Source organism: Lacerta agilis, chromosome 14 (assembly GCF_009819535.1).
Source record: "Lacerta agilis isolate rLacAgi1 chromosome 14, rLacAgi1.pri, whole genome shotgun sequence".
NCBI lineage: Eukaryota > Metazoa > Chordata > Lepidosauria > Squamata > Lacertidae > Lacerta > Lacerta agilis.
The window spans coordinates 24,301,226-24,371,931 of record NC_046325.1 but is presented as its reverse complement, the minus strand read 5'-3'; the positions used below and the strand labels follow the sequence as shown (position 1 = coordinate 24,371,931).

At 42.4% G+C, this 70,706-nt stretch overlaps 8 protein-coding genes across 10 annotated transcripts in view; 6 read left to right on the top strand and 2 right to left on the bottom strand.

The window, feature by feature from the left end:
- The window catches only part of LOC117058062 (serum albumin-like), a 16,821-nt gene extending 14,634 nt beyond the window's left edge, over nt 1–2,187 (bottom strand). For both annotated transcript variants that reach the window (XM_033168977.1, XM_033168978.1), the window contains exons 1-2: nt 2,032–2,187; nt 1,452–1,509 (exon numbers count right to left, since the gene is read on the bottom strand). In XM_033168977.1, the coding sequence (XP_033024868.1) occupies nt 1,452–1,509; nt 2,032–2,116 (143 nt within the window). In that variant the 5' untranslated portion in view covers nt 2,117–2,187. The remainder of the gene's footprint in view (nt 1–1,451; nt 1,510–2,031) is intronic.
- Nucleotides 2,188–6,820: 4,633 nt separating this feature from the next.
- LOC117057904 (olfactory receptor 11L1-like) lies at nt 6,821–7,804 on the top strand. The gene has a single exon (XM_033168745.1). It carries the CDS (start codon nt 6,821–6,823, stop codon nt 7,802–7,804), a length of 984 nt encoding a protein of 327 aa, XP_033024636.1.
- Nucleotides 7,805–14,117: 6,313 nt separating this feature from the next.
- Nucleotides 14,118–15,110, top strand: LOC117057903 (olfactory receptor 6B1-like). Its single transcript, XM_033168744.1, has one exon. The coding sequence runs from the start codon at nt 14,148–14,150 to the stop codon at nt 15,108–15,110; it is 963 nt and encodes a 320-aa protein (XP_033024635.1). The 5' UTR covers nt 14,118–14,147.
- A 5,504-nt stretch (nt 15,111–20,614) lies between these two features.
- LOC117058990 (olfactory receptor 6B1-like) lies at nt 20,615–21,645 on the top strand. Its single transcript, XM_033170424.1, has one exon. It carries the CDS (start codon nt 20,615–20,617, stop codon nt 21,602–21,604), a length of 990 nt encoding a protein of 329 aa, XP_033026315.1. The 3' UTR covers nt 21,605–21,645.
- A 6,334-nt stretch (nt 21,646–27,979) lies between these two features.
- On the top strand, nt 27,980–29,038 carry LOC117058702 (olfactory receptor 6B1-like). Its single transcript, XM_033170038.1, has one exon. It carries the CDS (start codon nt 27,980–27,982, stop codon nt 28,967–28,969), a length of 990 nt encoding a protein of 329 aa, XP_033025929.1. The 3' UTR covers nt 28,970–29,038.
- Nucleotides 29,039–33,699: 4,661 nt separating this feature from the next.
- On the top strand, nt 33,700–34,733 carry LOC117057902 (olfactory receptor 6B1-like). Its single transcript, XM_033168743.1, has one exon. It carries the CDS (start codon nt 33,771–33,773, stop codon nt 34,731–34,733), a length of 963 nt encoding a protein of 320 aa, XP_033024634.1. The 5' UTR covers nt 33,700–33,770.
- Nucleotides 34,734–41,140: 6,407 nt separating this feature from the next.
- LOC117059166 (cytosolic phospholipase A2 gamma-like) lies at nt 41,141–60,167 on the top strand. Of its 2 annotated transcripts, XM_033170717.1 has the most exons (16): nt 41,141–41,208; nt 42,799–42,842; nt 45,192–45,303; nt 46,018–46,160; nt 46,409–46,607; nt 49,761–49,878; nt 50,772–50,912; nt 51,146–51,199; nt 51,748–51,780; nt 52,603–52,731; nt 54,501–54,626; nt 54,894–54,935; nt 55,424–55,516; nt 55,968–56,122; nt 58,780–58,951; nt 59,874–60,167. In XM_033170717.1, exons 1-16 carry the CDS (start codon nt 41,206–41,208, stop codon nt 60,023–60,025), a joined length of 1,716 nt encoding a protein of 571 aa, XP_033026608.1. In that variant the 5' UTR covers nt 41,141–41,205; the 3' UTR covers nt 60,026–60,167. The 2 variants fall into 2 exon arrangements, with proteins under 2 accessions (XP_033026608.1, XP_033026609.1); XM_033170718.1 differs by lacking the exons at nt 41,141–41,208; nt 42,799–42,842 and adding an exon at nt 45,020–45,054 and having other exon boundaries at nt 59,874–60,166.
- A 2,452-nt stretch (nt 60,168–62,619) lies between these two features.
- On the bottom strand, nt 62,620–63,635 carry LOC117059167 (olfactory receptor 5B21-like). Its single transcript, XM_033170719.1, has one exon. The coding sequence runs from the start codon at nt 63,587–63,589 to the stop codon at nt 62,627–62,629; it is 963 nt and encodes a 320-aa protein (XP_033026610.1). The 5' UTR covers nt 63,590–63,635; the 3' UTR covers nt 62,620–62,626.
- Between the last annotated feature and the right edge of the window lie 7,071 nt (nt 63,636–70,706).

The window sequence follows — 70,706 nt, the reverse complement described above, 5'->3', positions numbered from 1 at the left end:
CAGCCGATCAATGCAGGTGTGCTTATGAAAGACACCAACAATTGTGGGCTCAACAGAGATGGTAAGATATTGGCAGTTTCCCAAAGGTGCCTACTGGTGACACCGAGCCTGTCCTTAGGGTCATCAGAGACAATGGGGAGTGAGCTTTCTAAGACAGTTCTTACCCTCTGCGGGGTTTTTTTTTTTTTAATAGTAAGGCCCTATTTGATAAATAATTAGAATTGTTGAAAAATTAATTGAAGGGCAACCCGATTTATTTATCAAGTGATTTTAAATCAATTAATCTTTTTCATCAAATAAATATTGGATTATAATGTTTGCCGATGTGCCTAGCTTCATTTGATAATCTATCTATCTATCTATATAAATGTTCCCATTGTGTGCGCGGCGGACACCAATGTTCTCCGTAACCGCTGGATCAAAGTGCATCAAATTTAGGACACAGCATAGCATGACCATCAAGGAAGGATCTGGCATAATAAAAAATGTTTAAAAACCACATCTATCATGCCTAAAATATAGAATAAAGGCAAAAAAATGGCACACACATTACATGTCACCAGCAACAGAACTGAGGACTTTGAACAACAACCAATAGAAAGGCTCATCGCAGGGCAGCGTCACAGACTGTGCGCCGACCAAGAAACCTCCTTAACCTCAGTCCTCCGTTTTCCTGTGTGCAACCACCGGAGGAACCGACAGCAGGGACAGCCCCCATTAAGCTCCCTAGCCCCAGCCTCTGCACTCTTACCGCACTCAGAAAAGATCACCAAAAAAACAGTTAAGAGGAAGGCCTAAACTCTTCTTAGTAGTTTCAGCTCCAGGCAGGAAAAGGTTTTTACCATTCCTTATGGCGGGAGGGATGTAGGATGAGAAAGCTCAGCAACTATGCTTTGCTCCCTATCCTGTCTCCACACACAATCCTTTCTGCACTGCTGTATCGCTTTACAAATGAAACTCCAGTTATCAGAAGAGGAAAAAGCACCGCACACAAATGTATAAGGACCCTACCAGTTCCCCATCACCCCTCCTTGCATCGTTATGGTCCCTTCTGACCCCAGGCTCAATGCCAGAGCGGACTGTACCATGTATCAGTTTCCGGAGGGGGCGGAGATGTTACATCTAGGGCAAGGGTTTAATTCTATTAAAGGGGCTGGCACGCATTTAAGAGAGAGACCAGGGTTCGAATTTGAGACTAGGGTGGGGGAGAATGCTCTTTAAGGTCCCCAGTGCCCTCACTTAAAATGGCCGCCATGCTGTTTTTACATGAGTAGAATGTGTCCATTTATTAAAAATGCATCTCTGGGTTATTTGTGGGGCATAGGAATTAGTTCATTCCCCCCCAAAAAAATTTTTTTGTTACTGACAGTCTAGAATATTAAGCTAGTAGTAGTTCATAGCCTCTGTATCTGCTCAGGTAATTTGGAAAGAAATTTCCTGAAAAGACTTACATCCCTCGAAACTCATCATCTGTCACTTCAGTAGCTTGCGCTATGGTGTCCTGATGTCCTGTAAAGAAGGCAATAATCAAAATTTTACTCAGTGCTTCTAGTAGTACAAGCCTTTGAACGTATATTCAGACCAAAACACTATTGAGTTGGGTAGACTTTACTCAGTGGTAATTGGGTATAGAATTCCAGCCATATTGAGTTAAAAAGAGAATGCATGCACCCATCATGGCTCTGGGATGCATGAGCCTTGCCCAGTATCAACACTTCAGTATCAGAAATGAAGTAGCAGTGGACCCCTCCTTGGAGGGAGGAGACATTGACTGCTGGATCTTCCTTTCTTTGCACCCTCAAGAGTGGGAAGTCCAGCTGATACTATGGACCTTGGACCACAGGACTGCACTCATTGTGACTTCAATATGTATTAGCAATCCTTGTGTTTATTGTGCACTTGACTTACTTTTCTATCACTATTAAAAATGAGGTTCAACCTGCACATTAAAACAATCACAAAGGCAACATTAATCTTACCAACCAAAGCAAACTGGTTTATAGCATTATATGACATAAAATGACATATTACCTGCATGCCGGTACCTTCTGGGTAGGTGTTTTGACGCGGCCAAGCTTGCCAAGAAAAGAAAAGAAATGAATGTTACCCACTTCATGGTTCCAAATTGTTTAGGGGCTTTGATGATGCGAAAGGTAGAAAGAGCAAAGGGGCAGAGGAGCTTTTATACTTTATCGCATGGATGTTGGGTTAATGAGAACCCACCTCGCGGTCGTATACTTGGTTTGGACACAATAAATATCCCTGCTAATAATTACATTAATAAAATATTTACACATTATATTTGTTAAGGGGGTATCTTGTCACACAAAGTCTGCCAAAGTTATTCCTCCACCCCAGAATCAGCACAAATAGACATTGGCCTTATCGCACTTCAAAGAATTTAAGCAAACTGCCCTCTGGGTTACCCTATAACTCATATACCAACCTTTCCCCTCTCAATATGTCGTCCAAAGGTGAATTGAAATGATACAAAGTGGGCCTGTGGCTCTTTGTCAAGTTAAAGAGTGCATGTTCAGAGCTGTGGTCTCTGACGTTAATTTCCAAGGCTGCTGAAAGGTAAACATTTGATCTTTTGTAACAGAGTCTGAAAACTCAGTCTGGAGTCTTTTCCACCTATCCAGGGATATATGGAAAACTTTTCCAAATTTGATAATATGTTGCATCCAATTAAATTTTACATAGAGCAGAACAAGTAAAATATATGAACCTACATTAAAAGGTAAAGGAACCCCTGACCATTAGGTCCAGTCATGGATGACTCTGGGGTTGCGGTGCTCATCTCGCTTTATTGGCCGAGGGAGCAGGCGTACAGCTTCCGGGTCATGTGGCCAGCATGAAAAAGCCGCTTCTGGTGAACCAGAGCAGCGCACGGAAATGCTGTTTACCTTCCCGCCAGAGCGGTACCTATTTATCTACTTGCACTTTGATGTGCTTTCAAACTGGTAGGTTGGCAGGAGCAGGGACCGAACAGCAGGAGCTCACCCAGTCGCGGGGATTCAAACCGCTGACCTTCTGATCGGAAAGCCCTAGGCTCTGTGATTTAACACAAAGCGCCACCCGCGTCCCTGAACCTACACTAGTCATGTGTATTAAAATGAAATTTAAAAATAGAGAGCAATCCTATACATGAGAAGCTGGCATAAAGTTATGTTAAGCCAGGGTAAAGCATTTCTGAATCAAACTCTATTCTGGAACAGGGCTTTGGCTGACTGAGCTGGCCTAAGCATGGCAGAGAAACAATCCTTCAAATATTGTTTGTGTTAGAACGCCCTATTTGTTGGATTAATTTATGTGGGCTTGTCAGGTCAGATGTATGGGTTTAGGGTCCAGTCCCTCCGATTCTGCTCTACCATTTCCCCAGGATTCTCCCCTTTTTAGGGTTTATGCCAGCTTAAGATCTGCCAGGCTCAAGTTAATGGTCTGGGTCCTGACTGAACCAGATGAGGGAGATATGGTAGCAAATCTCCAGCTGAACTGTGAACCATATGGAGAGGAGGGTGATGTTGGTTTGTCAGGGTGCTCAGATAGGGTCGCCATACATCTAGGAAATCCTGTACATGTCCTCTTTTGGGAGGCCAACATATTCATCCGGGAGGGGGGGGATTATTACATTTTAAAGGAAATGCTTGGTGTGTTGCTTATTTATTTGGGTTTTTTTTGTTTTTTGTTTTTTTGGTTCAGGAGGTATTGCCAGGAGATCACCCAGAACAGCAAGGGGGAGCACAGATCATTCCATCTGGGAAGCTGATATGCTTGCACATTTGCAGGGACAGTCCATCCCATTTCACCGCGTGCTCCCTGCTCCCTTGTACTCCAAATTCTTGTGGTCCATTCACACTTCCACTTGTGTTGCACTCCATCTACATTTAAAAGAACTGTAGCAATGTTGGTGTTTATCATGCAAGTATTGTGTAACCAAAGATTTTAGCAACATAACTGTATCCATGTTTTTCTCTATTTGTAATTAAACAAATCATTTCAAGAGGGCATGTATGCTGCCCCGATTTCCTCTGATAAAAGGCAAGTTTAAAAATGCATTGAGAGGGAAACCTCCGCTGGGAGTGTAGCACAAATCCCCATTAACTATTCTGTATGGCATCAAATTCTAACCTGGAATTCTATAAAGTGGTCTGTTCCAATAATACTATTGCCAATAATTTGAGCACATCACCTAGTGTTATAAGAACAGAGATATCACACTTTGACTTCTGGTGTAATTCTTTCTGCATTGCCATATTCTCATCAGGTGATTTTATGTGAGTTTACCATGCCGCATTTCAAATCTACAATTTTAAAAGGTACTCAAAAAACATGAACACTGCTTCTCTCTCACTTCAATAATGAGTTCTTTTAGTCAATCCCCCCCCCCCCCCAGATATTTTTTATTTTCTAAAATGAGTGTCCCTAAAGATGAACAGTATTCCTCTGCAGCAGAGGTCTCCAGAGACATAGCATTTTCTCAGAAAAGAAGAAGATGATAAAGAGCCGCAAGAGGTAGTCAGAGAGTGCAGGCTGGAACATCTCGCTTTGTTGCTCATCAAATAGACAGACATTTTGTGTAGGAAATGAAAATATACCATAAGATCCATATACTGGGTTACTGATATACTGAGAGAGGAGGAATCTTGTTTGAAGGTACTAAAGTCTCTCTCTCTCTCTCTCTCTCTCTCTCTCTCTCTCGTGTGTGTGTGTGAAAAAGAGAGAAGAGTAGAGAGATTTCTAGAGGTATTACAAAATTATCACGTTGGGATCTTTTGCAAGTATTCTGTTGATTTTACAGCAAAGAAAACAGTGCCAATGGGAACATTTATAGAACTGTTTACATAATACAGAATAGAATCACTCTTAAGGGAGTTATATCTCATTATGTGAGGTCCCATTGCATGTTGTTGAAGCACAGAAATGCTTAAGTTTAATCTAGCATTTTGCAAAGAAAAGGATCTCATGTGACAGAGCTATAAATGTCCACTGGTTGTTATATTTGAGAGTCAGAAGGGACTAGATAGGTCAGTGGTTGGAGGCTGCTTTAAAATATGTGTTGTAATCATTATTGGTTTGCAAATAGCTACCATAAAAGATGGGTGAATCTGACAATTTCAGTTCCCACAGTTTCTCATTTTTCTTCAGTCTTAAATTCTGTTCTCCACATTTCCACAACAATTTGCACTTTTTACCAGAAATCCTGTAAAAAGTTATCATAATATACAGATTTTAATATGCAATTTTGTCTCATGTTCATTTTCGGAAAGCAATTTCCCCATATGTAATGCATTTTGGTATGCTGTTTTCAATTATATATGCATTTTAACACATATTTTATCTAAGAGCATACATTTTTGTGCACATTACTTGGATGGTAAGCTGCACTGCAAAATTCACTACAAATTTTGAAGGATGGATGTGTTTCAGATTGTGTATTATTTTGGAAACTGTCGATCATGCAAATTTGCCTTTAAATGTGAACTGAATTCAATTCCCTCTCATTCCTCACTGCTGTATCTTATAATTGCTTTGCACAAGAACTAGGTTCTTATAAGATCTCAAGACAGTTGCTATGCCTTATTTCTTTGTGCCTTGCAGAGCATTGCTCCCTCCTCCAACTTAATATGGTAGTTAGCCAGCAATCCCAAGGCAGCATGCTATAATGGGGTTTCACTGACTTCTGGAAACAAAATATGGATGACATATCGTCAGAAAGTTCAATCCACATTTCCTCAAAGTGAAGGTAAAGTCTGCCACGTGGGGTGGGGAGACAATTATACTGCCAATAAGTTTGTTTTGTGAAGTGTTCATTTTGGTCATGATTACGTTTGAAAAGAACAGCACTGTATGAATAGCATTTTGAACATTCTAGAGCCATTCTATCGTGGATTATATTTGTATATTTCCAAATTCAGTCCTTCCATGGTTGCCAGAAAAGGGTGACAACCTCTTGTTCACATGAATGCAGTGACATGATGATATCTCACCAGATATGTTAATTTATAACTATCTTATTTCTGCTTGTGGACTTCCTAGAGGCATTTGTTTAGTCACAGAGGGAAATGGGATGCTGGCCTAGATGGACCACTGATCAGCTGAGATTTTCTTAAGTTCTTACATAAGTCTCACAAATTGCAATTTACTGCCTCTGTTCCTGGAATAAGACTAAACAATAGTGCTTTTCAGTAAAATGTCTAAAAGCTACATTGGTTCCAGAAGCGGAGATGCTGAGCTGGAATATCTTTACCATGATATGTATCCACTGAAATTTGGTATCTATATCATAAAAAATGAAATGCCCTTTCTTTCATGAAATATTTGTATGTTGATGATGCACATCATAGCTAAGCTTTAGAATTAATTGCAATGCATCTCTCCTGTGATGCTAATGGGACTGGGTCAATTGTATGACCACAGGAATCACATAGGAAGATTATCTGGGCCATTCTTCCAATTTTGCATTAGACAGCTCTAGAAAGACATGATCTCTAACAGCATGTGGCCAATGGCTGTTTAACTTTCCCATCTCTCCATCACATAACAAACATTTATAATACTGAGCAACAGAATTTTTCATTCTCCACATGCTAAGTATCCAGGGGTGTTAATAAAGGTTATAAGGAGCTTCCATGAGTGCACCAAAAACAACTAATACACAGCGCAACTTACCTGGCGATTGTGGGAATCAGTTTGGAGTGGAAACCAAATGTAAACACACGGGGGGGGGGAGAGTTGTGAAACTGTCTTTCATTCAATTTTTTTTTCAATTATTGGCTTTTTCCGTTTTGTTTTGTTTTTAATCTTTTTTAGTTATTGGATGAAGCAACTCATGGAAAAAAGAGAAAAGGATAATCAAACAACAGTGACAGAATTTATCCTCCTAGGGTTCAAGTCGCTTCCTGAACTGCAAACTCTGCTCTTTATTATATTTTTAGCAATCTACATGGTGACAATGGTTGGAAACCTCCTTATAGCTGCAGTAGTCCTAATCAATCATCATATTCACAAGCCCATGTACTTTTTCCTAGGGAACCTGTCTGTTTTAGACACCTGCTACACCTCAACAATCCTCCCTAGAATCTTGGCAAGTATTATAAATGACTACCATAGAATTTCCTTTAGTGGGTGTTTCCTCCAGTTCTATTTCTTTGCTTTCTTGGCTGGAGCAGAAAGCTATCTTTTATCTGCAATGTCTTATGACAGGTATTTAGCCATTTGCAAACCACTACATTATGTGACTCTCATGAACAACAGGTTGTGTGTTCAGTTGTCTCTTGCTTCTTGGATGACTGGCATTGTGGCTAGTGCATTTACAACATTTTTTGCTTCACGGCTGACATTTTGTGGCCCCAATGAAATTGACCATTTCTTTTGTGATTATGAACCATTGTTAATGCTCTCCTGTAGTGGAACTCGGCATACAGAAATTGTGATGTCAGTCTTGGGATCGGCATGCACCATGCCACCAATGATACTGACCTTTGCTTCATATGTTTGCATCATCAGCACCATTTTGAAAATCCCTTCAAACAGTGGCAGGAGTAAAGCATTTTCTACCTGCTCCTCTCATCTTATTGTGGTCACCATTTTCTATGGGACCCTAATCATAGTGTACATATTACCAAAGACCGACACACTGAGGGATCTGAACAAAGTCTTCTCTGTTTTCTACACAATCCTGACTCCCATGTTCAATCCCTTCATCTACAGCCTGAGGAACAGAGAGTTCAAGGAAGCCCTTAGGACAACCATCAAACGTTTTGTGACATTGAGTAGAACTCAGGGAATCCAGCCTCAGTAAAAAAAATGAAAATAAAAACAGCAGTAGAACTCTTCATAGTGATCTGCAGCTTGCAGACCTTTCTTTCTATTAAAAAGACCAATGAAATCAGCCAAAATATATGCATGCAGCCTAATGAATGGGAATAAACTGGGTGACACTGCACCACTCTAGACTGTTGGCAGGATACCACATTTTAATGTTCCACTGCATGCATCTCTCCCCCCCGTCTACAGGTAGAAACAGAAAACAGCAGCAGGGTCTTGAAGGTGGTGGAACCATATTCACCTTTCTTTTAACTTGCAGGGTTGTTGTTTGTTTGTTGAGGAACATTCAGTAACACATCACACCTCCAATCTGCAGGCTGATATGGTAAAGTCTACTGTACCATCTTAGTCTTCTATATTTATTATTATTATTTTATTTGCAGATTCATAAGCCCCTTTTAATTTTTTTTATGCAGAATAATTAAAAGAGCATTACACACACACACACACAGAGAGAGAGAGAGAGAGAGAGAGAGAGAGAGAGAGAGAGAGAGAGAGAGAGAGAGAGAGACTAGGGGCTGCTGCCCACGGTCACTCTGCCAGCCAATCCCTTTGCCAATCATCCTCTCTGCTAACCATTTACACCTGGTGAAACCCCCTTCCCTTTACACCTCACCAAACTCTATCCCCATCCCCTCTCCAAGCCCTTTCCCAACACCTCACAGCTCATTACAACCACCACCCACTTTTAAAGAAGGGAGGAGGAACTTCAGACAGCAGTTTTCTGAAGAGTCTCTCCCCTCCATTAAATCTCACTGCAACTATGATTAATAAAAAGGGAAAGCCTTCACAGAGCAGTTTTCTAAAACTCTCTTTGAAGCACCTACCCCTGCTAAACCTTGATGCAGCCATGTTTGAGGGGAGGGAAGTGAACAGTTCACTCTTTAGCAGCTGCATGAACTGCAACGTGACAGTAGCCTTACCTTTTTATGAATATAGGGAGATATACATACTGTACTGTATATTCAGTAGGCCTTGTTCCTGTGACCAGTGGCAGAGACAAGCATTTCCTTCCCCTCACTTCGACAAAGGACACTTGACTTCTTGGTATTCTTTTAGGAAGAGAGGAGGAAAGCAAATTCCTTACAGCTGCTCATTCACTGGCCCATAATTGGGGCCATGCTGGCCTTTGCAAATTGTGTTCCTCCAAGGACTGGGGAATAAGTCTGCTTCCAAATTCTACTGTATGCTTAGATTAGGCCTCATGGATACTCTTAAACTGCAAGCTACAAGCATCGTTTGCTCCAGAGAAGATACACTGGGATTAACAGAACCACCTTGGAGTACCACCGTAACAGACAATATTTATCTACTCATTGCTCTCTTTCTCATCTACATAATTGAAATAAACAATATATTGTTATTTTGAGAGCTTGTCCTTTGCAGTTTCCTGGACAAGATGACATCAGAATTTATTTGTCCAAATTATTGGATTATATCACCCCACCCTTCTAGATCTCCTACTTCATTTTTCATTTTGTTTTGTTTCTGATCATGAATCTGATGGAGTGAATGCTGTTATTTGGCACAACCTTTGATTTGTAGCAATCCCCTTCCAGCAAATGTAGTCTGGAACAAATGGCAATTGGTTCAGATGTGCATCTATGACCTCAGGGAAATTTCAGGATTCAACCCATGGAATTGTATGAGAGAACTCATGCAGCAGATAGATTCCCCCACTGACCTCCATTCCTCATCACCATGCAGAGCAACTTCTCAATGGATTAAACCACCTTCTCAATGAAGGGAATCCAGAGCTAGAGCATCACCAACAAATTGCTGTAAAGACTATTAGAAGATCCCTAATGCTTGAGAGTCCTCCCTTTCCCTAGGCAGCTCTTTTTATTGTTGAACTGTCCTCTTCTCTGGTAGGCAGCAGAGACCAAATATTTTCAATTTACTATGGGGGGGGGAGAATTTTCATTTGGTAATGAAAGAAGAGATAATAAAACAAGTCTGGGCTGGTTCAGAAACATACACAGAATCACATATCATACATACATATCACACATTGTGTACCCTTCTGGTGGAGCAGCTTCTTAGCAGTCTGTAACTGTGTTGTTTTAAGGGGAAAAATTGGGTGGCATTAGATGTTGTGTTGAATTCACTGCCTATCTTTCACTGCCTCCCGCAGTTTTGCCAAACTCATGCCAGTCGCTTCTAGAACACTGTCCAACCATCTCATCCTCTGTCGTCCCCTTCTCCTTGTGCCCTCCATCTTTCCCAACATCAGGGTCTTTTCTAGGGAGTCTTCTCTTCTCATGAGGTGCCCAAAGTACTGGAGCCTCAGCTTCAGGATCTGTCCTTCCAGATCCTGGATTCATTGGAGAGGTATAAATGCATTCATGCATGCATTCATTCATTCAGTCTAGCCAAAGTCTTTACAAAAGATAAAATACATTAAATAGAATAAAAACAAAATAAAATACATTATGCAGTTGAAATAATTATTAAAACGAGACATTCTGACAGATAGAGTGTGCTCCCCTGAAGAATTGCCATATCTCCCTTTAAAAACATCCAAGCCAGTGTCCATCACTACTGCCTCTAGAATCTAATTCTACACTGTGTGAAATGTTGTTGTTTTTCTTGTTGCTCTTGTTCTTGTTATTTAGTAGCAGTAGCAGTAATTAGATTTCTTAACCAGCCCCCCCCACCCACCCTAATTTCCCAAGACTAGTTACAGCAATATAAATTAGTTTAAACAATTATACGTGTGTGCTGAGTCTGTTGCCATCATTTCTACTTTGTGACCTCATGAACTAGGTTGGGGTTTATTTTAGCTCTCATTTAGACTTCCAACTTTTATTCTTTTTACCCACTGACATGTTTTCATTGGAGAATTTCACGTGTCTTCTCTATAATACTTCATTCCAATCTATAGAGGGGAAGAGGCAAGGAAGATTTGCTGCCAATTTTAGAAGAAAGATGTCCATTCCATCACAAGGTCGCCTTTGTCCTTATACTGCATGCATGCCCAGCTGCATAGTCCCCCCACCCGGCACACCTAACTCCTAGGGGGGTAAATGAACGGACACAACAAATGTCTGGGATTTAAAATGGCCACAACTTTATTGATTTCAGATGTGAGAAGCCTTGGCATAGGCACTGGGGTGTATATTTCCTCTCAGCCACCTGTTGGAGAACTGAGGAATGACAGGGTCTATTCGAGGGTGGGTCAATCACAAAATGCAGGTTTACGTAGGTGGGCCCCCAAATGCTGAGGAAAGCTCTATGGCCCACAAGCCCTAAGCAACTGGCTCTTTGGACAGAGACTTCCCTCCAAGCCCCTCTAACCGTTTACCCTGTTAACGCCCACACAGAGACCGGGGGGGGGGGTTGAGTCACCACTTCACCACACCCCGATTGGATGAAAGCCATAGGATTCTGCCCAAGGCCTAAAACACCAAGTTGTGACTAGTGCTGAAGGGAAGGCGAAACCTGCAGCGCAGGGAAAATTTCTTACTGGCCCCGAATACAGTGACAGTCATAAGACCAAAGCAAAGCCCTCCTAGCTGTAAGGGGGAAAGGTTAAAGGAGGAAGAGGAGGGAAAGGGTGAGTGACATGTCCAGCCGACTGGATGAAGAGCACAGTGTTGGCCAGGATATATATCTGGGGGTGGGGGTGGACCTGAATGAAGCCTGCTCAACTCAGGTCCACTCACCAAACCACATCTCCCCAGGACACTGCAGATTGGCCCAATTTGAAAAATCCGCTCCACCTCCTCATGGGGAGGAGTTGCGGTGGACCGCAGAGCCGCTCTCCACACTTCCTGTGGGTGGGGTACTTTGTCCCTCGCTGCTCGGAGGAGTCCCCGGCCGCGTCAGCAGGCAACCGGCCAATCAGCCGGCTGGGGGCGTGGCCGGGGGCTCCCTTTCAAAAGGAGAGGCGCGAGCCGAGAGACCTCCTTTCGGCTCGCTTCCTCGGATCTCCCACCCTCCCTCTCTTCCCTGTAGGCAGGTTTCACCCTATGGCCTTGCTTTGGACTTCGGTTGGTCGCCTGCCCTTGTCGGGGGCCTGGTAGGAATTTTTCCACTTGGCAGATTGGCTGGGCCATTTGGTTTTCGCCTACCACTTAGCAATCGTCACAACTTTGTAAGGTGGCGGTTAGGCATTGAGTGACCTAATGTTGGGGGAGGGGAGGCCTGGCCATCGCCTGCCCCTCCAAGCTTAAGGGTAGTCCGTTAAAGGAATCCGGGGGTGTGGGATCTTGTCCGAAGTCCGGGGCGGGGCTAGGGCCATGCCACGACCCCATTGGAATCCAAGGGGAACTCGAGTTGGTCTGAATCGACGGGGCTCCCCTTATCAGTGGTTTACCCTTACTGGACTTCCTGCTCTGCGGGCAGGAGTCAGATATAGTCAGGTCCACTCAATGCCTAAGCCAATACCGCTCACATGCTTTAACCAATAAAGTTGTGGCCAAATTTTTACCCAATCACATTAACCTTATATTCTGTGTCCTGGTGTTTTTATTTCATTCCCGGGAGGGCGGCTTTGGGGTCTCGACACGCAACCGGGTTTGGCGGGAACCCGTGAGCCTTCATGGTGACCGAGGAGAATGTGCACAGCCAAAATGGTGCATGTGTCTGCATAGGAGGTGCAGCATCGGGCTGCAAACGTCGCTCACCAGCAAGGCAAGTAAGCGCTCATTATCTGAAACAAGTGTTTGCTAAAGACTTAACCTGGAACTCCCTGTGGGAGTTTTGCCCAGAGAATTTACATCATCTCAGAGGAAAAAATAAAGAACTGCAAGATGTAGTTAGAGAAAATAGGCTAGTATGTCTTGTGCAGACCTTTATTATAGTCATGTTTTGTTTGAGGAAAGAAATGGAAAAGTACCATAGTGTCTATAGCTAGCTGTCCTGCTACTTTGAAAGAAGAGGTCAAAGCACTGATGGGGAGAGCATATTTGGAGTTACAAAGGTCTGTGTGTGTTAGAGAGAAACAAGGGGGAAGTTCTAGGGATATTACAAAATCATCAGATGGAGTGATGATGCCTGTCAGGACCTGCTGCAAATATTCCACTGATTTTATAGCACAGTGATGGAGCTCTGGCGATATTATTAGCAGGGATAAGGAGGAGATCCTTTATGGAACTAAAATAATTGAAAATACGTTCTATGGGAAAGGGACATAGGGTAAACCAGTTGAAATAAAGGACCTATGATAGTCCTCTGCCAGTCATGTCAATTAATTAGAACTGGCATTGGCTATAAATCATGAATGCAGACTTTCCAATATTCAGTCCCCAAGTAATAGGACTTCAAGTGATACAGCATAGAAAGGTTGTCTTCCTGGGGTCCTCAAGAGCTCAAGTCCTCAATCAGAATGGACTGGGCTGATCAGCGGTCTAAAGCAACTTGTTATTAGTTTTCTTGTGATGTGATATGTTTTAGGTGTCCAAGGCTGTGATCTGGAATACGTCAAGGCTTTCTCACCTTATGCTTGTTTGACTTTGCACATGAACTAGTCTCATGAAACTTGTGGCAGTTGCTGATATTTCCTTGGGTTTATTTGAACCTTACACAGTAGAGCTTCTTTCCACAGCTCAATATTCCACCACATAGTATTCCCCTAATAAAGTTGCAGACTTCTGGAAGCAAATGAACAAAGGCATATTGTCAGGAGGCTCAGTTCTCACCTCCCTGAAACAAAGGTAAACATTTCTATATATTAATGGTCAAAGCTGTTGCCAAGATCTGTAATCTGCCAAGCATTCATTTCAGTTTTCAGTTTTCAAAGTATGTGAACACGGCAGGATTGTAGAAATTGTAGGTTGGGGAGCTGATAGTCAAACATTCCCCAAGCTAGGAACTACATTTTGTATTATGAACTTTGACTTGATTTGTGACACTCTTGCCAATAAAACTTCACCACAACTGCCTTACATGTGCATATTAACATAACCCAATGCTATCATGTATTTTCATATATGCCAATTCTTCCCTCAATTTTATTTAAAACAAAGATAAAACAACTACATTCAATCAGAGAATAGTATACAACAATTCTGACAATTCTCTCTCTCTCTCTCTCTCTCTCTCTCTCTCTCTCTCTCTCGCTCTTGCTCTCTCCCCCTGTGTTTATCTGTGTGTCTTAAGGTTTTAGGTTTTAGCTCATCTGTTTCTGAAAATTATCTGAACAGAACCCTTTACAGTAAAATGAATGTGAATTAAAATTATGGAGCACTTAAGTATTTTAACAAACTATTTTGCGGATAGAAAGATTATATATTTATAAATAAGTGGCATTCATATAACATTGGCAATTGTGGTTTCTGTTTCAATAATTATTTAGTTGATGAATGGAATAATTCATGGCAAAAGTAGAAAAAGTAAATAAAACAGTGGTGACAGAATTTATCCTCTTAGGATTCAAGACACTTCCTGAATGGCAGACTCTCCTCTTTGTTATATTTTTAGCAATCTACATAGTGACAATGTTTGGAAATATCCTTATAACTGCAATAGTCCTAACCAATAATCATCTTCACAAGCCTATGTACTTTTTCCTGGGAAATTTGTCTCTTTTAGAGATATGCTACATCTCAACAATTCTCCCTAGAATCTTGGTAAGTTTTATGAGTGACTATCATGGGATTTCTTTTAGTGGGTGTTTCCTCCAGCTCTATTTCTTTGGTTCTTTTGCTTGCACTGAGTGTTATCTCTTATCAGTGATGTCTTATGACAGATATGTAGCAATATGTAAACCACTGCATTATGTGGCTATCATGAAGAGTAAGTTATGTGTTCAACTATCCTTTGCTCCTTGGATACTTGGTGCTGTGCTTCCTGCATTTACAACCTTCCTTGCATCTCAGCTGAATTTTTGTGGCCCCAACGTAATTGACCATTTCTTCTGTGATTACACACCATTGTTAATGCTCTCCTGTAGCGAAACCCAACAGGCAGAAGCACTGATGTCAGTCTTGGGATCGGCATGCATCATGCCACCATTGATCCTGACCTTTACTTCCTACATTTGCATAATCTGTACCATTTTGAAAATCCCTTCAAACAGTGGCAAGAAGAAAGCATTTTCTACCTGCTCCTCTCATCTTATCGTAGTCACAATTTTCTATGGGACCCTAACTATGGTGTACATGTTACCGAACACTGACACACTGGGGGATCTGAATAAAATCTTTGCTGTTTTCTACACCATCCTGATTCCCATGTTCAATCCCTATATCTACAGCCTGAGGAACAGAGAGTTCAAGGACGCTGTTAGAGAAGTATTCAGCAAACTTGTACCTATGGGAAGAATTCAAGGAATCTAAATCCAGTAGAACTAAATGCTTTTGTAATAATGTAAGTGGTAACCCACCAACCACTTTCCTTTTGAGAAGACCAGCTGAAATCAATAGAAACACTTTTGAGTAGGCCTATGTAATTTGTGATTTGTAATTTAATGAAGGTGGCAATATAATTACAGAAACAAATGCAATTGACTTTTTTTTAAAAAAAGAATGTCCATATATTTGCATAGAATCTTAGAGTTGGAAGGAACCACAAGAGTCAGATACTCCAATCCCTTTGCAATGCAGGAATCTTATGCCCAGCCTGGGGCTTGAACTCATGACCCTGAGATTGAGATTTCATGCCCTACCAGCTGAGCTATATGACACTTAGAAGGGTGGAAGGATTTTTAAATACTAGTAGCATTGTACCCTTAGAAAACAGATGCAAAAAAACTCAATGTCCCATAAAGTTCTATCTAGAATGGCTGCATTTGCTCATTCGACTCTGTAGCAGAGATACAGTGGTGCCCCGCTAGATGAAAATAATTCGTTCTGCGAAAATTTTCGTCTAGTGGGTTTTTCGTCTAGCGAAGCGGCAATGACAGCCACGCTTTCGCTAGACGGAAAAAAAAAGACGAAAAATTTTCATCTTGCGAGGCAGCCCCATAGACTTTTTCGTCTAGCGGGGCAGCCTCCCGCTAGACGAATGCCTTCGTCTAGTGAGTTTTTTGTCTAGCGAGGCATTCGTCTAGCGGGGCACCACTGTATTCACATATTTAGCAGGTTTTTTTTAGAGAGATGTTGATGGACACAGTTTCACTTTCAGATGGCTCTTTGCATGCAATAGCTGAAATCAGCTTTGAGTATTGCATTTGAATTATCAAATTCCCTGCATATATTTCATTAGATATTGATTCAGTTGACTGTTGGGACAGCAAAACTGAAGAGATTGAACTGTAGGAAGAAGGAGAGGGTTAATACAACCACTGTCACAAAAATTTAACCTTCTGGGGTTTCAGGCTGTGTCTGAAAGGCAGACTCTACAGAGCCTAGAAACCATTAGCATGTGGAATCCGTGGGCAGCTTCCAGTGTCCCCATGCCCAGGTAGGACCTACCACTCACATCTTTATGTCCCTACCCCTGCTAGAAGAGGTTACTGAAATTTCTCCCCAGCATAACAATATCTTGGGGCCTTATGAAAACTTAAGGACTGTCCCAGCTAGGAATGGATCAGTTAAATTTCGCCCCATTTCAGTTTTATCATTCATTCATTAGTCACATAAAAACCCATGCTAAAATAATTATACTTATGTGAGACCTGTTCAGGACTTCAAAGTATGTGGAAGGAAAAACAGGGATGGAACCAGCAAACCAAAGCATTGGGAAAGCTGCAGACAGGGGCAGCATGTGGACACATCAGCGGAGCAATAAAACAATAAGATAATAAAACAATGAAGCAATAAAGTAAAATAAGGTGGGAAGAGGCACAGCTGTAATCGGTCCAAGCAGTATTTTTTTAAAAAAATTAAAACAATAAATCTTAACTAAAAGCTGGAGGGTTTGATTAATTAATTCAAAGTGTTGGTGCTGACCTTTAAAGCCCTAAATGGCATCAGTCCAGTATACCTGAAGGAGTGTCTCCACTCCCATCGTTCTACCCGGACACTGAGGTCCAGCACCAAGGGCCTTCTGGCAGTTCCCTCATTGTGAGAAGCCAAGTTACAGGGAACCAGGCAGAGGGCCTTCTCAGTAGTGGCACCTGCCCCGTGGAACGTCCTCCCACCAGATGTCAAAGAGAACAACAACTACCAGACTTTTAGAAGACATCTGAAGGCAGCCCTGTTTAGGGAAGCTTTTAATGTTTGGTGTATTTTAGTATTTTGTTGGAAGCCGTCCAGAGTGGCTGGGGAAACCCAGCCAGATGGGCGGGTTATAAATAATAGATGATGATGATGATGATGATGATGAAACTATGTACCTCAGACACAATGTCAACATCGCCATTCCTCCTGACTCTACCCTGGCCATCCCATGTTGAACAGAAAATTCTGAAGGGAGATTCTTCAAGCATTTGGGTGAACACACTAAGAGCAGCAAAGAGCACTGTCTGCACAGGGTTCTCTTCAGAGGATTGTATGAATACTACTACTACTACTACTACTACTAATAATAATAATAATTTATACCATGCCCTCCCCAGCCGAGATCAGGCTCAGGGCAGCTAACACCAAATATATAAAACATTAAAAACACAAGCACGCAAACACTTGATTAAAACACAGCTCAAAATCACAGTAAAATCAGAATAAACTTAAGTGGCCAACCCATGAATCACAGCCATGAAGGTAGGAATATTAAATATTTGCCAGACCCAGTCGCCCGTGCTGGTCCACATGGGCCGATAGAAAGGGTCAAGGGGGGCACTTACATACAGCGTTTCATGGAAAGAAGGGGGTCAGACTGGGCCCAGAACAAAGGCCTGGCGGAACAGCTCCATCTTGCAGGCCCTGCAGAAAGATGTCAACTCCCCTTTCAACTCAATGCATGGAGATTGGGGTGGAATCAATGGGGACATTGCTTGCATGCACAGCCCTGTGACCCCACCACAGTTTATTCCCCCATATGCCAGGCCAAGATCAGATCCCAGATTGCTTGCCAGAATACCCCAAGCTTCCCAGAGCCCAGAGAACCCGGGGGCAAATGAGATCCCAAGTACCTGAAGACATACTTCACTAGATTCCAGTGATTGCCTTGGAAGGATGCTTCTAAGGCATCCCATATCACAAATGCTTGAAGACTCCCCTTCTAAGTTAGAGTGGAAGGCTGAATTGACCCAACCCCAGAGAAATGCCTGAAAATTCAGCCTCATGTGGCCACTTTGTAACAAGTGCATGCCCCAAAGCCCAAAGAATCTCCATGACTTGTGATTGAGGACCTCCTTGCAAGTCAAAGAATCAATAGCAGAATTAAGTGCTTGCAGCTACTACTGAGTGTAGTCTGAGAAATCAGTTTATATATTCAGATATCATAGCTGCTAGAAAAGTGTAGATATTTTAGTTTCCAGAAGCTGGTAGCCTGATCTTCCCTATCTCTTGGCAGATCTCCTGTTTGCCAGAAGCTCTGTTTGCCGGGGGGGGGGGTTAATTTTGGACAGCTTTATTGTGCTTTGACCTTGGCTTCACCTAGATACTTCTTTTTTGGACTCAGCTTCTTCCGGACAGGTGATTTGAATCCCAGCCTGTGGTTGACCTTGTTGTATGGAATTGCACCAATGAATGTTCAAGAACTGATATTTAACCTTGCTGGAACAGGGCACTCTGTGTTCTTTGGCGGGCTGCACATTGCTGTAGTAGTTAGTATGGTGGCCAGATGATATTACAATAAGTACAATAATTCCAAGAAAGGAGGAGATCAATGAAGGTAGTCTCTCAAGAGAGCTGATGGGAATGGCTCTGCTTTCTATCTCTCCCTTTGTAGTAGCTATATTATTTTAAGGTTTTTTTCTGCCACATTTCCTGTAATTTTTGTGTGTGTGGAGGAGGAGTTTATTTTTGTAATTTGATGTCCAACTGCCTCTCACATTCCACGTCAAAAATCTTAACACCATGTTTTAATGCTCTGCTGGTATCGGTGCTGTCGCTCCCTGTGAGTCCTCGTTGTCGTCTTGTCTAGTCTTGGGTGGTATTCCTGATGGCAAACCCAATCTTCCCAGAAGTGCTTCGTGTTCCTTCCTTGGGTCAAATTCCTCCGGATATTTGTCCAGAAACTTTTGTTTCTCTTCAACAGATCTTATCCTCACCTTCTGATCCTTGAAGGAGAGGAATTGTGGAAATTCCCACCGGAAAAAGATTCCTTTCTTCTTCAGAACTGTAGTCACGTCAGTATATTTTTTAGTTGTGGCCTAATTTTAATTCCATATAACGTTGTCAGAGTCTTTATTCCTTCCTTATGATCCCTGGGGGCTGGGGCTGTTGCCACCTGGTCACGCAAGGTTTGCATGTAATTAATGTCACAATGCTTATTTACATTCTATAGAGGGGAGGAGGCAGGAAGGTGGAGGACATAAATTCATCTCACTGAAAGGTTCCCTTTGCTCTTTTGTTTTGTGAAATCAGCATTGGCTTGGAACTCCCTGTGGCTGAATTGCCCAGATATCGCTTGGAACTCCCTGTTGCTGAATTGCCCAGAGAGTTTACATTGTGTTAGAGAAAATATAAAAAATGGCACGATAGAATCAAACTAAATAGGCTGGAATGCTGTGCACAAACCTGTATTGTAGTGAGATGTTTTGTCTGAGGAAATGGAGAAGTGCCATAGGATCTATATCCAGCTGTTCTGATATTTTGAAAGAAGAGGTCAAAGCAGTGATTGGCAGAGCACTTTTCAAGGTAAAAAGGTCTCTGCAAATGAATGTAGATAGATAGATAGTACTTTATTCGGCTATAAGCCCACAAGGTAAAACAAATCAATAAATAAAACAGCATTTTACATTCTAAAATATCAACTAAAATATTTCAACGCATAATCTCCTTCGCATTACAGTACTTACAATCTCTAGATGTAATGAATGTAGAAGATGGGGGCAGTTTCAGGGATATATATATATATATATATATATAGAGAGAGAGAGAGAGAGAGAGAGAGAGAGAGAGAGAGAGAGAACACACATAATCAGATGATGGAGTGTTGACCTCTCTCAGGACCTGCTGCACATTTTGTATTGATTTTGTAGCACAGTAATGGGTCTAGAAGGAGTGATGGTGAGGAGATATTTTACGGAACTGGTTAGATAAATATGTTTTGTGGGTCCTCATTCACTATGAGGCAAGGGATATAGGGCTGCATCCAACTACGTTCTACTCAGAGTATGCTCATTGTAATTAAGGATCTGACTTATTCATGGCCTTATGATTGTGTATCAACATAACCAATCTCTGTCTCCATCTCGCTCATACGTATATGTGGTTCTCTACGGCTCTTAAGATTTTAATTTCAGATCATTTATATCTGGGAATAGACGGGGGTGGGGGGTGGGAGGAACAATTTCCAGTAAGATGGATATGAATTAGTAATATCAACCAAAATGATAATTTTAGGAGCTCTTCACAGTCCTTTGGCTAAAATAAAATGGAGATTATATAGAGTGTTGGCCTTCTAATGTCATCAGATGCAAGTGCTAGAAAGAAGTGAATTTAGCAACACAAAATATATTCTGAGTGATAGAATATATTTTCTGCCAATGGCAGTTTATGTTTCCCATCTCTTCTGACATATGTTTTGATTTTGTTCAACATTGTCATTCTTTCTACATTATCTTAGTCTCCATATTTTTAAAAATGAATTATTAATCCAGGATACATACATAGAATATTTATAATAATATGATTAGCTTTCATAGCTACATCACTAAGAAGTTATACACCATGGGACTTATCTAGAGGGTGTTGGTTGATAGATAGATTCTATTCATGGAGTTAAGCAGAAGGCACTCACAAAATGTTTATATCTGTGCTTTCTGTTCCAGCACTTATTTAGTATCAGAATGGAACAATTTGTGATGAAAAAAGAAAGGGATAATGAAACATTGGTCACAGAATTTATCCTCCTAGGATTCAAGACGCTTCCTGAACTGCAGACTCCAATCTTCGTTATATTTTTAGCAATCTACATGGTGACAGTTGCTGGAAACATTCTTATAGCCACAGCAGTCCTCGCTGATCATCGACTTCACAAACCCATGTACTTCTTCCTGGGGAACCTGTCTATTTTAGAGATCTGCTACACCTCAACAACCCTTCCAAAACTTTTGGCTAGCTTGTTGAGTGAATATCATGGGATTTCTTTTAGTGGGTGTTTCCTCCAGTTCTATTTCTTTGGCTGTTTTGCTTGCACTGAGTGTTACCTCTTATCTGTGATGTCATATGACAGGTATGTAGCCATATGTAAACCATTACATTATGTAACCCTCATGAACAGCAGACTATGTGTTCAGTTATCGGTTGCTCCTTGGATTATTGGTGCTGTACTTCCTGCAATTACGGCATTCTGTGCATCACATCTGGATTTCTGTGGCCCCAATGAAATCGACCATTTCATTTGTGATTATACACCATTGTTAATGCTCTCCTGCGGTGAAACCCAGCAGGCAGAAATGTTGATGACAGTGGTGGGATTCGCAGGCATCATGCCACCATTGATACTGACCTTGACCTCCTATGCTTGCATTATCAACACCATTTTGAAAATCCCTTCAAACAGTTGCAGGAAGAAAGCTTTTTCTACCTGCTCCTCTCATCTTATTGTGGTCACCATTTTCTATGGTACCCTTATCATAGTGTACATGTTACCAAACACCGACACACTGAGGGATCTGAACAAAATCTTTTCTCTTTGCTACACCATCCTGACTCCCATGTTTAATCCCTTCATCTACAGCCTGAGGAACAGAGACTTCAAGCAAGCACTCACAAAAGCCTTCAGCAAATTTGTGCCTGAGAGAACAATGGAAGGAAACCAAATGCATCAAAACTAAATGCTTCTGTAACTGAGGAGACAAACTGAAAACAATACAAGCACTTTGGAATAAGTGATTTGTGACTTGCAATTTCAAAAACCCACCAGTGAAATTTATGAAACTAACAATATTGATGGCTATTTTTAAAAGATGCAGAACATATACAGATACAATGACACTCAGAAGAGTGGAGACATTTTCAAAACCTAGTACCCGGTATTCCACCCCTTGTAGTCTGTTGGGACTACAGAATTGAATAAAATGAACCATAGGAAGATGAAATGAGGTTAATCCAACAACTTTGACAGAAATTTAACCTCCTTGGATTTAAAGCTCTGCCAGAAATGCAGGGTTTAGATTTTGTTGTGATTCTGTAAGCCTGCCTGCCTAACAATGGCAAGGCACCATTAACACGTGTCATCTTCTGACAACTGTTGAATTCCTCATGCCAGACAGGTCCCACAACGTTTGACTGTCTGGGGCTGTAGATTACATCTTCCCACCCTGCCATGAACTGTCATTGAAATATCTTACAGTGACCCATCATATTGTTGTATTGGGGAAAAATGTGCCATTAAAGGGTGCCCTAAATAGAGATGTATCAGTCAATTTTCATCCTATGTCAGTTTTGCATGTGCTCATTCATGAATCTGATCCACCATGCTGCCATTTATTTGTTTACCAATCCATATACTGATTATTACTGGTACTCAGTGGTTTGTCAAATGGCCTTTCTGGAAAAGATAGCTCATAAACTAAAATATCTGAAAAGCAGAGCTTTTTATTTTGTGTCTTGAATTTGTTTCTTATAAAAATAATGAGGAACGTGTTCACTCACTGCCATCAGTGTATGCAAATATCTGGCTCATTTAAGCTCATTTCAGACTATATAAAATATTTATTATTATTATTATTGATGGTGAAGTATACTTTTATTTTTATAAACCTTTATTATTTGTAAACGGGATCCTTGTATGAATTAATACTTGATTATTTCTTTAGAACTACTACATATCTTTGTACTTTTGTCCTTCCAGATTCTGATGCTTTATTGTTTAAATTTCTTATTCTTTATCTTCTTACTTATTGTTAAGTTTGCAATTTTTTGTTCACATATCAATATTTTAAAAAAAAGAAGGAAAAGAATCCTCTGTGCAGCAAAGAACACTGATTTTAGAGGATTCCCGGTTGCAGTGAATGCTCTCTTTCAGATCTTTTGTCTCAATGAATGAAGACTGGGGTGGAGCCAATGGGGACATAGCTGGCATGTGCAGTCCTGTGACACCACCACAATTTATTCGCCCATCTCTATGGATAGATTGGCATGAAAATTCATTTGCCTATATTATTGTAGCATACAATCCCACTCTTCTGGGTCTTCTGTTTCAAACATTTTTTTATTGTTTTAGATCAGGAATGCCAACTTGATAGAAAAAATATATTTTGGGGACTTCTGGTGTGAGCGCCATTCCCAGCAGTTGGGAACTGTTTCAGCTCCGAGACAGCTCTGTTTCCTCAGGGGTAGGAGCACCGCAACCGCGCTGCGGGCTCCGGTAAACCACAGGAAGAGAGTCCCGTGGTCCAGGGTTTCTAGCGGGCCTCATGGTGCCAACCCGTTCTCAGGCTTCCCTTGTAAAAGGGAGGCTTGAGTGAACGGGCTCCAGAACGGGGCTGTAGAAGCCGTCTCCAACCGGGGAAACGAAACGGCGGCTGGCTGCTGGATTTTGAGCGCTCCGCTTTTCCTCAATCTGCACTTTAAAAAAGGAATAAGATTTATTTATTGTCATTGTCCGTATATACACAGTATACACAACAACGAAAATCAAACACCCAAAGACTGGATTTACCATACACATTTGCACATATCTCCAACACTCTCATCCTTATTAAAACATAATCTATTAAAACATAACATAATCCAGAGTATAACATAACCTATTAAAAGCATAGCATAACCTAAGAGCCTGTCTCATTCCTTACTACTCACTGCTTACTATTACTTACTACTGACCCTGAGATCATTATTAAGTGCAATCAAAGCTCTTGGATAGTTCCGTAAGTACGGAACTTAATTTGGACTTAAAGTATTGCAATTAGGCTTACAGAGAGAGATTTAAAATGAGGAAGTCCGTCTCTCTCTGACAGCGGCAAGATCAAAGTAATGCTAAATTTAGCTGTAGCTATTTAAGACTAGCTTGAAAGTTTCATGCTGATTCTGGATACTTAAGAAACCCCTGTTTGGGGCAAGACTGAGAATTTTGATTTATTTCTTCCTATGGATTGTGAATTAAAGAGAGAGAAAGTTAACCCTCTGACTAAGGGGGAAATGGCGGCTGGGAGCTGGTCATTGAAGATGGAAAAGTACTGAAACTTTGTTATTTCCTGCCTACTCCTGCCTGTTTGGTTCCCACGGTCTCCCCAGACCCAACAATGATTCCATTGCAGGGGAAAATATTGTTGGAATTACATCTTTTGCAACAGAATGTCATTGATAAGTTTACTCAGATTCAAAGTACTTGGAAGAATTGTACTGATGAACTACTCCAAGAAATAGTTGGAGAGAATTATATTCCAGAGATTTTATCTGAAGAAGAAGAGGCACAAGTACAAGAAGAAGAGAAGTTTCCAGGACGTGAGAGGTCGGAAGCTGGTAACCGGGACAGTATAGCGGGTTTCTGGGGTGGCAGCCCAGAGACTTTGGAACAACAATTCTGGGAAATACAATTTGAATTGGAGAGTGGAGAAAAGATACTTTGTGATAATGTTTTGGCTTGCATGTACCAAGGAAAATGTGACATTCAGGAAGAAGAAGGAAATTGTATCATTCTGGGAGAAGAAGAACCTGGACTGGGAAAATGTGGGGGGGGGGAGCCTGGTGGGAGGGGGAAATGGGAGGGGGAAGGATGGTGAGGAGGGGTGTGGGGTAAAGGGACTTAAGAGATTTATTAGGAATGCTGATCATGGTACTCTGACATCAGAGGGGGAAAAGGATTTTGAGAATGGAAGAAATACCTAGGTTTTCATTAAAATGTATTGATTTATATATTTTTGAAGTTGGAATCAGAAGCAACAAGAGCAACAGCTCTACTAAGTAAAGAGAAGAAAGGATATAAGAAGCTAAGATTTGAAATTTGATGTTTTATTTGATAAGAATAAGTTGTATGATTTAAGATATGTTGATTATAATTGTTAGACTAAGATTTGATGTAAGAAACTAGATTTTACAATGTTACAAAGTTACTGAAGAAGATTAGAAATGAACGCATAAGAGAGGTCGTGAGGAAGTCCCAAGTTTAGGATTTTAAAGAAGTGAAGGATTCTTAATTAATTGTGTTGTTTTGTGTGTATTGGGTGTATTGTGTTGTTTTGTATGTATGGTGTGTATTTGTAATTTGTTTAATCTGGAAAATCCAATAAACTCCTATTTTTTAAAAAAGGAAAAAATATTTTGGGGGTGGGGGGCATGATGCAGTGCATGCTCACCATTTGAATGGCAATGACCATCAACTTGGGAGGGGCTGCCCCTCATATATTTTATTGGGGGGGTGAAGGCCCCTCAGCCCCTCGGAGTTGGCTCCTATGTTTGAGATAAAGCACCCAACAGACAAAATGCTGCTATTTGGCACAACCTTAGACTTGGAGCAAATGGGGGGAGGGAGTTTGAGGGGAATTTATCGGGTTGGAGTCTTAATGTGTGCACCCTTACCCTCAGAGGAATTTCAGATGTCAACCTGACATCTGAAAACTCCTACAATAGATAAACTCACCCACCCAGCTTCATTCCCCATCCCTAGCATAGTGTCTTCTCAATAGATGGCACACTGGTTTTCCCATTAAGATTTACATGTACTGTAATTAGTGTTGGCTAATAAAAAAGAGATACTCTGTGATGTGGGGGTCATGGAATGAGAGAGTTGTAGGGGACCTTTGGACCTGCCAGTCCAAGTGATGGCTCAGTGAAGGAAATTCAGAGCTACAGAATTCTCAGAAGATGGCTGTTAGAAGATTCCCAGTGTCTGAGACCCCACCCTTCCACTAGGTGACTACTTTCATTGTTGCACTGCCCTCTCCCCTGGCATGCAGCAGAGAACATGTATTTGCCATGTTCTCTGGGGATGAAGGGAAGGAATACAAAAGTGCCAAGTGGTAATGGAGGAAGAGATAGAATAATTATGGGCTGTTTCAGGAAACACATACGTTGTGATTGTTCCAGTTACAGGTGGGTAGCCGTGTTGGTCTTCCATAGTCAAAACAAAATAAAAAATTCTTTCCGGTAGCACCTTAGAGACCAACTAAGTTTGTTCTTGGTATGAGCTTTCGTGTGCATGCACACTTCTTCAGATACCTTCTTCAGATTGTGATTGTTGTTGTCCAAAGGAAGGTACAGCTCTTCAGGGGGGTGGGTGATGTGTGATCCCATGGAAGGGCATCAAAGAACTCATACAACAGATACACTCCCAGCTCCATTCTGCACTCCCTTGCAGAGCAACTTCTACAGAGATGTCACACTAGTTTTCTCTTTAGGATTTAGACATAATCACTGTTGGATTTCATAGTCTGAAAGGTGCATTTTGTGGATGGTGAGTGCAGCAGAAATAATTTAGACAGACCCCAGTGTTGGGTGAAAATCAGGCCAGATTTCTGGGGAGGAATCATGGCTCATTAGACATCTCCTCTTGAGACTCCATTGACAAAGATAATTAGGTGGTGATTAATGATAGCCATATATTTATGGAGGACATAAATTCATCTCACTGAAAGGTCCCCTTTGCCCTTTTGTTTTGTGAAATCAGCATCGGCTTGGAATTCCCTGTGGCTGAATTGCCCAGATATCGCTTGGAACTCCCTGTTGCTGAATTGCCCAGAGAGTTCACATTGTGTTAGAGAAAATATAAAAAAATGGCACGATAGAATCAAACTAAATAGGCCAGAATGCTGTGCACAAACCTGTATTGTACTCAGATGTTTTGTTTGAGGAAATGGAGAAGTGTCATAGGGTCTATATCCAGCTGTTCTGATATTTTGAAAGAAGAGGTCAAAGCAGTGATTGGCAGAACACTTTTCAAGGTAAAATGGTCTCTGGAAATGAATGTAGAAGATGGGGGCAGTTTCAGGGATAGATAGATAGATAGATAGATAGATAGATAGATAGATAGATGATAGATGATAGATAGAGAGAACATAATCAGATGTAGTGTTGACCTCTCTCAGGACCTGCTGCACATTTTGTATTGATTTCATAGCAGAGTAATGGGTCTAGCAGGAGTGATGGTGAGGAGATATTTTACGGAACTGGTTAAATAAATATGTTTTGTGGGTCCTCATTCACTATGAGGCAAGGGATATAGGGCTGCATCCAACTACGTTCTACTCAGAGTATGCTCATTGTAATTGCAATGAAGGACTGCAAGAAGATCAAACCTATCCATTCTTAAAGAAATCAGCCATGAGTGCTCACTAGAAGGACAGATCCTGAAGCTGAGGCTCCAGTACTTTGGCCACCTCATGAGAAGAGATGTCTCCCTAGAAAAGACCCTGATGTTGGGGAAGATGGAGGGCACAAGGAGAAGGGGACGACAGAGGATGAGATGGTTGGACAGTGTTCTCGAAGCGACTGGCATGAGTTTGGCCAAAATGCGAGAGGCAGTGAAGGATAGGCGTGCCTGGCGTGCTCTGGTCCATGGGGTCACAAAGAGTCAGAAACGACTGAACGACTGAACAACAACAACAACAACAAATTAAGAATCTGACTTATTCATGGCCTTATGTTTGTTTATCAACATAACCAATCTCTGTCTCCATCTCTCTCATACGTATATGAGGTTCTCTACGGCTCTTAAGATTTTAATTTCAGATCATTTATATCTGGGAATAGACATGGGGTGGGAGGAACTATTTCCAGTAAGATGGATATGAATTAGTAATATCAACCAAAATGATAATTTCAGGAGCTCTTCACAGTCCTTTGGCTAAAATGAAATGGAGATTATATAGAGTGTTGCCCTTCTAATGTCATCAGATGCAGGTGCTAGAAAGAAGTGAATATAGCAACACAAAATATATTCTGAGTGATAGAATATATTTTCTGCCAATGGCAGTTTATGTTTACCATCTCTTCTGACATATGTTTTGATTTTGTTCAACATTGTCATTCATTCTACATTATCTTAGTCTCCATATTTTTAAAAGGAATTATTAATCCAGGATACATACATAGAATATTTATAATAATTTGATTAACTTTCATAGCTACATCACTAAGAAGTTATACACCATGGGACTTATCTAGAGGGTGTTGGTTGATAGATAGATTCTATTCATGGAGTTAAGCAGATGGCACTCACAAAATGTTTATATCTGTGCTTTCTGTTCCAGCACTTATTTAGTCTCAGAATGGAACAATTTGTGATGAAAAAAGAAAGGGATAATGAAACATTGGTCACAGAATTTATCCTCCTAGGATTCAAGACGCTTCCTGAACTGCAGACTCCACTCTTCGTTATATTTTTAGCAATCTACATGGTGACAGTTGCTGGAAACATTCTTATAGCTACAGCAGTCCTCGCTGATCATCGACTTCACAAACCCATGTACTTCTTCTTGGGGAACCTGTCTATTTTAGAGATCTGCTACACCTCAACAACCCTTCCAAAACTTTTGGCTAGCTTGTTGAGTGACTATCATGGGATTTCTTTTAGTGGGTGTTTCCTCCAGTTCTATTTCTTTGGCTGTTTTGCTTGCACTGAGTGTTACCTCTTATCTGTGATGTCATATGACAGGTATGTAGCCATATGTAAACCATTACATTATGTAACCCTCATGAACAGCAGACTATGTGTTCAGTTATCGGTTGCTCCTTGGATTATTGGTGCTGTACTTACTGCAATTACGGCATTCTGTGCATCACATCTGGATTTCTGTGGCCCCAATGAAATTGACCATTTCTTTTGTGATTATACACCATTGTTAATGCTCTCCTGTGGTGAAACCCAGCAGGCAGAAATGTTGATGACAGTGGTGGGATTCGCAGGCATCATGCCACCATTGATACTGACCTTGACCTCCTATGCTTGCATTATCAACACCATTTTGAAAATCCCTTCAAACAGTGGCAGGAAGAAAGCTTTTTCTACCTGCTCCTCTCATCTTATTGTGGTCACCATTTTCTATGGTACCCTTATCATAGTGTACATGTTACCAAACACCGACACACTGAGGGATCTGAACAAAATCTTTTCTCTTTGCTACACCATCCTGACTCCCATGTTTAATCCCTTCATCTACAGTCTGAGGAACAGAGACTTCAAGCAAGCACTCACAAAAGCCTTCAGCAAATTTGTGCCTGAGAGAACAATGGAAGGAAACCAAATGCATCAAAACTAAATGCTTCTGTAACTGAGGAGACAAACTGAAAACAATACAAGCACTTTGGAGTAAGTGATTTGTGACTTGCAATTTCAAAAGTCCACCAGTGAAATTAATGAAACTGACAATATTGAAGGCTTTTTTTTAAAGATACAGAGCATATACATGTACAATATCATTCAGAAGAGTGGAGACATTTCCAAAACCTAGTGTTCCACCCTTTGTAGTCTGTTGGGACTACAGAACTGATGTTAATCCAACAACTGTGACAGCAATTTAACCTCCTTGGATTTAAAGCTCTGCCAGAAATGCAGGGTTTAGATTTTGTTGTGATTCTGGAAGCCTGCCTGCCTAACAATGGCAAGGCACCATTAACACGTGTCATCTTCTGACAACTGTTGAATTCCTCATGCCAGACAGGTCCCACAACGTTTGACTGTCTGGGGCTGCAGATTATATCTTCCCACCCTGCCATGAACTGTCATTGAAATATCTTACAGTGACCCATCATATTGTTGTATTGGGGGGAAATGAGCCACTAAAGGATGCCCTAAATAGAGATGTATCAGTCAATTTTCATCCTATGTCAGTTTTGCATGTGCTCATTCATAAATCTGATCCACCATGCTGCCATTTATTTGTTTACCAATCCATATACTGTTTATTGCTGGTACTCAATGGTTTGTCAAATGGCCTTTCTGGAAAAGATAGCTCATAAACTAAAATATCTAAAAGGCGGAGCTTTTTATTTTGTGTCTTGAATTTGTTTCTTATAAAAATAATGAGGAACGTGTTCACTCACTGCCATCAGTGTATGCAAATGTGTGGCTCATTTAAGACTATATAAAATATTTATTATTATTATTGATTGAACTAACAGGTGAGGTATACTTTTATTTTTATAAACCTTTATTATTTGTAAAGGGGATCCTTGTATGAATTAATACTTGATTATTTCTTTGGAACTACAACATATCTTTGTACTTTTGTCCTTCCAGGCTCTGACGCTTTATGGTTTAAATTTCTTATTCTTTATCTTCTTACTTATTGTTATGTTTGCAATTTTTCAATATTTTTAAAAAAGAAATAGAAGGAAAAGAATCCTCTGTGCAGCAAAGAGCACAGATTTTAGAGGATTCCCGGTTGCAGTGAATACTCTCTTTCAGACCTTTTGCCTCAATGAATGAAGACTGGGGTGGAGCCAATGGGGACATAGCTGGCATGTGCAGTCCTGTGACACCACCACAATTTATTCGCCCATCTCTATGGATAGATTGGCATGAAAATTCATTTGCCTATATTTGCCTATACTTCCGGTGTGAGCGCCATTCCCAGCAGTTGGGAATTGTCTCGGCTCCGAGACAGCTCCGGTTTCCTCAGGGGTAGGAGCACTGCAACCACGCTGCGGGCTCCGGTAAACCACGCGAAGAGAGTCCCGTGGTCCAGGGTTTCTAGTAGGCCCCATGGTGCCAACCCGTTCTCAGGCTCCCCTTGTAAAAGGGAGGCTTGAGTGAACGGGCTCCGGCACGGGGCTGTAGAAGCCGTCTCCAACTGGGGAAATGAAGCGGCCAGCTTCTGGATTTTGAGCGCTCCGCTTTTCCTCAATCTGGACTTTAGAAAAGGAATCTGTAAGTACGGAACTTAATTTGGACTTAAAGTATTGCAATTAGGCTTACGGAGAGAGATTTAAAATGAGGAAGTCCGTCTCTCTCTGACAGCGGCAAGATCAAAGTAACGCTAAATTTAGCTGTAGCTATTTAAGACTGGCTTGAAAGTTTCATTCTGATTCTGAGGAAAAGAGATAACAGGAATTAACTTCCTGTGCTCTAGAAGGGTTGCTCTCTCACTTTGGGATTGAGAAACCTTCAAGGAAGCTGTTTGGGTGAGTGACCGGGAAGAGGAAGAACTGCAATCTTATCCAAACCCCACTTAATAGCAACTACTTCTGAAACTACTATAAATTATGAATGAGGTTTTCTGTCTGCTGGTTAAATGGCTCATCTGAAATAAGTCCTGACTGCTTCACTTAAGAGGAGATGACACTAGAGGGCTGAAAAGAAAATAGAACAAAAAGCGTTATTTAAATATACGTACCTAAGAAAGTTTCTAAACAGCTAAGAGGAGCTCTGAGTTGTTTTGATTTTATTTCACTTTATTTTTGATCCTCCACCTCACTGGTGAATCTGCTGATTGTAATGTGAAACTACATGGCTGTGCTGCTGTGGGAGAAGAAAGCTAGGAATGTACTTTTGATAAGCAAGGACTGTGTGGATCTCAAAGAAAGCACTCAGTATGGTGAAAATATTGAAAAACATTCCACTGACTGCAGAGATGCATAAAATGGTGAATAAAAATGTACTGGACAAGTTGAGCCTGGAGAAGTTACAGAGTACCTGGAAAAAAATACTGATGGAGGATTTCCAGAACAGGAGAATGGAATGGTAAAGCTGGAGGCAATAGATAATGAAATCGAGAGGACCTCCACAATGGTTCCTGGAGGGTGAAATAACCAAATGGTGCAGTTATGATGTTGGAGAAGGGGAAGGAAACCATGGATGGAGACACTAAGAAATATTCTGAGCTGGCAGAGATAGAGTTGAGAAAGAAAGGACTATGAATACATTTTGGATTGAACAAGTCAGAGCTTGTTATTATGGAGGTCCCATTATGAATTCTGATTGTGATGTGCCTGCTGGCAAAATGCCTCATCAAAGGCAATAGCTACAGGACCCCCAGCCAGGACCTGAGCCTTGAGAAAAAACACCCATGTGGTTGTTGAGGTGCCAGTAGTCTCGTTTGCAGTAGGCCACCTGGAAAACGCTCTAGAACACCTGATAACCCTGCACCCAGTTATCAGAGGATCTCCTGACATGCCTCTTAAGGCTATGTCGCCAAGAGAACCTACCCCTGTCTTGTAACACCGTGACCCCCACCCTGAAGCCACAACCTTAGGTTGCTATCAAGGGTACACCTTGCAGGGAAGATGCAAGCTAGGGAGGTCACAGGCACCTGCTACATGTTGTCTTTTTAAAAATATATAAATAATTTTTATTAAAGATTTTACTAATTTACAAAAGCACATGCATTCTCTCTTTCTTCAGGTTGTTCCCTCCCTCATCCAACTCTGCCTGGCCTGCAGTAGGCCTGCAGTCTCCCTGGTAGATGCAGTGCCTCATGTGTCAGACATAATTAGGCACGTGTCCCCCCCCATGCTTATTTCCATTCTATAGAAGGGAGGGAGGGAAGTGTGAGAAATTAATACATTCCATTGAAAGGTCCCCATTGTCCTTTTATTTTCTGAAAGGAACTTTCACTAAAGACTTGACTTGGAACTCCCTTTGGCAGAGCTGCCCAGAGAATTTACTTATTCACAGAGTAAAAATGAAGAACTGCCAGATGTAGTCAGAAAAAATAGGTTGGAACGCTGTGTGCAGACCTTTATTGTAGTTAAACATTTTGTCTGAGGAGAGAAATGGGAAAGTACCAAAGGATCTATATCCAGCTATCCTGATACTTTGAAAGAAGAGGTCAAAGCACTGATTGGGAGAACATCTTTGAAGGTACAAAGGTTTGTGTGTGAGAGGTTGAAAGAGAGGGAGATTTCTAGGGATATTACAAAAGCTGTTTGACAGTGGAGCGGATTCCCACGGAAGGTGGTGGTAGACTCTCCTTCACTGGAGGTTTTTAAGCAGAGATTAGATGACCATGTATCATGGATGCTTTAGTTGAGATTCCTGCATTGCAGGGGGTTGGACTAGATGCCATTCAGGGTCCCTTCCAATTCTACTATTTGATGGAGTGTTGACCTCTCTCAGTAGCTGCTGCAAATATTCTGCTGTTTTATAGCACAGGGGTTAGGAGATCCTTTATGGTACTGGTTAAACATTGCAAAATATGGGTACTCGTTCACTATGAGGCAAGGGACAAAGGGTTGTGTTCCACTCAGAGTATATCCATCTTAATTAAGTACCGTGTACAAATCTTATGTTCCAGCTCTGATGGTCAAAACTTTCTGCCAAGCACTAAGAGCTATATTTGTAGTGTGCACTTCGGATTTGATGCATAGCTCTTGCGAGAAAAGGTTTACCTCCACTGCCTTATATGCACGTATTTACATAAGCAAATGCTACCAGGTATGTTCATATTTGACAAATCTTTTTCTCTGTCTCCACATGCATTTCTTCATAGACACTTCCACACACACACACACACACACACACCATTAACTAATTCGTGGTCTGTCCTCATTTTGCATACTTCTTCATATGGCATAACAGCCCTAATAATAGGAAACAGTGACAGATAAATCTGTCTCTCCACACCCCCTGTGTGTGTGTTAAGGTTGTAGGAATTAAGCCAATTTCACTGGTATAACAAGAGCAAATAAAGAGATATTATAGAGGGCATTACTAAGTTGCCTTTTCACTAAAATCGAATGAAGATTATATAGAGTGTTGACCTTCTGACGCCATCAGGCATAAAAGCTAGAAATAAGTGAGCAGGAAATGTGTTCAGAGTGATGTTGCCAATTTCTGTTTATGTTCCCTACTTCTGCTCACATACATTTTGATTATGTTCAACAACACAGCCATTTTTATTGGTCTGTCTGGTATCTATATTATTATCGTTATTTTGACTCAACATAGAGAAGCAAAATATTTCTAATAATGGCTTAGTTCAGCTTACACAATGTGATTTATCTAAATACTGTGGGTAGATAGATAGTATTAAATATATGGATTAGCAGGTGGCACTCACATCATGTTTACATTTGTGATTTCTGTTTTAGAAAATATGTTGTCTCTAGATGGAATAACTCATGGCAAAAATACAAAAGTACAATCAAACGACAGTGACAGAATTTATCCTCCTGGAATTCAGTTCTCTTCCTGAATGGCAGACTCTCCTCTTTGTTGTGTTTTTAGCTATCTACCTGGTGACAGTTGCTGGAAACCTCCTTATAGCTGCAGCAGTCCTAGCCAGTCACCATCTTCACAAGCCCATGTACTTTTTCCTGGGGAATTTGTCTGTTTTAGAGACCTGCTACACCTCAACTCTTCTCCCTAGGCTTTTGGCTAGCTTGATTAATGGCTATCATGGGATTTCTTTCAGCGGGTGTTTTCTGCAGTTCTATTTCTTTGGTTCTTTTGCTTGTACTGAGTGTTATCTCTTATCAGTGATGTCTTTTGACAGGTATATAGCAATATGTAAACCACTGCATTATGTAACCATCATGAAGAGTAGGTTATGCGTTCTCCTATCCTTCGCTCCTTGGATACTTGGTGCTGTGCTTACTGCATTTACAACATTCTTTGCATCTCAGCTGAATTTCTGTGGCCCCAATGTAATTGACCATTTCTTTTGTGATTACTCACCATTGTTAATGCTCTCCTGTAGTGAAACTCATCAGACAGAAATGTTGATGTCAGCCTTGGGATCGGCATGCACCATGCCACCAATGATACTGACCTTCGCTTCCTATGTTTGCATCATCAGCACCATTTTGAAAATCCCTTCAAACAGTGGCAAGAAGAAAGCATTTTCTACCTGCTCCTCTCATCTTATTGTGGTCACCATTTTCTATGGTACCCTTATCGTAGTGTACATATTACCAAAGACTGATACATTGAGGGATCTGAACAAAGTCTTCTCTGTTTTCTACACTATCCTGACTCCCATGTTCAATCCCTATATCTACAGCCTGAGGAACAACGAGTTCAAGGACATTGTTAGAAAAGACTTCAGCAAACTTGTACCTATGAGAAGAATTCAAGGAATCTAAATGCAGTAGACTGCATCTGGGTTGTATGTATTATAGCTGACAGCATTTAATTTAATTTTATTCCCCAACCCCCAAATGTGCTGTACTAGAGAGAATTCCTCATCCTCTAGCATTCTTTTGGTTGTCGGAATACACTGCGTGGATCCGTTAAAAGATCCGCGGTTAATTGTTTATTTTAATGGTTATTGAGAACTACTTTTTGTATCCTTACGCGTGAAAGCGAAAGTGAAAGTAAGAATGAACAGTCGGTTTGCCAATAAGATTAATCCGCCTTTAATTTGTAGTCCCGGTAATGTTTCAAAGTTATCAATGAGCGTTAACCCTGCTTCCCGCCTTTTTGGAGGGCAGCAACAGTGGTTTTATTGGTTGAGGTATCGATCGTGATGTCACATCTGTTCCCTAATAAAAGGCTGAGGCTCCCCGCTTAGGCACGTTCATGTTCGTTCTTCTTTAGTTCTTTCAGTTGAAGTCAAGTTTAGTTTAAGGGATTTTGGGAGCGGGCTGGTTGGGTTGGATGGGTTTTTCTTTTAGTTAGGTTTAGTTCGCGGAAGGTATTCGGTTTAGCTTTAGTTAGGCTTTTAGGTTTAGCCTAGGGCTAGATTTGCGGAAGATATTTCAGTTTAGTATTATTTAGTTTAGTATCGCGGAAGATTGGGCACGCAGGGACTGAGAGCTTAGGGAAACTTAGCTTAGGGCAAGAAACGAGCCTACGCGGGTTTTGCCAAAGCCACTAAAAGATATACTCGGTGTCTGTCGTTCTTTGGGGAAAAGGGAAAAAGATTTAAAGATTTTTTTTAACTTTAACCAAAACTTAGATAACGTCCTTGGTTTGGTTTTCCTGGTTCAGATTCAGGGCATCCATTGGTTTTCGAGGCATCCATTGGTTTTCGAGGCATCCATTAGTTTTCGAGGCATTATTTTAGTTAGAAGGCATTCAAGAACTCACACACCTTCGGAGTCATTTTCCGTCTTACTCAGCTTCCTTCAGATTGTGAGACTTGGCCGGCGCCCGTGCTCATAAGCACGTGGAACGCTGGCCGCTTTTCCCCGCTACTGGTACCTCGTGCGTGGGCAGCTTAAGCTTACGCACGAGGAGCTCCAGCACCGAACCCCGGCATTTGGTAAGGAATTTTGTTGCATTCTTTGGGAATAAGCACAAACATTTTATATCGTCAGTAGCAACATATATCACATGGGTGTGAGCTACACAAGGTAGAACAAAGTGAAACACACAACAGACAACAGATAACCTACCATTTTGAATGCTAATTATTAAGAAGTGACAGAAACAGTCCCATTGTTCAGGCCTTCTTGTGCCCTGTGGTAGGCAGATAAGTAGTTTATTTGCCTGTGCCTCCGTCATCTCCAAAAGTAAGAGAAGTTTCTACCCTGGTGCATTACATGAGTCAGGCTGCAGTAACTTTTCATACTTTTGGAGATGACACAGGCAAATAAATCACTTACCTGCCTACCACTGGACACCAGAAAGCCCGAACAATGGTACTGTTGTTTGCATAATTGTAGGTTAAAATCAATTTACTGCACACTAGCAATGAATTTCAGCAGAAGCAGTCAAGTGTACGGATGTTATTGTTGATTGTTTCAACAATGTGGAAGTGGCTAGGTTGTGGCGTCTCTGACAGTAATGCAATGAACCACATCCTATGCTCCGTCAAGTACACCACTGTTGTGGTTAGTGCAGGATACTACATATTAAGTAACCAACATGTGAACTATTGCACCAGAAGTAAAGGAGCTGCAATCCTGCATTTACGTACATACATACACTCACTCTTGAAGTCAAGATTGTAGCAGGAAAGCACCACTGTTTCATGGCTCATTGCCCCCAGGCACTAAATCCTGAGCCCCTCTAATACTATATTTTTTGTGGCAAGGTTTTCAGTGGGAGGGATGGAAAGTGCTTAGATTGTGTGCCTATAACAATGTGAGGGTCTATTACTGAACTTGTATGTTGGTGCTCCTTTGGCTGATGTATCAGATGTTGCCTCCTAATTATTATAGATAAAAAGTCAGGTAGAATTTTTTCACAATAAACAATATTTGCTTCCACATTCATTAACCTCCAATTCCATTCCGCCCCATCAAGATCCACTTGCCTTTGACATAATTGCAGATTGCTTCCTCCCCATTCACTTTGCTTGACCCCCCTTGCAAATATTACTATATTATCCATTATTATTTTCTTACAATTTATTATGACCTGCTGTTCAGGATACAGATACTTCCAAGCCAGTGAACAAGGTAACCTAAAATTGCGTTTTAAAAACAAACCAAGCAGTAGCTCTGGCTGCGGGCCCACTTAAATGCAGTGGGCACGCCCTAGCCGGCTGCACCGGTTGGCCAGCCAGCTGGGCACCGCACCCAGAGCTCGCCCAATAGCGCCAGGGGATGCAGGCATCCCCTGCTCACGTGGAGGGCTCGTGCTAACTGCAACCCCCCCTCCTTACTAAGGGCAGAAGGGGCATTAACACATTTAAAAGTTATCAGGCTCCTTACTACAGAAATAGAATATGAGAAGCCCAGGCACTTCTACAGATACCACCCCCTCCTACCAGACCTTTCATTCTCCCATGGAAGCCTTCTAACAGCACAGTTGATACAAAATCCAGGGTAGAACAGGGGTGGGGAAAGATGAAGCAGGCCCTGAGGCGGTGTTCATTTGACATCCCTTCTCCTGGAATCCTTCCCACTGTACAGTTGATAGTAGATATTTCATCCCACTTCCCCTTGCCATGCTTCTAGATAAGGAAACCCACTTACCTTTATCTGCTGTTGTTCAGTTAGATGCACCATCCAATGTGTCCTCAATATGATATGGATGGAAAAATAGCCATCTGATTACAGCAACCGTGTTACAGTCCTATTGTTGCACACTACCCCTATCTCTGAGTGGTACGAGATTCCAGGGGTTTCAGGAACTTACCCAGGATCAGTGCTTCCTTTTGTAATGAGGAACAGTGAAGACTGTGGTGTTTTTATGATATATGGTATGGTATATGATATATGAAATGATATATACATATACCTGAGCCTATGATGGAGGGGCTCCCAGCATTAGCACCCGAAGAAGTTCTTGCTTTTCCCATCTCCACAGCTTTGGATTCCAGCAGAAATTAGACATGGCTCCATCTCTCAGTTGCCCAGGCTGCTTCTAATTTCTAGCTTCTAGCTCTCACACCTCAACTCTGGCATTTTGTCCTTCTAACTACCAGAGAATCGAGGGAGAGGGTATACCTATTTGGCCTATGGCACAGAGCCACTTCCTTTGTTACCTTAACAAACCATACTTAGGGGCCATTACCAATTCCAGCAATTGAATCTTTGTTAGATCCAGGAATTTGAAGGTACTCAGGCATACAGCCTCCCCACCCCCCGAACTCACAAAACTGTGTATACTTACTAGGAAGTAAGTCCTATTGATTGGGACGCGGGTGGTGCTGTGGTCTAACCCACTGAGCCTAGGGCTTGCCAATCAGAAGGTCAGCGGTTCGAATCCCTACAACGGGGGTGAGCTCCCGTTGTTCAGTTCCAGCTCCTGCCCACCTAGCAGTTCAAAAGCACTTCAAGTGCAAGTAGATAAATAGGTACCGCTTTGGCGGGAAGGTAAACGGCGTTTCCATGCACTGCTCTGGTTTGCCAGAAGCGGCTTAGTCATGCTGGCCACATGACCAGGAAGCTGTCTGCGGACAAATGCCGGCTCCCTCAGCCTATAGAGTGAGATGAGCGCCGCAACCCCAGAGTCGTCTGTGACTGGACCTAATGGTCAGGGGTACCTTTACCTTTAAGTCCTATTGAAATAGCTGTGATTTACTTTTTGAATAAAGTTGCACAGAGTTTTATAGTTAACTCATTATCCATATGAGTTTTTGTTTATTAATACTTCAGTTAACTTTTTCAATCTGAACGAAAGAAAATCAATCGTTTGAAAGAAAAATGATTTATTTCTTTTAGATAATGCACACATAAACTGTAAAAGTGTTGAAACAAGTCCTCTACCTGATTTACAACTCAGTTCTCAGGTTGCAAATACTGAGTACTTTTAATTGATTGGAGGGGAGAGTAAAGGTAAAATTGTAAAGGACCCCTGGACGGTTAAGTCCAGTTGAATTCGACTATGGGGTGTGGTGCTCATCTCCGCTTTTAGGCTGAGGGAGCCGAGAGAGTGGAGAGTAATATTTTTTTAAAAGATGGGTAGCTTACTGTTGGTAGTGGTGGTGTTTTCTCCTGGCAATTGTCCATTTGCGGCTGTCATACTCTCCCCCGTCCCCAGCCATTAGGATAACATGACACCAACACTGGAATATCATGCTGTAGCGTCATTCTGATGGGCCTCTGGGGAGAAATGGTGGCTGCTAGTTTATATGTATACATGCAATGCACAAAGAACAAGATGCAACCCTGATATACACACACCTTAAAGATATAACTTCAAGGTCAAACTCTATAATCTCCAACTAATTCCCAGAGATAAAAAAAGGACAAATAAGAAACTGCAGTTACCCTAAAAGACAGGTACCAGGAAAAAAGGGGACTGCCCCTTGTAAATAAGTGCTGATGGAAGAGATGCATGAATACGCACATAGCTCGTAACTCTTCAGAAAATATTGCAAAACTTCTTACCTTATATGTAAAGAAACTACTACCATTGGAGACATGAAATGACTCATGTCTTCTGTGCAATCACATATCTTCCTTGTTCCACAACACCTATCCAGGCTGAGTGGAGAATCATTGCAGTGAACCCCAGGTGAACACCGTGGTCCATCCATCTCACAGTCTCCAAAGAACAGAAATGTAAGTACAGCTCTTTCTGATTGCTGTCTTTCCTCGGGAATAGATTCGAGCAAATAGAGGATTATACACAATGATATGCAATGGGAGTTTTTTTTTATAATTCTCTTATAATAAGAGAGCAGCCACCACCACAGAGATGGCAAGTGTGCTGTTAGACTCACACACAAATTCATCCCGCATGCCTGTGTGTTTGTTATTATATCCCACCACCAATCTGTAAGGTTGTTAATGCAGAGAGCTAGTCCCAGGGTCATCACCCAATGAGTTTTTACAGATTATGAGTGAGCAACAGTGGAGGAGAGGACTATTGCTTGTGAGCTTCCAAGAGACACCTGGGTGACAACTGTGGGAAGAAGGATTGACTTGATACAAGAGGTATTTTCTCACGCTCTTTGTCAATTAAGTTTTTTCAGTTTCCAATTTTTCCAATGTTAAATTTAGTTCGCCACATTTCCACAGCAAATTATGATGATTAAAAAAAAAACCTCATGAAAATGCTTCATGTGAATTTATTGTAATAAGCACATTTTTGTCTGCAGTTTTTACTAAAGTGTACATTTTTGCAATATTCTCCCAATAAAATACCGAAGCTGAGAAGTACCGTTGCTTTGGTAGCAGCTGCAACATCATTTTATTTCTACACAATCATCCCAAAAGTTTTAGGGCTGGGGTGACATGGGTGAGTAACTGCTGCTGCTCCTTTTCCCAGTTCCATACCCTTCCCCATTTCCAGCCTCATGTCCTTTTCCCTCCCACCCACTTCTTGTGACCAACTGCTTTTCAGCCATTTGAGTAGCAGTGGAAGATAGGTCACCAGCAAGAGACATTTTAACAGTTTATTTCCATATTTTTACCTCCAACTACCAGCTAACCCATTCACCCATCCTCCTGCTTCTAGTCCCCATGTTTTCTTGCAGCAATTTTTCATCTTGCTAATATATGAAAGAAGGACCCATTCACATGCCAATTGTGCACAAATTTGTTCACTCTTTTTTTTAGGCTGGAGGAGGAGAGAAGGTTTAAATTAACAGTTCTTTAGTGGTTGCAGAGCCCAGAAGGAATTTACCTCCCTTTTCATTTTCCAAGCTTTGGCAATGGCTAAAAAGCAGCTGACTTGAATCCCCTTCTCTATCTTCCATTTTCCTTTTATATAACCAATAATTTGTGTGAAATAGTCATTTCAACTCTTGATTAGTTTAGCGTAACTCAGAAGATCAGAGCAAAAGCTTCAGAAGCAGCCGCTTGCTGGAAATTCACATGATGACTGACTAAGGTAAAATAAAGGGAAGTAAGAGTTGCCAATAGAAAATCAGGGCAAAACCACCAACAATGCCCCCTGTCCTAATCATCAGTGTGCATTGCCTAGCCATTTTGAAAGTTTCCATGGAGCAAAAATGTCTGCAGTTAAAGGGGGGAAAGTATGGGACAACAATGGGAGGAGGAAGATGTCGTGCGGACACCTCTAAATTAATGAGGAAACAAGCCAATGCAAATCCATGGTCTAATTTCCATGAAAACAAGTGAGTATGAATGTTCAATAAATTGGTCATCTGAAAACATCCTGTAAGACACATGCTGAAGACGTTGTGAAATTGTTTCTTTGTTACAGAAAACATTGAAATCTGTGGGTTACCCAATAAATAAAGCAGGAAGAGAAATGGTAAGAAATCTATCCATTATGGAACATTCTCCTCTCCCTCTTGTTTTCCCAGTCAGTTGAATTGTTAGAGACCTTAAAAAACATGAAATCATATTTTATGTGAAACAATGAAATACAGAGCAAGTGAGCAAAACCTGGATAGCGGACCAAGAAAGGAGAGACAAAAGCAACAACCAATCCTATATTACAACAGCAATTTCATTAGCAGGATTGCAGTCCTGAAGAAATCAAAATGGCACTGTCAATGCACAAGAAGGATTGGTGAAACTAAGTATATTGGGGTGGGGGGACCTGAAGCCACATTCCTTTTGAGGTAACTTTATGGGAGCCACATAATAGTGGTAGGTAGGAACAAAGACAAAATATCAACACATTTCAATTTGTGCCTTTGTACAGTGGCTTGTTTCTGCACACTTCCCCTCTCCATCCTCCAGGCAAGCGAGAGGCCTTATCAGAGTTAATGACACAGTCCAGCAAGGCAATAACCACCAGAAGGAGGGCAGTGAGGGGTGTGTCTGAAGACAGGGGCATCGCTAGGGGGGTGCGGTGGGGGCAGTACGCCCCGGGTGACAGGGGTGACAAGTGGCGGCCCCTCCCGCCACTCCCCACGCAACGCCGGTCACCCTGGGAGCAGCAGTGCTGCACGGATGGGGTGCTCCCTCGGCCGTGCGCTGTTGCTCCCGGGGCGACGGAGCGAGCGGCAGGGCATGGGGGTGACAAGTGGCAGCCCCTCCCGCCATTCCCAAGCACTGCCGCTCCCTCCGTCACCCCAGGAGCAACAGCACACGGCCGAGCGAGCACCCCGTCCGTACAGCGCTGCTGCTCCCAAGGTGACCGGCAGCGTGGGGAGTGGCAGGAGGGGCCAGCGCTTGTTACCCCCACGCGCCGCCGCTCGCTCAGTCACCCCGGGAGCAACAGTGCATGGCCGAGGGAGCACCCCGTCCGTGCAGCGCTGCTGCTCCCGGGGTGACCGGCCATGCGTGGGGAGTGGTGGGAGGGGCTGCTGCTTGTCACCCCCACGCGCCGCCACTCGCTCTGTCCCCCCGGGAGCAGCAGCGCACGGTTTGTGCGGTGCTGCTGCTCCCGGGGCAACAGAGTGAACGGCGGCGCGTGGGGGTGACAGGCGGCAGCCCCTCCCACCATTCCCATGCACTGCTGCTCCCTCTGTCACCCTGGGAGCAGCAGCGCATGGCCCAATGGCGGAGTGTGCCTGCACAACTCTGTGATCGGGCCGCCGCTTCCACAGCCTCCTTTTGAGCCGCAGAGCTTAAAAGGGGGCTCTTCGGCTTAAAAGGGGGCTGCAGAAGCGGTGGTGGCACTCCCGGAAACGGCCCGGGGGCGGGGCGCCGTGACGGCACATTGTGATGTCACGACACCCCGCCCCAGGGCGTTTCCTTTGCTGCCCCGGGTACCGCGGAGCCTTACTCCGCCACTGTCTGAAGAGCAAGGGTGGTTAAGGAGTGGGATGTAGCTTGGGGTCAAGGTAGAGGCCTGGGGAGCCACATTGAGGCCTCAGGACCTGATGTCCCACACCGCGATTTTGAAACATTATAGACTCACATTTTCTTTCTGTTTCTTCCTTTGTTAAAGGAAAACGAGGCTATTAATGGAGAAAGCTTGTCTCTTAAACAAAGGTAAGGCAAAACAGTTCAAATTCATTGCAGGTGCTGAAGGTCAGCCAGTGTTGACATATTGTCTGGTTTGGGCCCACCAGTTGCAGTTTAACTTGCAGTGAAGAGCTGCAAGAAAAGGTCTGCTTGGGAAGCAGAGAAAGCTGTGTGGATCACAGCCTCCCTCCCTTGCAGCTCGTAGCACTTCTGCTTGGCTGCCACCACTCCTGGTGATCCCACTGAGGATGGGTGCTGATACCTGGGAGCCCACAGGATGTCAGGGGCACGATCAGATGGCATGAATGCTCCTCTGAACTGGCTCTACTCATGCATGTCATCAGTCAGAGAGTATTCTCTCTGCGCATTCAGCTGTATGCATGGTTTGTGTGTGGGGGGGGATTTTTTTCTGGCTCTGCAGTCGACCTGCATATATTTGGGTTGGAGCCACCTACTTTCATTATCCATGCACCAACGTTTGAAGCGGGAAACTGTGTCACAGTGGATGGTGCATGGCTATTACAATGTGGGTCCTATCAAGCAAAACACAGCTCACCAGTCAGTGATAGGAACATAGCAAGTTGCCCCCTACTGAATCAAACTATTTGTCCATCCAGCTTAGTACAGTGCCAGATAGGCAGAGTAGCCACCAGCCTATGGGCCCCACATCATTTAGGGGCCCCGCAACAATAGATCAAAATAATATGGATTTGATCTTGAATTTGGTTTGTTGCTTGGTAGAACCAAAAATGTATTAGGAGATAATTTGTGAGTGCCCCCCCCCCGAGATTTCAACTGCCTAGGGGCCTCCACAGGATTTAATCTGGCACCGTCTGCACTGACCAACTCGTGATTCTCCAGACGTTTTAGAGAGGGTTCTCTTTCCCAGCCCTTTTAGGAGATCCTGGCTATACAGGAGATACAGATGCTCTGTTACTGAGCTTTGGTCCTTCCTCAAGTAATGTGGACTTCTGAGTGCTTAAATCCACTTTCTGCAGCCCCACACAGGCAGCCAACATAGCCTTTCTGAACTGTCAAGCATGTCTATTGAACTGCACTCAGCTCAAAAGGTCACAGGTTATGTATGCCTGGGTCAAACCAAAGGTAATATTTATCCAGATGTTGTTTGCTAACTAACGATTACCAGAACTGTTCTTGCAAAACCGATGGTTGTGTGAAGAAACTGAGGGCTGCCTTTATGAAAAACAAAGGGGAAACCCTGTAAGATTGCAGAAATGTTTCCTAACTTCAGAACTGTTCTGAAGTTATGAGATGTAGCAGAAGGGTCCACTGACTTTGTCTGACACGCTTGTAAATACTGGGGGACATGAAAAATATACAGCTGTCTCAGAAAGTAGCTTGAAACATGCTCTTGCTGGTGTCCAAGGAGCATGCTTTTAAACAGGCCCAGCTCCAGATTTTGCAGGGCCCCTGGGAATATTGCTCTCAGCTTACCCACCAGTGTTCAGCAGCCTCCTCCATTCTTGCTACCAGTTACCACTGCCCCTGCAACAGTAGTGCTGATGCACCTGCAATCTTGTCCTCACACACTTGCTGGCTTATCTGGTAGTAGTGGAGATTGTGCCAGGTAAGCCCACTCAGAAGTAATCATGAAGGATGAGGGTACATGCCTGTCACCAGCAGCCAGCCAGGCTGTGCACTGCCCAAAAGGTCCTGGGGTCCCTCACCAGGCTGACCTAGCCACACCACCATTCAGGTCCTCAAATGCTTTCAGAAGCAGATGGTGGTGCCTCTTTTGAATGCGAGCCAAGTTCAGCTCCCATCTACCCTACTCTACCCTCATTTGGGTGGTGGTAGCATCACTGGCACTGTGCTAACCCACCCATGCCCCCCCCAAAAAAAACTGTTACCAGCACCAAACCAGTGGCTTTCTCCCTATGGTTACTCAGTGGTGCTGTAGAAGCTGGGAAGGACCAACAAAATCACTGGTAGTGTGACTGTTTCTCCTACATTGATGCTGAGTGCAACCCTGGGCATAGGTTTTCATCCCTGGGGAGTGGACCTAAGTGAAGACTCCATGAGTGTAACCCTCTATGGCCACACTCTCAAGCCAACCCATGATTGGTTCAAAATTGCAGACAAGCAAATTTGAATTTTGCAGCTGGCGAGAGAGGCTGTAGCACCTCCCGACAGCCACTGCAGCCAGAGACCAAGCCATGGAACTGAGGATGGAGGTGGGGTTGGCACAGGGCCACAATCTTCAGGTCACCTGGAAGGGGTGAATGGACTTTATGTTTCTATGAAACTTGAAGCACAAAATGGCAGGTTGTCTGCATGTGCTCCACAGATGACTGGAGTGGAGACTCCCACTTGAATGAGCAACTTTGAAATGATTGACTTTTATTCTTAAACTAGTGATGTGATCCGGATTTCCAGAGACGTATCTGATGAAGAAAAAACAGCTGTTGGCAGAAGAAAAATCAAAGTGCATAATTCTTTTCTGAAGCTTGGGGTCAACACTGCCATGGTAAATTTCCATGGTCTGTATTGCAATATGCTTAAGGGATGCGGCGGTGCTCGCAGTTTGGGTAATAGTGACACAATCTCTGGCAGTGCTGTACATAAAGCCCTGATATTTTTGGGAAAGGGGGCAGCCTGTCATTGGCTGAGCTACTCAGGTGCTGTAGAATGGACAAGGCAGGCAAATGACCAAGGCAAAGGGGCTTGAAAAAATGAATAGACAAAAGGCAAAGTGAGTGTGGGGGTGGCTAAAACATGGGAGGCTGGGAGAGAAGATGGCCAGAAGCAGAATTTGGAGAGGAAATTGGGGCTACAGTAGAGTTGTGTTACGGAAGATTAAATTGCAATAACTAACAGCAATTGATTTCCTATTGTTCTTCCAAAAACTACACAATCAATCAATATTTCATGAAGGAAGAGAATATATTGTTCCCTACATAACTTAACTTCACCAGTAGCAGACAGCAGGTTGGGATGGCAGCAGTCTTCTGACTCCCTGGTTATCAATTTGCTTTTGCTTACAGGTGGCTAGAGAGGGGTGGATCTTGCTGCCAGCTTGCCCCTCCCACTCTACCTCCTGTTAAACAGCAGGTTAGGAGAGCACCAATATAGCACCATGTCTTCTGCTACCATGCACCATCTGTTTCTAGTTTCACCGCTTGCTGTTACGTTGTAAAAAGTATTTGTGATGACAGTTATTTATCTTTCCCCTCTTCCCTAGAGTTCTGTTCCTAATGTTGCCCTATTAGCATCTGGTGGAGGGTTGCGGGCCATGATAGCACTTCAAGGGGTTCTGGGAGAACTTCAGAAAGAGGATTTGTTGGGTGCTGTGATGTATCTCTGTGGAGTATCAGGTTCTACCTGGTAAGTGGACATAAATTATATTCATTGATGACTGGCATAACCATTTGAAGAAGTAGGAACCTAGGTTGTCTCTAATGGCTATTGGATTTGATAAAGAAAGCTCTGTCCAACATAGGAACATCCTAAATTGTATTATATTGATTCAGGCCTTTGGTGTATCCATCTCAGCATTATCTACGGTGATTGGCAATGATCCTCCAGGAAAAGTCTTCAAAGCTTTGTTCATTATGCTTTGTTTTTTCTCCAAGGTGTATGTCATTCATCTATGAACATGAGGAATGGATGGGAAAGCTTCCTATTTTGGAAGCAAAGATGTGTGACAATCTTGTAAATAAATCATGGGATCCCAGCAAATCCCTGGATGCCCTTGTAGAACCAAGTAAAGATGATACATACTCCTTGACCGATTTCTGGGGCAGTGTCATTCTCTATGCAGTGTTGCATGAGGCAAGTATACTACCTCCTTTCCACAGATACTTTGTGGTTGCACAGAATTGCTGCTGCTGTTGTTGTTGTTTTGGGGGAGAGACTTGAAAAGCATTGTATATGCTTTTTTTTAAAAGCATACACACCTATGCCACAGTCCAAACAACTGTGCAACTCTCTTTGTACATCCTATGTTCCTTCTTCCCCAATGAGAAACCACAGTTGCAACACAACCACATCCAGATCACATAGTAAACTGATTTAGAGGCTGCAGGAAGATCCAGATGCCATTTATGCTGCAGCTTGTCAGCAAGGGCACGGCCTACAGGAAGCCTTGTGGAGATTTTCCATCATTCCACCAAAAATGGCAAACAACGTATATTTTTACTCTACAAAAAATAGGGTTTGGTGCCGGATAATGGCGGAGTGGAGCTGAATCAGCTCCAGTCCCCGGGGGGTTTTAGGGGTCTCCTTGTCTGCGCCAAGGGCCCCTTAAAGCCACGGGAAGAGCGTCCCGTGGACCGCGGCCTCGTGGGTCCCAGACGTGCCGTCTCTGCTCTTGATTGACCCTCGTAAGGGGGGGAATTCAAGCGAGCGGAGCTACCGACACGGGACTGAAGAGGCGGATGCACCCCCCCCGGGAGATCAAAGCAGCAATTCTGCCAGACCTGAGCACCAAGCTTTTCCTGCTAACTTCAAAGAAAAAAGAAGAACCCCGGCTGCTGTAAGTACGGGACTAATTGGATTTACATTTGAATAATTGGCAACCGGGAGGGATGATAAAAGGAAGCCCGTCCCTCTCCTTTGTTGTGCAGAGGAGGTAATTAAGCTTCAAGCGGCTGCAGCTGCATCACTAGACACAATGTTGCTACGAAGCATTTTGACAGAGAAGATGGATTAAATCCCAATTTGAGGGATTGAAGATTTTGGAAATATCTCTTCTGTGGCTTTTGGAATTATTTTTGGCACCCTGTCTCAGGGAAAATGGCGTTGGAAAACTAATACGCAAGATGGAAAATTACTGACATTTGACACCCTTTGTTTTCTCCAACCATGCTTGCTTTCGCTTTTAAACTGATTCTAGATCCGGGTATTACCCAGGAACAAAGAACAATCCTTCTGCAATTGGAGTTTGTGAATCGGAAAATGGACTGGCTAGGACGTAATTTCAAAGAAATCTGTTGTGGAGCAGGAGAGACCAGCCAGATCTGGGAGAATTTTGATAATTTGGAAGCAGATTTCTCCAGGGAACTGGGGGAGGTGCTGGTGAAATGGGATGAATTGATTCAGCAACCCCAGGTAAATGGACGGCCCTGGTGTAGTGAGAAACACAGGGCTGATGTTTTGACTGGAGCTACGAGATTCAGTCTCTGGAGTGGGAGTCCAGAGATGAAGTTGAGAAGATTTTTGAAGACACAAGTGGAAGGAAACCAAAATTGCGAAATGGAGTTGCTGGGAGAGGAGAGCTGGTGCCTCCTGAGGCGCCCAAGGAGGAGATCTATAAATTTTAAGATGATACTGAACAAGGACAACAGAGGGGAATGTAAAGATGAATGGTGGGGGGGCATGGGAGAGAGCAGAAAAATGGTGAGAAGGGGAATAGGGTGAAAAGGATAAAAATTGAATTAGGATGGATTTATGGTACCCTGAAGATAGTGTGTTAAGATTTTAGGATTTTGATGTTAGGTTTTAAGATTTTGATGCTACGATTTTGGGAATTTTGAATTAGTGAAGAGATATGTAACCAATTAATAGCAGCAGCTCAAGTGAAAAGAAGTATAAGATTGATTTAAGAATTATTTCATGATACTATAAGATGTTAAGTCTTTATGATATTACAAAAGGTTGGATAATGAATTGCAATGTTAAAAATGGATGTTACCAAAGTATATTAGTATTGAAGGCAGAGGAGGGAAAGCGGGGGAGGTCCCTATAGAAGGTCAGAAACTAGATTTTGTTAAGTAGCAAGAGATAGATTGGTGTTCCAGTTTAGGTATGTATTGGTTCTGGTTTTGTTTTAATTGTTTTCTTTGTCGATTGTGTTTATGTAATGTGTTTTTTTTTATTGTGTTAATGTTGGTGTTTATGTTATGTTATGTTTTTCTCTTGTTTTATTGGAAAATAATAAAAATCTTATAAAAAAAAAATATTTTTACTCTACAAAAAATAAATAATAAAATGGTGGTGGTGAATAGAAGTGATCCCCATAGTAATAAACATAATGCTGACTTAGTATTTCCATTACAAGCAGAATTTGAGTTGTGATTTCAATTAGAATAAGTAGAACCTGCAACAAAATAGTGCAGAGATGAGGCTGGGGATGTTAGGAGCTATGCTTTAGCCCCCCCTGTGTCCACGGTCGCGAGCCCACTACCACCACCACGGGCATGGGGCTTCAGGCCAAACCGAGCAGCTGGACGGTGAAAAACAAACAAAACGAAACAAAAATTGCAGTGTAGAATACTTCTTTTCAGGATACCCCCCCACACCCTCCTCCAGATGTTTGGCATTCTAAACCTTTATTGGGTTCTGTTTTGTTTGTGTGTGTTTTGTAGGGGATACTTAGTTGTTGTTTATTTTATTTTTTAAATGTACTTCTGAAAATCTCAAAGAAACCCTATGTTGATACTTCCCTCTTGTTTCTTAGTAGTTCTGTTTTGGCTATAATCAGATTTCATTTTCTTGTAATGTAAACAATCACGTTTGGACAACATCACCCATGTTATCAAATAAACAAATCAAACACAACCAAATTCCAGAAACTGTGCAGTTGGCAGCGGGGGCAGTGGGGGTTAAAATATTGAATCACTACACTAGAGGTAAGCTACAGTAGTCCAGAAGTATCCAAGTGATCAGTTTTCCTATTCTAAATGTGGCATACTCAGTAGGAATAACAACTTATCTCAGGCAATAATGCTGCTAGCACTCACTAACTGTGCATGTCAAGCTACACATGAGATAAAAAATGTGTTTGCTTTCAAAATGTTATTTGTTTATTGTTAAATGCAAATAGCATCAGCTGGCAGGGCTTATAACTTACCAAAATCGCAGCAGGTACAGAGGAGGAACTTAACACTTACCTTCCTTGTTTGGAACTGGGGAAAAACCCTCTCTGAAGCTGTTATTTGCATTGGGACGATATTCTCCCTCACTAGTGAGTCGCTTTCTCTACAGCTAGATTATCGTCATTTGTCCAAGGAAAGGATGGCCTCTTTGAATGGGGCAGTTCCTTACCCCATCTATGCAGTGGTGGATTCAAACAAATTAGATGACACCAGTAAAACCCATCCAGGTAAGAAACAAAACAAATCAGCAACTATATATGGCCATTTCTCATGTTGCCTAATGTTCCCATAGAAATCAATACAACTTAAAAGGGCTTGGGCCTTATCCATATGTTCATGGGTCTTCTCTATGCCTGAAATCACTGTCCATTGGGTCTCCTTGAAGCCTGATTAACATTGCCTATAACCCAACTGTTATACTCTTCCAACAATAATCTCTATGTGTGTTAAACTTATCCAAGGAGCATGTGCAACTGTTATTGGAGGCTGCCCTTGGGTCAACGCAATTGACAGACAGTGGGCTGAACTAATGTAAGAACATTAGATGAGTCCTTCTGCAACCGACCAAAGGACTACCTGGAACAGCATCCTGTTCTCACAGAGGTTGAACAGATGTCTCCAAGTAGGTCCTCTTACCCATAGGTGCTAGGGGTGCAGGGCACCCGGGCACCAGGCTCCCAGGGGCTCCAGGTTGAGAGTCTGGGGCCCAAGAGTTGAGTCTGGGGAAGAGCCTGCCTGTTGGTTGGAGTGCTGCGGTGGGCTCTTCTGCTGTGGGTGACTCTGCGCTGCGTGTTCAGGGGCGACCGAGCCAGCGAGACACTGAGGTGGCCGGCCAGCTCCGCCCTCCTGCACATGTGGGACTGGACAAGCTGGGGGGGGGGGGCCGGGTGGATCTTTGCACCCCAGCGCCGTGTATGCTTAAGACAGCCCTGCCTCCAAGAATGGAGGCAGGGCATAGCCAGCCAATTAACTAAATAGAAATTTGTATAAACAATAGTTTGTGAGATGTGGTTGAAAAGGAACACGACAAATACAGAAGCTGATACAGCAAAAGAAGTCTATGTGTGCAAGCAATTGTTTCCCACACTTTCTGACACTGATTTCCTTCTCTTTTTTTAAGGTATATGGTTTGAATTCACTCCCCATGATGCTGGATTCTTTCACCCTGGTGCATTTGTTGACATGAGGCTGTTGGGCAGCACATTTGAGAATGGTGTGCTGAGAATACTCAAGAATGAAAAAAGCATTTCTTACTTGAGAGGTAGTGCTGACTTTACAGGGGGAAGAGGCAGCAACATGACTTATTCATGCAGTATCCAAGCTTCAGACCAGTTCACGTGCTCAGTGATTCCCCACCTTCCCGCACTGAACCGAGCATGTTCCCTCTGCTCTGTTTAGTGGCATACAGTTATGATTAATGTATGCCACTATACATAGTGCTATCCTGCAAATTTCCTAGAAAATGCCATTTCCATTTCCTTCCTTCTCTTTCAGGCTTATGGGGAAGTTCATTTGCAGATCGCAAAGAAGACGTGAAGGAAATAGAAGGTTTTGTATGTTTAGCCTATTGGACCCAGCTAGGGAAAGCTCCTTCCTGGTATGGATTCCGAAGGCACAGCCCATGTGTGCACACTTGGAAGTGGTTGTGTAGCTTATGTGGAGCCCTGAAGAAAATAATCTGGCCTTCTATGTCCTTACGACACTAACATGCTATTGTGGCCAGACTGCCCTCACTTTATTTGCCAACACTTGACAACTTGTACTTGTACAAAGCAACACTTTTTTTGAGGGGAGTGGTTGGGTCCATGATCCCCTGCTGCTCTGGGCCTCTTCACCCTGACCACAATTCTTCTCTCTGCCACAGGGATGGGAATCCTGTGGGCCTCCTGATGTTGATCAAACACCCATCAGCCCCAGCTAGCATAGCCAATAATTATGGGTAATGGAAAACACAGCCCAGTTAACACCTGGAGGAACACAGATTCCCCATCTATTAAAATATTCCTATAGCTATGGAAATATTAATATTCCTATAGATATGGAAATATTAATATTCCTATAGCTATGGAAATACAATGTACTTCTCACATTTTCAGGTTATATCAAACACCTGGGAGAACAAGCTTCAGGTAAGTCCTTGGCATTGCTTGAATTTTTTGCCATCAGTCCCTCTCAAAAGGATGCCTTCTTTATTCGGGAGCTTTGCAAACCTATATGCACATGTTTGCTCTACGCAAAATGGAAAGTAGTTTCAGACGAAAGGGTCAAAGGTAGGAAGGTCAGCCTGTGAGGAAGCAGCTTTAGCCACTATTTAAGTTAGGAAAACATTCTGTTATCAGGAAAGATTTGTTGGGCTGGAAGATAAGTATTGCTATCTCCTGAAGTATTATGCAATAGCAGGTGGGGAGTGCATTTGACTTATGGCTGTGTTTCAGCAAGGGTTATCCAATACTATAGAAACCCTGACAAGTTATGCATATCCCATAGCTATCAAAGGTTTAGAGGAAGGTAGTTAGAAAAGGTTGCAGAAAGAAATGGATTTAAGGTGCATTTGCAGAACTTTTTGAATTGAGGTTTTTTTTTTATTGCTACTTCTCCTTCCCAAGGGAGAAATCTGTCAATGATGTCATGGCTCACCTATCTTATAGGCAATACATTTATTCCAGCAGTGAAATAAGGATGGGACATCTAGGAGCTGGGGATTCTTGACTAGAGCCAGCATGGGTGGGTGGGTGGGATTTCAGGGATGATCCAATAAATCAGGCACATCTCATTTAGCATGTTATTCTCTCTGTATTTTGAAGCCTGGCCTGCCTTGCCCATTTTTATCAGCACTGTCACATTCTCTACAATATGTTGCATCCTAACTTTTGGAATAATCCAACCACTGATTCCCTATTTGTAAGCTTTATTCCTTTCTCGTTGCTTGCATTTTTGGGCTCTCTTTGAAGCTTCCAGTTGTCACTGTATATATTGCCAGGCTGCTTCACATGCAATAAAGCTTCTGATTCATGCCATGGAAGGGACAGCACATGAACATCAGGATGAAAACATCACAAACATTATGGAACTTCTTAAAGGTAAGAGGAAGCTGAGGAATGACTGGTGCCCATTTTTCCTGCACAGATCTTCATGCTCCCAGCAACCCCTTCAAAGTGTATAGTGTGTGTGATTAGGACTATGATTATGGCAGCAAATTGTACCCATGACTTAAATCAAGGATGGAGAATTGAATCTTACCAACCAGCTAGGTTCAGATCTCCTTCGACACCCAAGGGACACTTTGGCAGGTGGGCAGGGGCAACCACCTGACAATCACTTGGCAATGCCATGGAGTCAGGTGAAGCATTTCCCTCTGCCTGTGTAATTTAATTTCAAACCATGCAGACAAAGAAAATGTTTCCCTGCAAGGTTCGCTGTAGGCACCAATTAAGTAGGGCGTTCTTGAGCAACCAGCATTGCATTGCCACCCAGTTCAAGAGGGTATGTGTTGACAAGTGCTCTTGGGACCTGGGACCTTTGTTCTGCCAAATGCTGACATCTACTATATGTATGTGCGTGTGAGGCAGGGATCTAGAGGAGTCCCCTCTGTTCATCTTCATGGTAAGTTGGCAATAGAAAAACCACATCAGGCCCATTGCTCGGTGTCATTGCCCATGTGAGGAGATACATGGAGGAGTTGCCTGCAGGTAGCGGAGTCTTTAGTCAGTTTGATTGTTGTTGTTGTTCAGTCGTTCAGTCGTGTCCGACTCTTCGTGACCCCATGGACCAGAGCACGCCAGGCACGCCTATCCTTCACTGCCTCTTGCAGTTTGGCCAAACTCATGTTAGTAGCTTCGAGAACACTGTCCAACCATCTCATCCTCTGTCGTCCCCTTCTCCTTGTGCCCTCCATCTTTCCCAACATCAGGGTCTTTTCTAGGGAGTCTTCTCTTCTCATGAGGTGGCCAAAGTACTGGAGCCTCAACTTCAGGATCTGTCCTTCTAGTGAGCACTCAGGGCTGATTTCTTTGAGAATGGATAGGTTTGATCTTCTTGCAGTCCATGGGACTCTCAAGAGTCTCCTCCAGCACCATAGTTCAAAAGCATCAATTCTTCTGCGATCAACCTTCTTTATGGTCCAGCTCTCACTTCCGTACATTACTACTGGGAAAACCATAGCTTTAACTATACGGACCATTGTCGGCAAGGTGATGTCTTTGCTTTTTAAGATGCTGTCTAGGTTTGTCATTGCTTTTCTCCCAAGAAGCAGGTGTCTTCTAATTTCGTGACTGCTGTCACCATCTGCAGTGATCATGGAGCCCTAGAAAGTGAAATCTCTCACTGCCTCCATTTCTTCCCCTTCTATTTGCCAGGAGGTGATGGGACCAGTGGCCATGATCTTAGTTTTTTTGATATTGAGCTTCAGACCATATTTTGCGCTCTTCTCTTTCATCAGTTTGATTACTGTATAGCCAAAGTGGTGAAACTATGGTCTTCCAGATGTTGTTGGACCCTAGCTCCTCAAAGCCTCAGGCAGACTGGCCAAGGGTCAGGGGTCATAGGAGTAAGAATCCAACAATATTTGGAAGGCTGTTGACTCCCTACCCCTGCTCTATAGGTTAATTGATAAAGTTGAGACCTATTTATACCACACATTGGAGCCAATTTCTAGTGCAATTTTTCCCTATACTGGAATTCCTCCAAATATAATTGGAGGAGTAGTATTTGAGAATGAAGGCTGAAATCTCAAAAATGTGAAATACAAGTGTTACAAAGGTTTTAGTTTCGTGAAACTTAATTTTAATCTGGTTAGACCAGATGGATATGCTTTTCCATTATTCCAGTCTCATTTTACGTTCTTTGATAGATCAAGTAGGCAGCAATACCTACAACTTCCTCAGTTTATTGAAGGACAAACACAACACTCTAGACAAGCCTGGAAGAGTGGCACAGTTTTTGACACTGGCTGACATGTTTACCCAAGAATTTGCAGGTAAGTACGGCTATGAATTTCAAAACTTCCAAAGAATTCTGTTATAGTGCAATCTTAGATATGCACATTTTTATTCAAAAAGAAGCCCCACTATGTTCAATGGAGTTTGATCCTACATAAATGTGAAGGATTGGAAACCTAATCAACTTCTGCTCCATGTACAAGAAGCATATTGTAACAATCTTACAGTTTAGATGTCTTATAGTGCACCCATTTTATTGCATTTTATTGCCTAGTCTCAATGCTATGATGCTTTGCTTTTGACAGCTAGGACATCTCCATTCACACATCATGAAGAAACAAAGAGAAGTAAGTAATTCACACATTTTATACATCATTTAAAAAAAAAACATTTTGCAAATTATTTGTATATCACAAAGGTTTGTGATGAGAATCTGCAGATATGAAAATAAGATTATAAGGTGTGTGTGTGTGTGTGTGTGTGTGTGTGTGTGTGTAGTTTTATATCCATTCATTTTTAATTTTATTAGTATTTATTTATAAGGGACTTTATAAACCACCAACTCATTAAATTATTAATGCCATGTACAATAAAAATAATCAAAACATCATTAAATGATCACACATTTATCAGTATGTATTATACACAATATTAGCTTCATAATAGGACTAGGTGTCACCCTTCCCATTTTTCACCTTTGCCAATCATATAAAGCTTTCAAAGTGTTTTAAAAGTATTTTTTATTATTATTATTATTATTATTATTATTATTATTATTATTAAAAAATTCTCAGACATCATTGTGTTCATTTCTAACCTAGTTTTTATTTTGCAGGTATATGGGATACATTGAGAATACTGTCAAAAACTGTTTATTGTCTCTTCAAATGGAAATGGGGGACCATCTCCAACTATATTTACAAATACTGTAAGGAAAACCACACACACCATTAATGATTGCGATAATGGTGGTGTTAATATTTATTTGTAATTATTTTGCGTTTGCTCATCACTTTCTACAAAAATGTCTCAAAGCAACTTACAAAAATACATTTGGAGGGGAAGAACCAGAAACGACCATTGAATTTCTTGGAGGACAGAATAGAAAGAAATGGATTGGGGGGGGGGAGACCCAGCAACCATTAGCCTGTCTGCTTAGCAGCCAAAAATGAATAAATAGCCACTAAAAATGGAAATAGGGCTGGCCAGGTAATTGGGGGAGGGTGGGGTTGTACAGCCTTGGCCAGAATCTGTGCAAAAGGCTTTCACACACTGTGTCTAGTTTGCCCTGCCACCTCTAAAGATGGCAGAGAATGCATGCTTTTGAAACAGTTCCTGAAAACAAATTATTAAGGTAATACCCGACTCTCTCTCCTTAGCCAGCCTTAATGACAAGAATCTCACAGGCAAGGAAGAACTTCGTTTGGCCGATGCTGGCTTAGCCATGAATTCTGCTTATCCGCTCGTACTCCGTCCTGAACGGGAAGTCAAACTCATTCTTTCCTTTGACTTCAGCAGTGGAAATCCTTTTGAGGTAGGTTTGTTGTGTTGGGTCATGATATAGATTTCATTTTTTAAATTATCAGTGCTGGCAGCAAAGCTCACTGGGCTCAGGATTGGTGATGAGATGCAAAGGCTTGTAATGCTCACCTCCAAGAAAAAAAAAAGTGAATACTGCACATTATATCTCAGCTGGAGAATAATTCCTGATAAACCCAGGCAATCCCTAACCTCTCTTTCTCCCATCCATGCTGCTCCGTTTCTTCCTCCCTTCTTCAATTTGAATGAGGTGGTGAACTTTTTTTTTTTTAACAGCTCAGGGGATAAATACCCTTCTAGAAAACTTTTCAGGGGCCACATGCTTTACAACCACTACACTTACAGGTAGTAGCTGCCACCAGCCCAGTAGGACTTCCCCCTGCCTGCAACAACTTGCCAAAAGGCAATTGAGCAGATTCAGTAGCAAAAGTGGAATGAGAAACATGAATTTTGTCTTTGCATAGTAGGGGTTTTTTCCTGTACATGCACGCAGAGGCGTAGCAAGCCCAAGTGGTACCCGGTGCGGATATTTTTGTCAACCCCCCCCCCCACATCCGCCCACACCCCTTGAAGTCACTGTGACTTCAAGGGGTGTGGGCGGATAGTACCCCAGGTCCAAGTGGACTGAGTAAAGCAAGCACAGCTAATGCTTTTGCAGTGCTGTGGTGAGTCCTAAGCCCAAAGCCACTGGATTTGCTCTGGCTTGTGCTTGAGGCTCTAGGTGGAGGTGCCAAATGTCACCCTTTGAAGATGGCACCTTTGTACCCCCTGAGAGGGCAGTGCCCTGGTGAAATGTGCCAGGCTGCTGGGTGGAGCCCTGGCTGGGCAGAGCTGTGCTTCTGTGGCTCTTCGCAGCAGGAAAGAAAAAGCAAAGTGTGTGCTGTGTAAGCCAGCTGCTGCACTGAGCAACTTAGGAGTTGTGGGGTGGGCATTCTGAGAGTCACCCCCCCTCCCCTGGAACCTGGGGCAGCCTGCCCCCTGCCCCTCCTAGTGATGACCCTGCATGCACGCACACACACACACACACATGCACACATACCAAAAATAAAATTAAAATCTTTCTTCAGCCTCCATCTAGTCAAGCCAGAAGCATTGTCAGAGTTTAAGGAAGCATTCTTGCCAGACAAAAAAAAGAACATGCGAAAGGGGTGGATTTGCAAATGCCAGATAGAGAGATCTGAAAGGCTGCATTTGTCCCTGCTTTAAATCATTGTTATTTGGCTAGTACAGCAGGTATAATGGTGCCCCGGGCGTGGAAAGAAGAAACAAAGTGTAATAAGTCACACAGGTGACTCAAGGGTACTGGGCCTCTGATGGTTTGCCAAAATTTGAGTAAGGGTGCTTTTAGTCTAGACAACTAGGCAATTGCTGTGCCTGGATACTGCTGGTATGTCCGCTCACCTTTTCTGGTGGGTGGCGTTGCGGGCCCCTGCAGATAGATAGATAGATAGATAGATAGATAGATAGATAGATACTTTATTGTCATTGTAAATATTACAACGAAATTGAATGCCATCCCACATTTATAGCCACATATACGCATTTATACATTTACAACCACACATACACATACATACCATCTATCACGACTTGCAGTGATCAAGGTTGCTATACCTGCTTCTTTTTAAGTGGAAAGATCAGAAGTCTTTTCTGTGTAGAGGTGACATCTCTCTGCAGAGCCAAATCATCCATGGTGCCTCAGTGGTGTAGCATGGTTTGCCAGCATCTGAGGTTGTGGAAGGGAAATGGATGGAGCAAACATATGCATCCAACTGCCTAACGGCATGCACATCACCCACAAGATTGCAGCTGCAGAGATAAGAAAAGAAGAGTGGTTCCATTGTTTGGAGAGGTCACTTCCTGGTTCACATGGAGAAGCCATTTTCAATGGAGCCCAGTGACAGAAGTATTGAGGCAGCACCATGTGTTGAAATTTTATACCCCTAACAATTTTTCTCCTGGGCAACTGCCAGTGGGGTGTCCTGCCCGCGGACTGTCTCACCAAGGTGGTGCATGCTCTGGTTATCTCCCGCTTGGACTACTGCAATGCGCTCTATGTGGGGCTACCTTTGAAGGTGACCCGGAAACTGCAATTAATCCAAAATGCGGCAGCTAGACTGGTGACTGGGAGTGGCCGCCGGGACCACATAACACCGGTCCTGAGAGATCTGCATTGGCTCCCAGTACGTTTCCGAGCACAATTCAAAGTGTTGGTGCTGACCTTTAAAGCCCTAAACGGCCTCGGTCCTGTATACCTGAAGGAGCGTCTCCACCCCCATCATTCAGCCCGGACACTGAGATCCAGCGCCGAGGGCCTTCTGTCGGTTCCCTCACTGCGAGAAGCAAAACTACAGGGAACCAGGCAGAGGGCCTTCTCGGTAGTGGCGCCCGCCCTGTGGAACGCCCTCCCATCACAGGTCAGGGAAATAAACAACTACCTGACATTCAGAAAAAACCTGAAGGCAGCCCTTTTTAGGGAAGTTTTTAATGTTTGATATTTTTGTATTTGATTTCTGTTGGAAGCCGCCCAGAGTGGCTGGGGAAATCCAGCCAGATGGGCGGGGTACAAATAATAAATATTATTATTATTATTATTATTATGCTCAGACAACAATTTCCACATTCCTTCCCTGCATTTTTTTCTCTTCATAGACAGTCAAAGAAGCAGCCCTGTACTGCAAGGAAAATCATCGTCCTTTTCCTGATATTGATGTCTCAGAGTTGGACAAGAGTAAAGACAGTCCCTATGACTGCTACATTTTCCAAGGACATGATTCTCCAACTGTCATGCATTTCCCACTCTTCAATACAGTGAACTGCAAAGGTATATTGTGTTTGGGGATTGCTTAGAAGGGGACATACATTTATTATTGTTATTGAAAATTTATTTATTGTCCCACCTTCACTCTAAGGTCCCAGGGCAGGTTATGGCATTAAAAAGATTATTACAGACAATTAAAAACAAATTTCATTGTTTAGTGTGGACTAATGATCTTTTTGGAAACTTATTGATCCCTGGAAGATAAATCTGGCAATTCTGGCCAAATTGCTACCTTGTGAAATTGGCTCACCCAATAATTGTTATAACTGGTCGCCCTGGGAGGAAGATGCTAGACTAGATAGGCCTTTTGGCCTGATGCAGCAGGAATCTTATGTTCCTATAAAATTGAGGAGTTCAAGTTCTACTGAAGTTTTACAAGTTTTTTTGTTTTGTTTTAAGATAGCTGGGATTAACGTTGGAGTTCTCACTAGCTCCATAGTCAATGTTGTTGTTGTTGTTCAGTCGTTCAGTCGTGTCCGACTCTTCGTGACCCCATGAACCAGAGCACGCCAGGCACGCCTATCCTTCACTGCCTCTCGCAGTTTGGCCAAACTCATGTTAGTAGCTTTGAGAACACTGTCCAACCATCTCATCCTCTGTCGTCCCCTTCTCCTTGTGCCCTCCATCTTTCCCAACATCAGGGTCTTTTCTAGGGAGTCTTCTCTTCTCGTGAGGTGGCCAAAGTACTGGAGCCTGAGAATGGATAGGTTTGATCTTCTTGCAGTCCATGGGACTCTCAAGAGTCTCCTCCAGCACCATAGTCAATAGCTAAGCCTATATAATATAAGCTGGACATGTCCCTGCCCCATCCATTCATGTAACAGGTGCTTTGAAGAACATGTGTGGTTAAGTGTTACACAAAGTGTTTCCAAGTGAATAGCAAGTCACTTGCTTATGTACATCCTCTTTCTTTTTTCTTTTAAAGATAAAGTAGCTGAATGGAGAGAACAATATCCCACCCTCAAAGTTTCTTACAAGGAGCAGGAGGTCAAAAACCTCCTAGAAGCAGCAAAAGCAAACGTGAGGAATAACAGAGGAAGAATCCTGCAAGCGATGAAAAGCATGCTGGTTCCTTAACAGCTTTTCATTCCAATTTTGAGTTTGGAGGTTCTGGTCCATATTTTCCTTTCGCCTCTTTTCTAAGTGGGAGCTACTCAGCACCGCATGATTCTGTGCAGCATGCTTCTAATGTCACCACCAGGAAACAATATTTTCTAAAGAAAATGTTTGCCCCCCCCTCCAAAAAAAAAACATGGCTATTGTATTTTGCTATGCATATTGCCTTTTCCTTCACAGCTGCTTCACATTTTAAAACACATAGTTCTTTGTATTATAAAGAGTATTATTCTTTTTTCCACTTTTCTTAATCTTAACCTTTTCTTTGTAGAAAACATATTACTAAAAATAAAAGTTTTTCAAGAGAATTGATGACAACAGGTCATCAAGGATACAGGGGGCATGGATTACAAAAAGACATTTATAACATACAAAAACTTTTCTGACGTTTTTAAAAGCATACAGAGAATAGATTTTTAAAATGGACTTTAAAATTAAAAGATAATAGTTTGCTTTATGAAATTTAATAATTTTCACTCAGTTGCTATGGGAAGGAAAGTAGATATTATCTTGTTGAAGTACTTTTCTATTACATATATTTTTTTTCTGTTTTAAGTACTGATCAGAATTTGCTGATTTATTTCTTCATATTTGCACCAGGGGTACTATATGCATAAGAAACAGAAGGAATGAAGAATTCTTGTTCATTGCAATTTTGTGTGTGCTTGTGATGAGAATAGTCGAAGACTGTTTTGGTTCAAAGTCTGATCCAAATCCACTTCGTTGGTCTCATAACTGGAATCTCCAAGTGGCCTATTTCTTGAGCATTCATGTTTGCTTCCACAGAGCTTATATACAGTAGAAGTCTGATTATACCAAAATACATAATTTGTCAATTTCAATTTTAAAACTCCAACTTTCAATAAGCAAATATCCATTGCTGTCTTGTTTCTCCCATCAGCAGTGCTATGTGAGGACAGTCACACAAGTAATTTACCATCTCACACAATCTGTTGCTGAAGGATCATGTATCAGTTCTGCCATTTGTATTGATGTAAACCTCCAGAGTGTATTTTTTTTAATAGCTAACTATTTAGCTCTAGGGATGCGGGTGGCGTTGTGGTCTAAACCACAGAGCCTAGGGCTTGCCGATCAGAAGGTCGGCGGTTTGAATCCCTGTGGTGGGGTGAGCTCCTGTTGCTCGGTCCCAGCTCCTGCCAACCTAGCAGTTCGAAAGCACACCACAAGTCCAAGTAGATAAATAGGTACCGCTCCAGCAGGAAGGTAAATGGTGTTTCCGTGCGCTGCTCTGGTTTCACCAGAAGCGGCTTAGTCATGCTGCCCACATGACCCGGAAGCTGTCTGCGGACAAACGCCGGCTCCCTCGGCCTATAGAGTGAGATGAGCACCACAACCTTTACCTTTACCCTTTACCATTACCCTTTATTTAGCTCTATCCCCTGTATATTTTATCTTATTGCTTTGGCTAGTGGCTAATGCAAATAAAGTTTCTAATCCACACAATCTGTTGCTGAGCTGATGAGAAAACAATGCAAAGGAATCCTGATTTTTGGTACAATTCAATAAGCAACTATCTCATGACTGACCACTGGGTGTCAGCAAAATCATCACCCATGGCTTGGTTTCTCCCTTCCACAGCAAGTAGTACTACAGGGTACTTGCTAAATTGACAGTTCATTCTCATTTTTCATTTTTAAACAGCTTCACCTTCAAAAGCCACATAAACACTTAACTGAAGTGAGTTTCTGTGGGGGGAATCCTATGGCGAGGTCTGCCAGGATTTGCAGCTGAGGAGGTAGCAGATCACTGGATCAGCAGACTGATTCCTGGTTCAGTGGGGTTCAACTAGGATTAAGTTCCCAACCCTGGCTCAGCCACAGGTAATCCGCTTGCTCATTCGGGATTAGCTGGCTGACCCAATGCTGGTGTAAGTCCCCCAAAGGGTGGGGGGGTGAGACCAGAGAGTGGGTTTTTTGACTGGATCTTAGGCTCATTCACATTACCTGGCAAACAATTTAAATAATTGTTTTCCCTCTTACAAGCAGAGCAGCAGCAACAGCCCTGCTGCACAATTCGGTTTGGATCTGTAACTTTATGCTGGTTTAATTTACACCTGCATGCCTTGCACCAGTTTCTTAGAAGTCTCCTCACAATCAGAAATTCTGCCTGTTACGACAACTGAAGGCAAGGGGATTTGGGGGCTAACAGGGAGAGAGGATCAAATCACTTCATATTTCTCGAATCAGTGCTATTTTTCTAGAAAAAGAGGTACTGGAACTCACCATGAGCATCTCCTTTGTTCTCTTAGAATGACAACGGTGCCCACATGAGAGGTGCTAGAACTGAGTCACGGTGAGTTCTGACGGGGGGGGGGAGCCCTACCTGGAAAAATAAGTTGGAATTAACAAAACTATTTTCCAAAACCCAGTTTCAAATCTTAAAGGGGAGGGGGTCACAAGTGCTAAGAGTTAGTTTCCCAAAGACCACTAACTGAACTCCTGGTGGTAGTTAATTTTGAAACCATAAATTTATCTTAAACATATCCATACAAAACATTTCAAAAAGAATGGACAGAATACCCAATGTTTGTTTGTTTTTTAATCAGTTTCTATTCAACCCATGCTGTACCCAACACTTATGAAGAACCCTTCTCATTGACTCCTTGACCTCTCGGTTCCTCAGACTGTAGATGAGAGGGTTCACCAAAGGTGTAAGAATAGTGTAACCCATAGAAAATACTTTGTTCAAGTCTACCAGGTCATTGGTTTCTGGCAACATGTACACAATTATGAGTGTCCCATAAAAAATGGTCACAACAGTGAGGTGAGAAGAACATGTTGAGAAGGTCTTTTGTCTTCCTGCAACAGATGAAATTCTCACAATTTTAGAAATGATGCAGATATAAGAAGTCAATGTTAGAAGAAAAGGAGGAAGAGTGAACGCAGAACACAGAAGGAATATTAGTGTAAAAATAAGTTGTGCATTACTGCAGGACAGTTTTAGAATTGTATAAGAGTCACAGAAGAAATGGTTGAGTATATTGGGGCCGCAGAAAGTTAATTGTGACATAAACAATGTTACTATGGCACTGGCAAGAAACCCAGTGAACCAAGATCCACAAGCCAGATGTCGACAGACCATGCTATTCATAAGTGCTGAATATTGCAAAGGTTTGCATATTGCTAAGTAACGGTCATAAGACATTGCAGAGAGAAGACAGCATTCAGTGCCAGCCAAGCCACCAAAGAAGAAATATTGTATGATGCAACCCTTAAAAGGAATGATTTTATTGCCAGAAAGGAAACTGGCCAGCATCCTGGGCAGGATGGTTGAACTGTAGCAAACCTCTAGACATGACAAGTTCCCTAAGAAGAAATACATGGGGGTGTGAAGATGTCGATCAACAACAACCAGTACAATGATGAGAATGTTTCCAGCCATGGTCACAATGTAGATTAAAAGGAAGAACAGGAAGAGGGGAATCTGTAGATCCTGGATATCTCCGAATCCAAGAAGAATAAATTCTTCAACCTCTGTTTGGTTTTTCATTTCCCTGTCTCTCATAATATTACCTAGGGAAACAGTAAGTGCAAAGAGAATTGAAAAATAATTACAAACATACAGGTATATGCTTAAAGTAGTTGCACTTAGTTCCCACTGAAATAAATGGGACTAAAGGTAAGCATTGTCTAAGTTGTTCTAATGATTTCAGTAGGACCTTAGTTGAACCGAGTCGGGATCCAATCCACTCTTTGCTTCCGTTTCATTCATCTCAAATACAGAGAGAAGTTATGAACTATCATTTTCAGATGGATGATGGCATAAAGTAATTTGGATGTGTTGCTCCACATCATCACAATATCGTTGATGGTCTAAGAGTTTCATATAATTAATATTTGATGGACTCATTAGAGTAAGAGTGATTGTGCTCTGAATATATGTCACCTAAGCTGCTGTTTCTGCAGCATTCCTGCAATGTTTACTTACAGCAGACATAGAAATGTTTGACATCATGGTGAATGCAGACTGATAAATATCTACTGTACTCTGCCAGGTCTCCGAAAAAGCCTTTGGTTTTGCAGTCTCATGCATACTATAGATCAGAAAGCATTGATAGGGTGACAGTTGTAGTCTTCCTCTCCCACAAACAAACAAACAAAAACAAATTAAACCCTTTATGTCTGTGGAAGATGCCATAAATTAAATTAAATATGTTTATGAACTAATGGCTGGTCTCTCGCTGCCTTTTTCTCCTACACACATTATTCCCACTACCCAGAGGTTTATGGGCCTCTGCAGCTGATGTTATTGCCTGGCTTTCACTCTTTCTTTCTTCCCTACATACTATCTGTATTAAAGCTATACATCAAGCATAAGATGCTACCATCTTGGTAGCCCCCTTTAACATGGGTTGAATCTTGAGAAGCTTAATCAGTCTGGGGGAACATCTCTGGATCCAACCGTAATAATACTAAAATACTAATACTAGCACTACTAATAATTTATTTATAACCCACCCATCTGGCTGGGTTTCCCCAGCCACTCTGGGTGGCTTCCAGCAAAACACAAAAACACAGTACAACATCAAACATTAAAAACCTCCCAATGCAGGGCTGCCTTCAAATGTCTCCTAAAAGTTGTGTAGTTCTCTATCTCCTTGACATCTGATGGGAGGGCATTCCACATGGAGGGCACCACTGCTGAGAATACCCTCTGCATGGATCCCTGTAACTTCACTTCCCATAGTGAGGGAACCACCAGAAGACCTTTGGAAGTGGACCTCAGCTATTTGAATATCTGGTGCACCTTACGATTTGAAGATCTGAAGCTCCACTATCCAGGCACGACATGCCTTTCTTCTCTGCTCTGGGCCATTATACAAAACATTCACTGAAATAGGAAAACCTTTACCTTAAACAGGTCTACTCCTGATGTATTTTTATTCCTCCACTAAAAGGGAGTGAGCAAGCAATGCCAACTGCCTTCCCTTCCCATACATATCTCTGATGTCACCCCATTCAACCAAATATGATGTTATGGACTTCTGTTGTCCTGATACTGTTCTTATCCTCAGCTAACTTCCCATTGCTTCACTTATTGTTTCACTAATTCCCATCTGGATTAATTACTTGTCCTCTCATCATAAACAGTCTGTTCTTTTAGCAGATCAGTAAAGGATGTTTTAATACTGCAGTGAGTAGAATGCTGCTGAGTAAAAGTCAGGGAGAAACTAGTTTCCAAGGATTGCCGTTTCCAGTGCACCTAGAACTGAAAATTCTATCATAGCTGTAATGATCTGAAGCAGACAAGCAAGCCCCAATAAGAAGTAATGACTCTCTGGCAGTTTTATGCATATTTATTTACAAAAACAACACATCCAGAGCACGGCTTCTCGCCTGCTCGCATTGACGATAGTTGGTCAGTCTGAACTCCACTGCTTCCACAGCAGGAAGGATACCAAATTTCCACCCTTCCCTCTTGCCTATCCATTGTCCTCTGACCTTATCCAGTCTCCTAGAACAGGGACTGAGAGGCTGGTCTTCCCCCTTCCCACTTCCACTCGACACACTCTCAGTCCTCTGCTTATCTGCTGATTGCCTAGCAGTGCTCTGGCTGCCTCCCAACTCTCCCACTTTTTGACAGCTAACTTCTTTGGGAAGGGGGGAGTTGAACTGCCCCTTCTCGGCTCTGTCAGCCAGCTCTCATCTGCACAGTCTTCCTCACACATAGCTCAATTTCTAAGTCTGACTCCTCCCCTGCACTCTGGTGAGCCACGTTCCTGACAATAGCAGCATTTCAAGTGCAAGGGAGAAAGTGAGCGTGGGGGAAAGAATAAGGAAGAAAGAGGATACGGCCGTTGTGGGAAACCTTTTCACTATGAATGGTCATTAATGCAGGGGGAAACTCAATAGGACACAACACAGCTGATGGTATGGGAAGCCAGAGCTGAAGGTGGATGGAGCCAGAGCCAATAGTGGTTGCTCTTTCTAGGATTGCAGGACTGTATGGATCTCTCTCTGTCACCCCATGTCTTCAAGCAGCATAGGCTGATGGCTGCAAATGTATATTGAATAGTGAGTTCTCTGCCCCAGAAAGTTTCCTGGTCATGTTGAAAATGTAGGGAGAGGTGGATGTACCATTCCCAGAGGTCTCCAAATCCAAGAAAGATGAATACTGTTTGATTTTTCATTTTTGTGTTCACAGTTATGTTATCTAGGGAAGTAGTGGCAACAGGGGTAAGATGGATAATAATAATAATAATAATAATAATAATAATAATAATAATAATAATAATTTATTTATACCCCGCCCATCTGGCCGGGTCTCCCCAGCCACTCTGGGCGGCCTCCAACAAATATCAAAATACAATACAGAGTCACAAATTAAAAACTTCCCTAAACAGGGCTGCCTTTAGGTGTTTTCTGAATGTCAGGTAGTTGTTTATTCCCTTGACTTCTGACGGGAGGGCGTTCCACAGGGCGGGCGCCACTACCGAGAAGGCCCTCTGCCTGGTTCCCTGTAGTTTTGCTTCTCGCAGTGAGGGAACCGCCAGAAGGCCCTCGGCGCTGGATCTCAGTGTCCGGGCTGAATGATGGGGGTGGAGACGCTCCTTCAGGTATACAGGACCGAGGCCGTTTAGGGCTTTAAAGGTCAACACCAAAACTTTGAATTGTGCTCGGAAACGTACTGGGAGCCAATGCAGATCTCTCAGGACCGGTGTTATGTGGTCCCGGCGGCCACTCCCAGTCACCAGTCTAGCTGCCGCATTCTGGGTTAATTGCAGTTTCCGGGTCACCTTCAAAGGTAGCCCCACGTAGAGCGCATTGCAGTAGTCCAAGCGGGAGATAACCAGAGCATGCACCACTCTGACAAGACAGTCTGCGGGCAGGTCACAAACCTTGGTCCTATTTGAAGGACACAGAACTAATATATATTTAGAATTCTGCTAGACTGACAATTTCATCTCATAATTCAAAGGAAGTGAGAAATGTTATATCATCCTTTAGGGCAGGGGAAGGGAACTCATGACCCACCAGCCCCATGCAGCCCACCAAGTCCCAATTGCTCATGGACAGTGGGGAAAAGATCACTGTTCCCATACAGTGAACAGAAACAGGCGCACCAGGTTCCGCCCAACATTGGGTGGGGGGCAGGTGGTGTGTATATGACATCACACGGTGGGAGGAGGCCCACACAATAGTTATGCACTGTGCTGAAGAGTGGCACAGTATGCTTAAGGGCTTACCTGGGAGTAAACCCCATTAGTAGACATGCATATCCTCCAACATGTCCAGGTCAGAAACTGGGCTGTGTGTCTTCCGGGCAGTGCTCCTGGGCAAGTGAAGTGACCCATGTGAAATCGTAACTGCCCCCCCCAAAAAAAAACACTTTTGCGGGGTGAGATCTCTGTGTCCAAAATGGCCACTGCACTCTCGCACAAAAAATAAATAAATGGTATGTTCTGGTATGGACATAGTTAAGATTTAGGCAGATGGAGGCTTCACCCCAACCCTATAGAGTCCTTGAAGGGATGAAGCATATCTGCTTTAAGAGCCAATATGAAAGGAAACAATGATGGCATTATTATGTAAAGACTAGGACTGCGCACAGCACCCTTAGCTCCAATCTAGGAGGCATCAGGTTGTCCCACTGTTAGGGCTGCCATTACTGAAATTACTGGGATTTCAATGGTGGAAGTGATTGGATTTTCGGGGGGGGGGAGTGGCTCAACCACTTGGGGAATTTTCTATTATTATTTTTTTTTTAAGAAAAAAAAAGCTCAACAATTGTGTCTGGATTTTCACTTCTTGAAATATGGCAGCCCTACCCACTATGAGTCAACCTGAGGCCCATCATCCCTCCCCCTCAGTATCCATTCCCAAATAAGTTTAGGAGTAGGGCTCATGTTTAATTAAGTGTTTAAAACCCTAATTAAATATATAGATGGGGTAGAAATGGAGGAAGATCTTGCATGGGGGGTGATGACCCACAAGGAGCAGGGGCAATTCTCTTTATCACGCTCATGCTGCTATATCTCTCTCTTCTGACAACAGCTGTTGAGAGGAGAGAGAGATCCTGGGGGCGGGAAACAGCATCAGGTAGGAATGAGACTGTTCCAATATTCCACATGAAAATAGGGACATTCTATTTGCTTTATCCCAAAGGAAGTTATTGCAGTTGAGGGGAAAGTGCCATACTCCCCTTGGAAAATCTTGCTTCTTAAGTGCATTTCCTTTCCCCATATATAAAAGGCTCATTATCATAAATGTATGGGGACACTTTCAACTTCATAATGCAGAATATAAACAATTTTATATAAATAGTCACCTTATTTTGGGCTAACGCAGACCTTGGTATCTGTGAAACAGTACTCTTTCAAAGAGGAAGAGAGAGGTAAGCAAATCTTTTTTAGTAGAAACTCTAAAGGCTGGAGAAAAGGGGGAAAATGGGAGCATGCTTCAAAATGTGAAAATGAAATAGTTATTTCCAGGTGAAACTAGCGACATATTTTTGATAAGATCAAAAAATAAAGATAGATCCCATTATAGATGGATTGGGGGGGCACACCCTCATTTTAAACACATATATTATTCAGCATGTGATCTACCACTTAGAAATATTATCTTATATGACTTGCAAAAAAAAGTTGTGATTTATCCTTCCTCCTAAAACAAATGCTCCTGTTCACAATTCCCTCTAAACATTCTCTCTAAGCAGGGAATTACACTATCCACCCCCTATCCATGTTCCATTTTTCTTTTCAAACTGTTGCTGTACATTTCATAGCTATAAATTGTGTTCAGTACCTAGTGAGCTGTTTTGTGTTTTGGGAAGAAAATTCTTCAAGTTGTGTTTTTTTTTTTTAACACCTTTTTGTACTCAAGTAACCCTCTTGAGTTCCTTCAAGCATGCTTCTTTCTTATTTCTCATTGCTCCCAGTAAAATGGTTTAGACGGACTTCCGGCGAGGACGCCATCGCGGACGGTCGTGGGTCGCTTCGTTACTGAAGCGACCCAGGCCGGCCGGGGGTAGGAGCCCCGCTACCGCAAAGCGGGGCTCCGATAAGCCGCGGGAAGAGCGTCCCGCGGCTTGGGCTCTCCGGCGAGCCCGCTATGGCTCCGAACCCTTCCCTCGTTCCCCCTGTAAAGGGGGAGCGGGGGTGAAGGGACCACGGAGCCGGGCTGTGGAGGCATGCCCCAACCGGTCCGGCGAAGCGGCGGCCGCCGCTCGCGATGAGCAAGTTCGTTCTGCCTGTCAAAAAAAGGAAAAAAGAGGAAGCCCGTTGGCCGTGAGTACGTTCAATTTGGATTAATTACTGACATTTGGCGCTCCGGGAGCTACTACAGAAAGGAAGCCTGTTTATCTCCCTTTGTGTGAGTGAAAGTAACGGTTTCTGAAGGCTGCTGTTGCAGTGCTGGATACAATGTTTCGAATTTTGACAAGTGAGACTGATTAGATCCCTTTTGAGGGACTCAAGTTGGTGGAAATATTTCTTCCTAAAGTGGAAAGAAAGTAATCTTTTCGCCCTGACTCCAGGGAAAATGGCTACGGAATCTGTGGTGGAGATGGAAAAATACTGTGTCTAGTTGGGAAAACACTGAAACCTGATACCTATACCCACTTCTACCATGTTGGGTTTCGTTTTTAAGTTGGCCTTGGACTCTGGATTAACCCACGAACAAAGGACTATTCTTTTGAACTTAGAATTGCTGAACCAGAAATTAACTTTGCTGACCCAGGATGATAGTTTATACATCACAAGAAAGACTGTTCAGAATATTGCTAGAATGGAACAAAACCTTGGCAAGGAACTCAAGGGAATTTTTGAAGCACATAGCACAATGCTCTGGCAACTCCGAGAAGATGAAAAATCCTGTTGGGGTGAGGGACCCAGGATTAGAAGACGGTTTATATCCAATTCCTGGAGTGAGAGGCCAGGAATGATGGGGAAAAGATACATATATCTACAACTAGAAGACGAATGGAATTTTGAAGCGGAGATGCTGCAAGGTGAAGATTTGTGTACCCTGATGTTTCCTGCAAGGACTGTTATAGACTCTGTCTGGAACTGTGGCCTTACAAGGAAAGAGGACATTTTGAAAAAGGGTTTTGGCGTAAGATGGAGGAATGTTTGTGGGGAGATCCAGAGAAGGCACAGGAAAATGGTTAGAAAAGGGATAGGGTGAAATATAATAAATTAAATTAAAATTAGGATTTATTATGGTACCCTGAAGCCGGTGTGTTAAGATTTTAAGCTTTTGAACTAGAGAAGAGATATTTGAATTTTTTGTTATTAACAGCAGCTTAAGTGAAAGATGTATGATTTGGAATAAGAAGTAATTTGTTGTGTTTTGAAGTTATACTATTAATTAATATGAACTTATATTTGGAATAGAGTTGATTTAAGCTAAGGAGTGATGATTATTGATTTCTGAATGATTTAGAGATTTTGAATCTTTTTTTTGTTATTAACAGTAGTCTAAGTGAAAGAAGATGTATGATTTGGAATAAGAAGTAATTTGTCATGAAATGAAGCTATATTATTAATTAATATGAAGATATATTTGGAATAGAGTTGATTTAAGTTAAGAAGTGATGAGCATTGATTTTTGGAATGATTTAGTTTTTGAGGAAAGAAGTTACTAAAGTAAATTAGAAATTGGAACCAAAGGAGGGAAAA

Bases quoted from the DNA above. Each gene is read 5' to 3' on its own strand.
- LOC117059166 (XM_033170717.1), top strand. The intron at 42,843-45,191 runs GTAAGGCAAAAC...TTCTTAAACTAG, and splicing joins AGCTTGTCTCTTAAACAAAG to TGATGTGATCCGGATTTCCA. The intron at 58,952-59,873 runs GTATATTGTGTT...TTTCTTTTAAAG, and splicing joins CAATACAGTGAACTGCAAAG to ATAAAGTAGCTGAATGGAGA.
- LOC117058702 (XM_033170038.1), top strand. From the start codon at position 27,980: ATGGAACAATTTGTGATGAAAAAAGAAAGGGATAATGAAACATTGGTC.
- LOC117057902 (XM_033168743.1), top strand. From the start codon at position 33,771: ATGGCAAAAATACAAAAGTACAATCAAACGACAGTGACAGAATTTATC.
- LOC117058990 (XM_033170424.1), top strand. From the start codon at position 20,615: ATGGAACAATTTGTGATGAAAAAAGAAAGGGATAATGAAACATTGGTC.
- LOC117057904 (XM_033168745.1), top strand. From the start codon at position 6,821: ATGAAGCAACTCATGGAAAAAAGAGAAAAGGATAATCAAACAACAGTG.
- LOC117059167 (XM_033170719.1), bottom strand. From the start codon at position 63,589: ATGAGAGACAGGGAAATGAAAAACCAAACAGAGGTTGAAGAATTTATT.
- LOC117057903 (XM_033168744.1), top strand. From the start codon at position 14,148: ATGGCAAAAGTAGAAAAAGTAAATAAAACAGTGGTGACAGAATTTATC.